Source organism: Podarcis raffonei, chromosome 6 (genome assembly GCF_027172205.1).
Source record: "Podarcis raffonei isolate rPodRaf1 chromosome 6, rPodRaf1.pri, whole genome shotgun sequence".
NCBI lineage: Eukaryota > Metazoa > Chordata > Lepidosauria > Squamata > Lacertidae > Podarcis > Podarcis raffonei.
Genome location: NC_070607.1, coordinates 46,808,165 through 46,866,846, shown reverse-complemented (window position 1 = coordinate 46,866,846; position 58,682 = coordinate 46,808,165). Strand labels below are relative to the sequence as shown.

The 58,682-nt window shown below is 42.8% G+C and overlaps 4 protein-coding genes across 7 annotated transcripts; 2 read left to right on the top strand and 2 right to left on the bottom strand.

Annotated features, from left to right (window-relative positions):
* Positions 1-1,334: 1,334 nt before the first annotated feature.
* Positions 1,335-13,096, bottom strand: ATPAF1 (ATP synthase mitochondrial F1 complex assembly factor 1). Its single transcript, XM_053392556.1, has 9 exons — positions 12,683-13,096; positions 11,785-11,893; positions 10,773-10,808; positions 10,131-10,193; positions 8,283-8,333; positions 6,434-6,481; positions 6,083-6,178; positions 4,356-4,463; positions 1,335-3,571 (listed from the first exon to the last, which is right to left on the bottom strand). The coding sequence occupies exons 1-9, from the start codon at positions 12,925-12,927 to the stop codon at positions 3,371-3,373; spliced, it is 957 nt and encodes a 318-aa protein (XP_053248531.1). The 5' UTR covers positions 12,928-13,096; the 3' UTR covers positions 1,335-3,370.
* Positions 13,097-14,278: 1,182 nt separating this feature from the next.
* TEX38 (testis expressed 38) lies at positions 14,279-18,486 on the top strand. Of its 3 annotated transcripts, XM_053392552.1 has the most exons (3): positions 14,279-14,635; positions 16,236-16,304; positions 17,923-18,486. In XM_053392552.1, exons 1-3 carry the CDS (start codon positions 14,629-14,631, stop codon positions 18,408-18,410), a joined length of 564 nt encoding a protein of 187 aa, XP_053248527.1. In that variant the 5' UTR covers positions 14,279-14,628; the 3' UTR covers positions 18,411-18,486. The 3 variants fall into 3 exon arrangements, with proteins under 3 accessions (XP_053248527.1, XP_053248529.1, XP_053248528.1); XM_053392554.1 differs by lacking the exon at positions 16,236-16,304 and having other exon boundaries at positions 14,282-14,635; XM_053392553.1 differs by lacking the exons at positions 14,279-14,635; positions 16,236-16,304 and adding an exon at positions 15,757-15,906.
* A 2,469-nt stretch (positions 18,487-20,955) lies between these two features.
* EFCAB14 (EF-hand calcium binding domain 14) lies at positions 20,956-38,438 on the bottom strand. Of its 2 annotated transcripts, none has more exons than XM_053392537.1 (11): positions 37,901-38,438; positions 36,170-36,318; positions 33,356-33,501; positions 31,995-32,093; positions 31,428-31,538; positions 30,665-30,766; positions 28,875-29,063; positions 27,231-27,311; positions 26,501-26,609; positions 25,135-25,266; positions 20,956-24,056 (listed from the first exon to the last, which is right to left on the bottom strand). In XM_053392537.1, the coding sequence occupies exons 1-11, from the start codon at positions 38,131-38,133 to the stop codon at positions 23,881-23,883; spliced, it is 1,527 nt and encodes a 508-aa protein (XP_053248512.1). In that variant the 5' UTR covers positions 38,134-38,438; the 3' UTR covers positions 20,956-23,880. The 2 variants fall into 2 exon arrangements, with proteins under 2 accessions (XP_053248512.1, XP_053248513.1); XM_053392538.1 differs by having other exon boundaries at positions 27,246-27,311; positions 37,901-38,436.
* A 1,734-nt stretch (positions 38,439-40,172) lies between these two features.
* On the top strand, positions 40,173-56,224 carry LOC128415825 (cytochrome P450 4B1-like). Its single transcript, XM_053392539.1, has 12 exons — positions 40,173-40,875; positions 42,481-42,625; positions 43,413-43,457; positions 45,220-45,347; positions 47,516-47,640; positions 48,275-48,426; positions 50,649-50,755; positions 51,296-51,486; positions 52,722-52,855; positions 53,127-53,191; positions 54,370-54,452; positions 55,951-56,224. The coding sequence occupies exons 1-12, from the start codon at positions 40,717-40,719 to the stop codon at positions 56,126-56,128; spliced, it is 1,512 nt and encodes a 503-aa protein (XP_053248514.1). The 5' UTR covers positions 40,173-40,716; the 3' UTR covers positions 56,129-56,224.
* Positions 56,225-58,682: the final 2,458 nt, after the last annotated feature.

Sequence of the window (58,682 nt, the reverse complement as noted above, 5' to 3'; positions counted from 1 at the left end):
CTCCAGGTCACAGTGATTCACTGTTCCCATGGCGACAAGCGGAGCAACAGGACTGAGGAGGAGGAATGGGGACAGCCTAATGTGTAAGATCTAACATGCTTCCTCCCCTGGAGGAGCCAAAGCCAGGAGTAATGAATGAAACATTCCGGTCTATGCACAGCAGCACCTCACCTTCCCTCATCTAAGCCGGCACAACATTGCTTCAGAGGGTAACTTTTGAGACTTGAATTCTATAGGTAAACATATGGCAGAGAATTTGGTTCGTAACACTCCAGATTAAGTTCCAACCTTAATATTTGTGGGAGTGTGCACAAGTGAAAGTTTGGAAACAAGGCTTCCCCTCTGACTAATTGCCCCTCTGTGGCTGAAGGATCTGTCATGAGCCTCCTTCCCTTGAGGGTAATCAGATGAGGCCCACACACCAGCGGTGGGCAAGGCTACTGCTAAAGGTGGGTAGGACCACACCCTGCTTCCTCTCTCACTCTCTCCTCATCACTGGTAAGAACTGAAGGGTGACATTTAATTAAGCTGAGGGCCACATGCAGCACTACTCTTAAGATCTTGTCTCTAGGTTGGCAGGCCCATCATACACTTAAAACACTATTACAGTATACCTCGGGTTACAGATGCTTCAGGTTACAGACTCTGCTAACCCAGAAATAGTGCCTCGGGTTAAGAACTTTGCTTCAGGATGAGAACAGAAATCGTGCGGCAGTGGCGGCACAGAGGCAGCGGGAGGCCCCATTAGCTAAAGTGGTACCTCAGGTTAAGAAGTTTCAGGTTAAGAAAAGACCTCCAGAACGAATTAAGTTCTTAACTTTTTTAAGAGTCATAGCTTTTCCCCAAAGAATCCTGGGAACTGTCATTTATTAAGGGTGCTGGGAGTTGGAGCTGTTAAGAGACACGTATTCTCTTCAAGGAGCTACAATTCTGAGTTCTCTGGGAAACAGGACTCATTGTTAAACCGCTTTGGGAACTGTAGTTCTGTGAAAGGAAAGGGGTCCCCTAAGAACCTGCAGTGCAAAAGTTCCCAGGGTCTTTGAGGAAAGTTATGGCTGTAAAAAGTGGTATAATAGTGCTTTAAAACGTGTGGTATAGATGTGGCCTCAGTTAGATTAATCCCTTTTCATTGACCAAAAAGGTATCCTCATTATTTGGGAACAGACTACTATTATTTTTTAAGATGAATTGTTTTCAATACAAGTACTTAGAAAAAATTACCAGTGGCAGATCCCATAACAGAAGAGGCACAAGAAGTTTAGTCCTCTGAACAAATGTTCCCAACAGGTGCCTAGTGTAACATGTGCATATAATCTAAAAAAAAAGTAGTATGCTTTTTCAGAATATTGTTTTTATTCATATGCAAAGGTATACAGATTCATTCAATCAACACACATGATTAATCAAGCAATTTCTTGGAATCAGGTAGCAATCCTGCTTCTCTCCCTTTCTTTCTTGCCCCATTTCACCTGTTTTCCAAGGTATTGCAAAGCTTTGGTTTTCAAATAACGGAGTATTCAACAATATGCAAATTAGCCCATGATATGCAAAGCTGCAGGTCTTGAATCATTTCAACTAAGGGGGGGGGGAACACTGGGGTTTTCTCAGCAGGCAGCACATCACAGAACAGAGAAGACAGGCTGAGGCACAAAATAGAAAGATTCAAATTTGCAACTTCAAAAATATTCTCAAAATTGCAAGTTCTCTCCTTGCTCCCCTTATTTGACCACAGTGAGGCTACTAGTTGCCACTGCCCCTTTACTGTAGATTGAAGGGACTGACAGATGCTCATTTCTGATCCCAGCCTGTGAGCTAATTAGGCTCACAGATATGTCTTATGCCTTCCTTCCTTCTTTCCTGCTGTCTATGGAGGGTATGCAGCTAAGTCATGGTATGAGCAGAATTTTCCCCCTTCCCCAAAAGAAATGCTATTGAAGGTTCCCCCAACCCACTGGAGCAGGGGAAGGAGAAGTTGTCCTACTCATGCCATGACTTAGGGATGCATCAAATGATGTGCATATGGGAGGTCTACTTCTGAAACATGACCTTCTCTTCTTCTCTTCTCTGTGTGCCCTTGCCCCTGCCTCCCAAATCTGCTCCTGAGGATCCTACAACCCTCAGGAGATTTTGAGGATGTGGGGTTGCAAGAGAGAGGAGAGCATCGGAAAGCTACATTGTGTAAGCGGAACAGTAGTGTTGGATGCAACCCAGAGATGGATACAATTCTGTGGGTTGAGAGTCATGCCTAGCGCTTGCAAGACCAGATGCATCTGCACCTGGGCTTTCCTGAACCTGCCACTCGTCCCCCTTCTCACCCCATCCATCAGGTTCAGCAACAAACATCTGGGCCAAATAAGGTTCTGAACCCGTTACAGAAAAGCGGCAAGAAAGAGGGGAAACACAAGATAACAAAGCATTATCTCCACTTCACAGATGAATGACGAGTAAAATTGCGCATGGCCCAGTTCCTCAACATCTATGGGGCTAGGAATAGCTTAAGATCCTTCTCATTTCTAAAAATATGTAGTTCTATCTCATAAAGGCGCTTTTAGAGGATGAAGGCAACAGGGCATTTCCTCAGCTCTTGTCAGTGTTGGTGAAATTGACTCAACACCTTTCCAGTACTAAGAATTGCCAGCAGCATCATGGAAAACATTCAACCATCTTTCATGGAGGACAGCCTCAGATGAAATTTATTTATTCATTTATTTTTTTAAAAAAAATGTTTTTTGGTTTTAAGTACCAGATGACTGCAAAATTTGGTCGCCCTAAACAAATTTCCATTTTGTGCTTATTCACTTCCTACTGTCAGATTTTTAAGGTCTCTGGGGCTGGGAATTGTCCTTTTTGCTTGGGCTGTAGTTTCCTGTATGTCAAGGGTGTTTTAGTGTAAATAATAAAAATATATATTTTGTCTAAGAACGTAGCACATTATGATGTAAATAATGGTATTTTTTGTCAGGAAACTTACCGCATCCATCTACAGTAGTGTCTCCTAGCTCCCCCCCCTCCCCCCGTCCAATTACGTTCCCTTGCTGAATGAAGAAATTTAAATAAACCTTCATAAATGCTGAAATTTGCTGGTCTGTGTGCGTTTTTTGGGTGGGGGGGAAAGCAAATGCCAAACACCATCAAGTGGATATCAAGGTTATGCTTTCCTTCTTGCTCCTACCAGCCAGAAACAAAGGCTGTGCAAGTACCTCCATGCTCCCAGATGTATAGGTCACTTGGTAAGATATTCTTCTCCCCATCAGATGCCAATGTCACCCCTTTCTCATCAAGATTATTTCAGTCGGAAGCAGCAGCTCCAGAACTCAAGGCAAGAGCGCTTCCGATACCCGTCATGTCTCTTCAAGGCTTCTCCCACCACTCAAGCAGTGGACGATGGTGGGTCTTGCTGAGGCCTGAGTTCTTCCCCCAGCCTGCTCTGTTCAAGCTCACCTATTACAGACATGTACTTAAACTCATTTGGCCGGTGGTTAAACTCTTCCACTAAACGGTAGGTCTCTTCACGGTCCGTGGCATAAAAAAGCTGCACTTGGCTGGCTAGGCACTGGGCTTCTGTGACAGTCTGTAAGATGTAAAACAGAAAGACACACAATTAAAGTTGTCAGGTCAGTGACAGCCCTTCTTCAGTCCAAAGACCACCGTGCTTTCACCAGCTGACCCAAGTCCGGGAATGGACTGTGGATCCATGTTTTGTGACTATCCTGTTCTGTGTCATAGGGATGGCTAATCCAGCTGCAATGTAAAAGCCCAGTGCTTGTGGTGCAGAGTCAATCAGGTTCCTGGCCCCACGGCAACACTGGTTATGAAACTGAATGTCACACCACCGTGATACTGCTCTCCCCCAACATTACACCACCTCACAATTGAAGGAGAGCAGGAATTTCAAGATTGAATGCTCATTCATGTCAAAAATCAAATCCAAATAACTCCCAGTGCATTGAAAAACAAAGATGTAAAAGAGAACGGTTCGAGGAGACTCAGCTGCAAAAACAAAACCCAACAAGAATGTAAAAAGAAGGGAACAACATGCTGCTTGTGTTCTGGACACTATAAACCAGGCATGGCCAAACCTGGCCCTCCAGCTGTTTTGGGACTACAATTACCATCATCCCTGACCACTGGTCCTGTTAGCTAGGGATGATGGGAGTTGTAGTCCAAAAACAACTGGAGGGCCAAGTTTGGCCATGCCTGCTATAAACTATAGCTTATGACAGTGGGAATGAACCTGTGCTAGCAACCTGGTGTCTTATCTATGCTCTGATCTGATTTACATTTTAAAGCCTTTGGCAGAAACAGAGCTGGGAGTTCCAAGTTCTTCATCTGGCCGTGAGAACCAAGATGCTTACCAAAAATCTAGGATCCATTTCACCTGTCATCAGTACAATGCCCTTTTCCTCTTGTAGCTCAGGATAATGATACAGGACCAACTGGGTGGGTGCAGATTCCCCTCGAGACTAAAGGAAATAAAAAATATATTATATGCAAGTATATGCAATGTGGTCCTTCAAGCAAAAGATCAGAAGCCAGAACTTTCAATAATGAGCTAATCATTTCAAAACTTAATTCAATGCATCTTAAACCTTCCAGGCCCAAAAAGTCACCCACCAGATATAGGAAATCAAAACATTAATAGTCCTAATAAACATTCTAGGTTTGCATGTGAAAAATATGCTGATATTTAGGAATCTGAAGCCTCTGCTTTCCATGTTAGTGTCACACGTCGTGACACCTTAGTGTGGCAGCTGCAATGTGTAGGTGTGTCATGCGAATCCTGCACGTGCTCCACCCAGGGCTGGAAAGGGGTTAATTTAACCTCCGGTTTGCTAGTGAAACTGAATCACGAAATGATGCATGTCTAAAAAGTGTCACCAACATGAAAAGTTTGGAAACCTCTGCTCAATAACAATATGAAACTATTTTAGAATGGGTCTTATAGAAGCCTAAAGTTGAAAAACTCTGAACTACTTTATTTTTCCAAGCAAGGTTTTCTCACAATTATTTTAGTGAGACCAATGTGTTAACATCTATGAAGATATCCTTGCTTGTCAGCCTCTCAAAACCCTTGTTCAACCAGTAGGAACACAAATATTCCAACTCTCAATCTTCCAAAGTTAAAAACAGTTTCTCTTAAAACAGAGGATAGCTGCCATCCAGAGAAAAGGGGGGGGGGGGGAGATCCAACCAGGACATGCCATAGGACTTTTGCATTCTGGGCCCTAACTGTGTCCTTCTCACCATGTTAAATTTAAAAGGTAGCTTGAAATGTTAGCACAGTATGTGGGCAACCTTACTCTTCATAGGCAGTCCCTTGAATTAAAGGACTCCCTGAATTCTGGACTACAAAGTCAGAGCACAGAAAAGACACATGGGCATGCAAAGAATAGGGAAACTTAAACAAAGAAAACAGGAGAAAGTTGTGATGGGATGTTGAATTTCTCTAAAAGAAGCCGAATGAACTTTCAACAAGAAAAGACAAGGAAGTATTTTAATACAGGACACAGTTAGCTCCAACAACTGTTTAACTTCCCATGTCTGTACTGTACACACCTCTGTACCGAGAGACTTTGAACAATGATATCTCAGCTTAATAAACTGAGATAAGAATGAACCTTATGGCCGTGCATGGCAAGCCCTTCACAACCGGAGCAAACCAAACCAGGTAAGTATTCAGTTAACTAGGGATTCCTGTTTCATCCAAACCCAGAATCTTTGATGAACAGTTTAGAACAAGCAAAGCACGAAACTGACTTTGAAACGTGGCTGAGTATCTTGTCTTGCTCTGAAGTGGTTAGACACTTTTATAACGCTAACAGTAAGGACAAATGAACAACCATATCTGCAAATATCTGCCTTAGCCTCCATTTTAGAGGAATCTTCTGAAAGCCTCATAACAGAAAAGGCACCCCTTGAAATCCCACAGCTCAAGTAATACTGCATTAACAGTGTCCATGTGAAACAAGGAATTGCCATGTGTTTTATGGAATGTTTTACACAGGAGCAAATGTAATTTAAAAAACACAGTTTCTACTTCCAAGTCTACTTCTGGCAATCAGTTTTGCCAAAGTTCACCTACCTGAACGTTTATCAGAGAAGTGAAGTGGAGTTCTGGTCCTGACCAATGTCCCACAAAAAATTCATAGCCCTCCTTCCTTGGCAGTGGATATAGAAACTGGTGGGGAAATCAAATAGGTTAATTAAATTTAATTAATTTCTTTATCTTTCTTTATTGGATATATACACTGCCCTTCATCGTAAGATCTCTGGGCGGTTAACAAATCCCAGCTCAGGATGAAATCAGAAACATAGAAGCTTCAAGAATAAAATTTTGCAGCCACAATAAATCAAGGTGGGTAGGAAGCATGATAACCTTGATAAAAAGCTTAATTTCAAAAGAAATCAATCAAGACACATGCCCTATACTTACGGATGGGCAGTCCTGAACTCGTTTCCATATCAGATCAAAAGTCTTTCCCTGTAGAAAGAAGGGGGGGAGGATATTTAACTAACTCTCAGTGCTAGTAAAGAAAGCTTAGGGGTTTGGGGTTTGCTTTTGTTTATTTAAAACATTTATTTACATCCCATCATTCCAACTGCTTGCAGTGGTTTGCAAAATAACAAAGCATTAAGAATGGTTAACTCAAAAAATCAAATATTAAAAATGACAGTAAACCACAGTACATATCAACATTAAAACACCTCCTTTTAACTTCCGAAGGCCTATAAAATCAACAAGACTGATTTTCATGTGTGTGAAAATTCAGCAAAAATAATAATACAATGCCATACTTTTTGAAGAATTCCAACACCTTCTAGTCAGTACTAAGAATATTCAATTTTGCTGCAGGTTTAGATCAATCCATCGGAGGTGCCTGAGTGTTCTTGTCTAATTGCCACTTACAATATCTAGGGACTTTATAAGAAGATTCCATATGCAGATGGACTCTGTATATGTGGGCAACCGCAAGTAGAAAACATTCTTCATTATTTGTTACATTGCCTATTATACACAGAACCTAAGAGACACAGTTTTAATCCCATTTCTTCAAGAAATCAGTCCCTTCTTGGAGGAGAGGGTTCTGTGGCTGCTGAATAACTCAAAACACCTCAGTGACTCATAAAGTGGCCCTTTTTGCACTGGCAGCAAAAAAGAAGGATTTCGACAAAAGAGCAGTAAATTGCAAGGAAGATTAGGATATATAAGTATTTTTCGCACCATAGGACGCACCGGACAATAGGACGCACCTTGTTTTAGAGGGGGGAGAACAAGGGAAAAAAATTCTTCCACTCTCTGCCCAGCGCCCCTTCAGTGAAGCGGCAGGAGGTGCTGCGCAGAGAGTGGGAGAATTTCCCCCCTCTTGTTTTCCCGCTCTAAAACAAGGTGCGTTTAAGGTGCGTTCAGGCGGCTACCTTGGAAGCCTGGAGAGCGAGAGGGGTCGGTGCGCACCGACCCCTCTCGCTCTCAAGGCTTCAGGTTCCTTTCGACCTGCTCTTTGGGGCTGGCGGGGGGAAGCCCACCACCAGCCCCAAAGAGCAGGTCAGGGAGCAGCGGAAAGGCGCAGCAGAGAGGCTGCTGCCATAGTCACGCGTCACTTCTCCAGCTGGGAGAGGGTCCCAAGCTATGGCTTCTTTAGCCCCGCGCATGCTCTCCCGGCTGGAGAGGTGACGCGCGCCTATGGAGGCTCTTGCCATAGGCGCGTGTCACCTGGGAGAGGGTCGCGGGGGGCTTCTTTAGCCCCGCACGCGCTCTCCCGGCTGGAGAGGTGACACGCGCCTATGGAGGCTCCTGCCATAGGCGCGCGTCACCTGGGAGAGGGTCACGGGGGGCTTCTTTAGCCCCGCGCGCGCTCTCCCGGCTGGAGAGGTGACGCGCGCCTATGGAGGCTCCTGCCATAGCCCCGCTTTACCTCTCCAGCCGGGAGAGGGTCGCAGGGCTATGGCGTCTTCGCTCCATAGGATGCACACACATTTCCCCTTCATTTTTGAAGGGGAAAAAGTGCGTCCTATAGAGCGAAAAATACGGTAATTTGAAATACACTGTATTTCATGGTGGCTTCCCATTTATAGTCTCGCTTCCATTGCACGGTTCTGTTGGTTTAAGCAGAGGATTTGTTCTATATTTTTATAGTGTTTGTATGGTTTGTCATGGCCTTCAGCTAGCACAATAAACTTACTAACTTAACTGTAACTGCTAAGAGCAAAATATATCCTGCTTAGCAGACCTGTGTGCCCTGAACTCGACAGCGCTCACACTGTTGTGTATTGACTGTACTTACAGGAATAACTGCATAAACTGTGTCTTCTCCAGAATAATACTGCTTCCATATCTGAAAGAAAAGGAAGGAAGGAAGGAAGGAAGGAAGAAAGAAGTACATTAACTTCATAGACCATCACCTAAGATGACTTAGTGATTGCTAACTAAGTCATACTTGGTGTGGACCCACTGAAATCAATGAACTTATGTTATTTACCATGAATTTCAATCGGTCTACCCTGGGGATGTCTAACACTACAATCCTAACCATGTCTACACAAAAGTAAGTCCTACTGAATGCAACAGAATTTACTCACAAGCAAGTAGGTTTAGAATTGCAGCCTTTGTTGAAAACCACCCAAATGCAATAATCCTATATTCACATTACTACTTATATGATTAGTCAATACTAATGGAAGCTTGGCCTTGACTGTTGCATTTTTCAGCCCTGATGGATTCGATCTGCTTGGAATAAACAGAGGATCACTGCACAAATTATTTTATTTATTTACTGCCTAAGTGGCTAACCTCCCCCCCCCAGCCACATTTACCTTAGGCCAAGCATCTGGGGTCACATGCTAGGGGTGGGTGCAGCCACCCAACACTATTGCACATATTTTTGCATGCCCACACATAGCCTCCCTCTCCTCAGGTAATGTGCTGAGGAGTGGAAATTATGGCCCACTCTCTGCTCATCACTGACTGATCAGATGCTCTAGGAGGGGCTAAGTTGAATCCTCAACAGGGTGCTGGGCTACAACCATCCCAGCACAGTATCTGATGTTTTTAATTTTTACTGCCATCAAATAATTCCATTGAGTCTAGGGGCATAGGAAAAAATTGATGGGGGGAGGCTGGATCAAGCTTCTGAATGGGGAGTTAGCCATTCACGGATGTCTATCCTACCCACCAGCAGGGCTTTCAGGGCAGCTAACAATTCAAACATATGGACACCATAAAAGAAATAATAATAAAATAGCATGCAGAAGTATAAAACAACAACAACAAAAATCTTTAGGTTGACAAGATACCCTCTGGAATATCTGAAAATGTCATCAATCAGTGTGTATGCATCTTATCTCCTTCCCCCACGCACACTCCCTTTCTTCTTGCTTGTTTTCTCTGGGTTATACCCACTGGTAGTCATACTTTGAACATACTTATTGAAATTAATGGGAATGACAAACTTAGGTACATTAATTTTAATCGGCTTAACTGAGTAGAACTTAGCTGGATACAATCCAGCCATCAGAACGGGCGGGGTGTGTGTGTGGTGGTTTTATTCTATTTAAATAAATAAGCATCAGCTGATGTTTAAAAGGACCCGGGGAAAACAAAAAGACTCCATCTGATATTAAAAATACACCAAGGTGGGTACTAAGTGACCCTTCTTCCAGAGAGTATTCTAAAAGTGGGCTACCACTACAAAAAAGACCCTATCCTTGGTAGGGACCCACCACACTACACCAAGAAAGAAGGGGGCATCCAAACAGCATCTGATGAAGATCTCAGTGAACAGGCAAGCAATATATGGGAACAGACTTCTGCCCATTACTGTTCTCACAAGGAAATTATCTCTTTGCATAACAACCATGAGTGAAGTGTAGTGAATAGCAGCTGCCTGATCCATAACAGACACTTCCCTGTATTTCACACCTGATAGCAGTCTCCTATTTTTATTCACAGCTGGTGTCTCCATATAAGAAACAGGCATGTGTGAAATGGCCCAGAGTGTCTTATGAGCCGCTGGATATATATCTATAGCTACATATCTACTTTCACAAGTTAACATGAAGAAATACTTTCTGTTGAGATAAAAGATTAACAAAAGCTAAATGTAAAATGTTTCTACCACTTCAGTTTGGGTCACCTGTTTTATTTCGTCGGGCTTCTTCCGTTTCATCATCTCCACATTAAGGATAGAATCAAGTGTCTGCAACAAATGACAACAGTTAACGACATAAACTGAAACATATATGAGGAAAAGAAACAAAAAGTCTGAATTATTGCACATACAAACATGGACAAATCCATTGTGAAAGACAAAAATGCAGCAATGCCCAATAAGAAGGTATAATAGTAATAATAAGACTTCTGTGAAACCTAATGGGCTGGCAGGGGAGAAGGTGGGGGGGGAGGCAGGAAACAGAGCACAAAATCTGACAGCTCATGAGAGGCAATCAAACACAGCTTCTGCCAGCCTGGTGCCCTCTGGCTGTTTTGGATGACAACTCCCATCAGCACCAGCCAGCACAAGAAGCTGTAGTCCAAATAGATTGAAGGCAACTGGCTGGTGGTCGCAGAACTAGACTCTGCTGGTTCCTCACAAGACTTTATGTAGAAGATCTCATTAAAAAAACAGCTGCCTGTCTGCATCCTCAGAAGGAGAACTTTGCTGACAGTCACACATAAGCCAAAGGCTGAACATGAACTGAAAGTCAAGTCCTTCATACATAATCCCAAGTAAGATAAATAAGAAAAGAAAGGCTACTTTACAAAAATACCAGCTTACCTTATTTTTTGTGAACCCATGAAGTGATTCTTTGAACTAAGATTAAACATAAAAATACTTATTTTAAATAGATACCCTTCATGCCATCATAACCTTATTAAAGAAAAAATTGTTAAAGCTATTTATCCAGGAAGGAGAGCAATCTAGACACATACACACATACCCAGATAGTTAAAAATAATACATAGGCCAAGGCATTGTGTGGAAAACATTGCAATTAATGGTAGCGTAGAACACAGATTTCCTGATGATATAATGTGAAATTGCAGATTTGGAGGGGGGGGGGATGCTGAAATAAGAAAACTTCCAATCCTTTATAGGGAAAACCTTTTTTTATATTATTGAGAGTTTTTCTGATAAAAATATACATTGTTACAGAAACAACTGGGCAGCAATGTCAGTTTATTGGATAATAAAGTCCTTTTAAAAACTTTTACAGGGCAACCCTATACACACCCACCTAAGACTGTCTCATTCAACTTAATGGGGCTTACCTCTAAGTAGACATGCACTGGATTATATTATCAAAGTATATTTTTTTAAGCACCAAATTAAGGAGATATCGGGTTCCCCCCACCCCGTCCCGCCAATTGCTAATCATTTTAACACAAGCATTTACAAAAACTGTTGGTGGCTTTTACAACGTATAAAAATCATCTGACAACATTGAATACCTACTTTTTTACTTCAGAAACAGTGTTTTATTGATATGCCAACATATGCAGATTCAGATATACAGGAAAGAAGTGGCCAACCTGCACTAGTTACATTTTCTGTGTGGTCATGTAAAATGTGTGTGTATACCGAAACAAACACGTTTTGTTAAGCTAACTGGAATGCAAAATCTAGCAAACATCACAAAGGCTTTCATCAATTTGTTTGAAAAGCATTTAGCATAAAATAAACAAGACAGGAACCCATCTGTGCACAGCTACACACATTCACACACATGTAAACAGAAGTCAGGAATAAATAAAATATCTGACAAATGGAGTTTGGATATTGGCCTTGCCTTTTCCTCCATCAGTCTGACAAACTCTGCTTGCTTCGAATCTCCCACCGGCTGCTTTTTCACTTCGCTCCTTTGATCCAGTCGGGATTCAAAAATTTCTGGATTGGATCTGAATCAAAGTTCGAACTGATTATATAGCTGCCAGGCACTCGCGGGTGTTTCATTTCCAGCTCATTCCCGCCCGATCCCAAGCAGCTCAGGGTGGGCCAAAAACATATCCGTTTAGCTTTCCTTTCAATCCCCGCGAGTAAAACAAAAGGATGGCAGGAGAGCAGCAACCCATAAGCGCAGGGCTAAGTCTTGCAAGAGCAAAACTACAAGCAGCAACTCTTTCTGATTGATAGCAGCTCCTAAATCAGGGGACCTTGAATCCACACAAGGTTAGGGCGGAGAGTAAACAACCATATGAGGAGGTGTGGCAAAGCAAAGTTTTTAAAATACAGGAGAGGCGGGTAAGAGCCTGATCCTGAAGCAAGTCCCACTGCGAGTCCAATGGAGTTACAAGTGTGCCCAGGGTTACATACATACCCTTGCCTAGTGCTTTTTTCTGGGGGAGGGGGATGCCGCTAAACATTTTGTGAATCTTTGTACTTTTCTCCATTTATTGCCTTTATTTCCTCCGATTTGAACTACAAAATGGTGATTTTCTTGAGTCAAAATGAGAGTACCCCTAAGCGTATTTTTTAAGGGGGGAAAAAGGCACTGCCCTTGCCATACACAAAGAGCTTTCCTAAGCAAAGCGGGGGGAAGGGCACCCTTGCTCAGTTTGGGACTTGGAGGTTGCTATCAGATCCCCGCTTCTTCCCACCCCCCCTCAAAATAATAGTAACTCAGGAGGGAGTCGGGCCCATCATGTTCCCCGATCCTCTGCCCGGGACATCTCTGCCTCCTCTGTTACCTGCGGAGCTCCTGGATCTTGCCTTGGTACTTGGCGAAGAAGGGGTTCGCCTCCAGGCCTCCGCCGCCCGCCGCCCCGCGAACCGAGACCGCCAGAAGTCGAGGCTGCGGGGGCAGCAGCAGGCCCAGAGGCCGCAGGGCGGCGAAGCGCCCCACCAGCGCCCCTCGGGACAGCCCCAGCCCCGCCGCCCCCCACCACAGCTGCTGCAGGTGCCCCGCCGCCATCCCGCTCCTGTCGGCCCACATCCGCGGAGAGCAACGCGGAACACCGCCCTCCTCGCCGCCGCGGCCCGGCACAAAAGTTCCGGCGGAGGAAGAAACAACAGGCGGCGGGAGGGCGAGCTGCAGCGACTCCTTTTGAATGGGCGGCGGCGGACGCGGGGAAGGAGGGTACAGGAAGCCCCCTAATCTCTGAGGGTGCTGCTGCTGCTACAGCTACAGGTCGATCCTGTGCAGTTTTGGTACGGAGGAAGCTCCCCCAGACCGGCTCCGACGGCTAAATCCTTTCTCCACGGCAAAGGTGTAGAGCACGGGATGGTCTATACGCGCCAGATTTACGTATAAGCTAAACAAGCTATAGCTTAGGGCCCCACTCTCTTGGGGCCCCCCAAAAGATTTAAAGGAAAAAACCGCTGGATGTACATTTCCAATATATAAGATAAAAAAATAAAACCTACATGCAGCAACAGTGTTTTGTGTTGTGTAGGCTCCTATGATGTAAGTAATGAGCCCCGCCTGCTCACCAAAATATCACTGGTTTGCTTATTTCTATATATAGGGTGCCTACATTCTGCATGGACTGGTTGCATGGCAACATGTGCAAATGGCTTCAGATACCTATTAGGTCCATAAATTACCACATATTCAACACAATAAACAGCAACAATTTGTTGTTGACAAAGGACAGCTGGACATATAAAGGGCCTCATTACCTTCAGTACCTTACAGCCTCATCAAACCTAAATCCAGCCCTGTCCTAACCACACCTCAGGAGATGCTATGAGGCAAGGACACATTCACAACCTGCCTTATTTCTTTCACTGTCCCAGGGAGATGGGAGATTGGGGGTGTCATGGGGAACTATAAGGGTACCCTAGATCCAGCTGCCTTGCCCTCCTGGGACTAGGAATTAAGGGGTGAGCCAAGGCCTCGAGGGCTGCCTTAAGATATCCAGTAGCGACAGCAGGCCTGGGAGAGAATCTTCAGTTCACTTGAAAGTGTGAGCAACTGCCATCTTCAGTTCAGTTGGAAGTGCAGGCAACTGTCTTATTCCTCCTGTGTTGCATAACGAGGAGCTGTTTCTCCTATTTCCACAGGCAAAGTCAGGGCAGAGAGGGGAACCATCCTGAAGATGGATGCCCCACGCCCACCTGACAAGTTTTTTAAGACGCTCCTTGATTGTCTTTCCAGTCTAATTCACTTGCTGGATGGGAGCCAATGTTACTTGTAGTTCAGCAACAACTGGAGGGCACCAGGTTGAAGGAGGCCATTTATATGGAGTGGTCAGGCACACAAGAAGCTGCTTTATTCCAGGGCAGACACTTTGTGCAGCCAGCCAAGCCTTGCCTATCCTCCTCCTTTGAGGTAGATTTAAAATTCAAAACAGTGAAAATCAAATCAATCAAATCAAAAACCTCGCCCATTAAGTAGGGCACACTTTTCTTCAGCTCAGTGGAAAGTGCAGAAGACAGTTGTTTGTGCATTCAGTTGGACTGAAGATGGCAGTTAACTGCACTTTGAAACTGAGCTGAAGGTGGCAGTTGCCCACGCTTTCAACTGAACCAAGGATTCTCTGTCCCAGGGCTACTGTTGCCACTGGGCATCTTCAGGCAGACCCCCAGACCTTGGCCCTCCCCTAAATTCCCACCCACAAAACCGCCTCAATTTCCATTTTGGAGACCCCAATGTGATGCTGGAATTCCCCTTACAGAGGCAGTATATTGCTTTATGACAGGTAACAAAATACAGAGGATTATTACACTATCCACAAGTGGTCATATTGCCTTTGGGGTGGTCTTTAATTTTCTGGAATATTTGTGCATGTGATAAAGTTTCACCATTATTCCTTTTATTCCTTTTGCTAATTTTGGTTTTTGTGCTAATTTTTTCACAATTTTTTTCACAAAGACAGCTATCTACCACACTCTCTTGTTTGAAGTTGCTATGGTGGCAGCATGAAGGTCCTTCCAAAATTTGGTGATGATATGTTCCATGGATTAAGGGTTTGTTAAGGTCCTGGTTTTCTTTCAAATACAAATTCAGTGAAGCCAGCTCGGGGGTTCTGGTGACACGTACAATTTTATTGATGCCATCCATCATCTGTTCCCAAAACCTTGCCACCATAGGGCATGCCTGCTCCCCACTTCCTCCTGCCAGCCCTTTAGGTTTGGCAGAAGTCTCATGCTATTGTAGTACTGCTCTCTTGGAGGTTGCTCAGGGTTCCCATCAACTACCGCTGGCCCAAAATGATGAAGAGGGAAGGAAGAGAAATATTACTGATGATGACATTAACAGATTTATAAACAGTTTTACAGCCAGAATCTATTGATGTGGCGTATTTGAAGATGAAAAAACAATAGAAAACTAAAGATATAGGTTCCAAAAATAGTAAGAAAAAACAATTACAATTGTATTACAATTACAAAGGATAACAATGACGATTATTTAACCAAGGATCTAAACTAGGATGATTATCTAACCAAGTCCTACTCAAACCCACTAGGGCCCATCTATTTCAATTGAAATACTTCTGAGTAGGACTAATATGGGGTACAGCCCTGACTGCTAGTACCAATAATAAACAAAATCCAGAATCTAATCCTAGGGGCACGTCCTTATGAGTAAGCAGGTAGAAGAGGAGGAAGAAAGCCAGGCTGGAGCAGACTGTGGCCGAGAGCCTGCAAAGGGAAGCCCAGGATGGGAAGGAAGGCCTTCTCCACCTGAGGAGGAGGTCATCCTCCTTTTCTCCTGCTTGTCTGCCTGGCTGTCCTGTGTTTTGAGGCCCCCGCAGAATGGTATCCTAGCTGCCATTGTCTCATGATAAGGCTTTGGAGTGTTCAGCTCTTTGCAGTTCTATTCCAACGACACCAATCACTTCATCCATATACTCTCTTAGTTCGTTTTTCCTTCCTTCCATAGAATTGGAAAAACAAATAGCCTAACATTGTGAAGACAGTTTTTACACATTCCCGAGTGTTTGTGGATCAATAATGATTATCTCCAGTGGTAAGTCTAGTTTCTAACGCATTAAGCAAGCTTAACTTTTTCTTCTGCAGGTGGTACAAGCAGCAGTTGTGTGCATGGCATTGCTCTAGGGCATGTTCATGGGCAGACTGGTTGGCTACAGCTGTATCTGGCGCATTAGGGTGTGTGTGTGTGTGTGTGTGTGTGTGTGTGTGTGTGTATGAGGAAGAGAACGATGATGCCAGTTTCTACTCCAGAATCACAAAGCAGAGTTATGTCATTCTGGCACCTGCTTGCCAATGCTTGTTGAACTCTGTGGAAACTCTCCCCTTTAAATAGTAACTGTTAAAACTTTTGGAATTATGGTGTAGCACTTAGAGGCAGGGACAGAGAAGCAGACCCATTTCATCCTCCATGCAGAATCCACAAGACTGAATTTGGTAGGTGAGATATAGCAAACATAGTGCGTTCTAGGTGCTGTAGACTCTCATCACCCCTGACCATGGGCCCTGCTGGCTGGGGATGATGGGAGCTGTAGTCCAAAACATTTGGAGGGCCATAAATTGGCAAGCATCTTAAAAAGTAGAGACAACACCTTGCCAACAAAGGTCCGTATAGTAAAAGCTATGGTTTTCCCAGTAGTAATGTATGGAAGTGAGTGCTGGACCGTAAAGAAGGCTGATCGCCGAAGAATTGATGCTTTTGAATTATGGTGCTGGAGGAGACTCTTGAGAGTCCCATGGACTGCAAGAAGATCAAACCTATCCATTCTTAAGGAAATCAGCCCTGAGTGCTCACTGGAAGGACAGATCCTGAAGCTGAGGCTCCAATACTTTAGTCACCTCATGAGAAGAGAAGACTCCCTGGAAAAGACCCTGATGTTGGGAAAGATGGAGGGCACAAGGAGAAGGGGACAACAGAGGACGAGATGATTGGATAGTGTTCTCGAGGCTACCGGCATGAGTTTAACTAAACTAAAGGAGGCAGTGGAAGACAGAAGTGCCTGGCGTGCTCTGGTCCATGGGATCACGAAGAGTCAGACACGACTAAATGACTAAACAACAACAACAACAACAAAATTGGCAAGGCCTGTGGTGGCTACACAACATCACATTTCCTTAGCAGGTGGCAGGATGACCTTGCTACCATTTGGTCCCCATTTTCTTAACTGAGATATATATGATCCATACATATCCAGTACAACCTCCAAATATCCCCCCCCCCCATGCTCACAACAGAGCAGGGAGAAAGGATGGAGGAATGCAGCTTTGTTGTTAATCACAATTTGACCTCACAGATTATCCAATAAGGATAATGTGAAATGTCTTGGGAAACTATTGGACATTAATTCTACTATAAACTTGATAACATAGTATTCTGCTATCTTATAATGGAAGTAGATAAAAAAGGAGGAACTCATAACTTCTTTTAATGTGTTTATCAGTTTCCACAGTTGAAGGCTTAACCAAGTAGTCATGATTGACATATTTGTTTCTTCAGCCGTTGTAGCAGCATCTGAAGAAGTTCAATAGTCATTCTAATCCTCTTTATCCCTTTTTGGATCACAACCCATGGTTGCATAGCTTTGATTGTCATAACTCAGAATCAGCTCTATAAAAATTAGGGGAAAATTACGCAGAATTTCCAAAAGCTCTCTGCAAACACCACCTTCACTTTTCTCCAAAACCACACAAACTTGAAAAAGTTAGATCCCCAAAAGCCTAAATTCCATGTCAGAGGCCAAAAGTTGGTGCACCGTAGTGAAACCAACTATGGACTGCTATGCCCCTATTTTGATGGAAGTGTATTAAAAAACAGCCCATACTGAGTGGGGTTGTGAGCTAGCTGTTTAAACACTAACATGCACACAAATACACACGTTTCCCAAGGTAAAATGTGGACAAACCTTTCAATCAAAACAGAATTTTGGAATCATTTTTGTAATATTACATACTAGAAGTGTGTTTGTTGTTGTTTTTTTAAGTATATGCCTTTGCCATGTGTTTTAGTCTTACAAGACTAGATTATAGTACACATTACTCTTCTGACTATCTGCAGGTCTGCTGCCCATCTACTTTGGAAGTCTAGGATTTTGTTACATGCTGGTATTCATTTGTATGCTATTTCTTCAATGGAGGAAAGGAATCCAGCAGAAGCGACGTGCAAAAGCCTGGGTGAAACAGCTGAAAACGGAATCGTATTTCCAGCGCGCATTGGCTCACAAGGAAGCTGAACCTGGAAATAAAGCAGAAGCCTGCAGTCCCGAGTCTGATAGCATCCGAAAACCACAAGACAGCTTCTCGGCCAGTGAGATCACCATAGATAGCAGTGGCGATTCCATCCCATCAGCTCAAGAGCCGTACAAGCCAGTGTTTCAGGAAATACCATGCACCTGCGTGCTCTCTCACATGCCGCCACTGCTTGAGCATTCAGCTTCTTACCCTTGCTCGAGTATCCGAACCAAAAGCATGCCATTCAACTCACCTCTGAAATCTGCCACGTTGACAAAGGAGGCATACAATCTCTGTAGCAGCATCTCAGCCTAGCAGTAAGATGAACCAGCAAGTCTTCATGATTTTAATTGTACCCCAAATAAAGACCAGATGCAGAACAATTTCAAAACCGACTGTGTTGGTTTGTCATTCTGATTTCTATTGTATGTGAAAGGCTGCAGCTCAGTGGGACAGAACATGCTTAGGATATAGAAAAGTTCCAGGTTCAATCCCTGGCATTCAGGTAAGAACCCCAGGAGTATGCTGCTCGGGTCCAATCCCAAAATGGTATGAAGTCTCTGGGTTGTAGTCAAACTAGTGCTACAACCATGTTCCACCAGCAGGAGGATTTCTGCTTGTGCAACCTAACTCTCTTCCTCTCCCTCTCTCCTTTCCCTGTATGCCCCCTAAAACTTATCCCCATGGTTCCCCCAACTCTCCAGAGCAGATAGGGGGTAGGTACAGGGTACACACACACAGGTAAAAGAGCAGAAGTTCCACTACACCAATGTAAATCCTTGCACTAATGGAACAAGTGAATTGGGTGAGATGAGTGTCAATGTGGAGAATTATTAGCACAGGAAAAGATTAATCTGTCCAACTGTGTGCATAATGGAATGAAAGCCACACAATTTTTAACATTTCTGAACTGAGCCGGCTGCAAGCTTTGAACAGCAATAAACATCTTGTCAGCTTATGCTGCAAAGCATTTCCTTAATATAAAATTTGATTTTGAAAATAAAATGCCAATTACACCCCAAACAAAGTGCTTTTATTTAAATTTGACATTCACAAATGCATGATAGGTGCAAAATTCTGTAGCTAAAACCAGCTAAATTCATACAAGTTTTTCTACAGTTCTAAAAGATATCCAATTTGCTTATAAGATGTCAGCAATTCAGCCAATATATATGGAAGGCCAGCTTAAAATAAATTATTTACACAACGCTAAACTAAAATATTTAGTGCAGTAGGCTAACACAAATTATAAAGAAAATAAACCAAAGCTAAGCTAAGAATCTTAGCAAATAATTCTGTTCAAAATTCTAAAAAAACCCCACAAAACTGATTGGCTATTCCTATGCGGAAAAGCTTCTCCTAAGACAAGAAACACTGGAGGATATGAACATGGAATAGCTCAACTTTTCCTGGATAGTTTTAGTTCTCTTCACTGTAGCTAAAACACACAAAGGACAAGATCAATACAACCTTTCCAGCACCAAAGAAGCAGCTGTCTTAAATACTTCAGAGAAAAATAAACTGTCTCTTGCTCTTAATGCTGTAGAGTCCTTACTATTAAATCCTCTTTTTATATGACCACTCCAAACCAAATGTTTTAAGTCACACATTTGTTTTATAAATACACATCAGTTTCATTTCTGCCATCACAAGAGATGCTACAAACAAATTTTATTATTGTGTATTAATTCTCAACCAACATATTTTCAATCTTGGCTGAAGGGCAACAGGGATCACTTCAGTTTTCAGAGAATGCCTCATCTTCACTGGAAGCATTCCAAAAGTGTTAAAATAAGAAACTCAGTATTCACCCAAAGGCCTTCAGTACTGCAGCACTAAAGTGGCTATCCCAGTTTCGTTGGCATTCTTGAAGAAGCAGGTAAAAAAGTTAACCATAGCTATAACCATCTATGTGCTTCTTCCCAACACAGAATGCCACATCACAATGCTGAGGATACTACACATTGAACAGAAGCTTGGATTTAAGCTTGTGGCTCAAACCCATTTCCCTCCTTTATTTCCATATGTTGCTGGGAGAAGTTACATTAGTACTACTGCACGGGGCTGTGTGCTCCACAGCCTACAAAATATAGCAAAACACTTGCATTGTAAAACACAAGCAGCAAACCGTTAGCAACCTGAGCTAAAACAGTATTCCCTAGAATACATGATTTAGTTCTGCTTGGTATGTTACTGGTGTTATAGTCTTCACAGCCCCCTGGATGTTCCTGTTAACATACGCAACTATTGTTCTAACCACAGTACTTGGTTTCTTCTTCAGAGAGAAGAAATTAGACCCAGTTCATGTTATCAGAGATGGGTGGAGACCTACTTTTTATCATCGGTCCCCACATCACACCAGCAAAATGGACCCATGTGAGTTTGCTGAATGATGTGGTTCTCTCCCACATGTGCCACACACACACTCAGGAGCTGGAAAATGCTACTGTGGGAAGGAGCCATATACTGTAATTAAAACAACACACAAGTCTCTGTACAATTCCCTTGCTGCTGAGGCAACATGAACTGGGCTTTGGAAAGCTTTCTGCATGAGAGGCATCCTTTGAAATGAGATGGTTTCCAAACATGTTTCCCTTCATGAAAACTGAGATGGTAGAGTTCCGGAGGACTATCACTTTAGTAGTTGAGCATCCAGCCAGCCATGAATATTCCAAAGTATTTGAATGGGATTCCCTATTATGGTAAATATACACCTCAAAGAAAAATTAAACAATTGTCAGTTATTTGCTTAAGAGTGGGGCTAGAAAAGAGCTTCCTTCCATATTAACCATACAAACTAATCTTCCAAAAATACCTTCAACAATTTGGCATACAATCATATTACATAGGTACAAATAAATACTAGCCAAGTTATTTTTATTGCTTCATTTAATTTGGTCAACAGTTTTATACAGAAAGTAGATTAAAAAAGTGGTTGATACTTGTCTGAGAGAGCACTGGTTTTCAGTAATCTTGAAATATTTTTCTACTTCACTAGGCAAGGTCAACTGGCCCAGGTAGGAAACTGGTAGTAAAAAATTAGAGAACCTATGAGAAAAATTTGGTTTTCAAGGCTTTTCATTATTGTAATGTTTTTGGAGGAATCGTTTCCATCTACTCTAGAGTAAACCAACATTATATCAGACCTCCATGTACACTAGTCTTCTGTTAACAGCGACCAGAGTGGCTGGGGCAACTCAGATAGGTGGCATATAGATAAAAGTATTATTATTATTGTCCATGGCATGCATATTCAGATGACTGTAAAGTCTGTACTTTGTTGTGTTACTTTGCTGATCAAATTAAAAGTGAAAAGGTAAAATCCTTTTAAAATATCAAAGAGTTCTTAAGTTTAAGCAAGGGAACTGTAAAAAGGACCAAGCTGCAGTATACATCAACAGACTCTTCACATTTGCACACACTTTTTAAAACAGCACATGTGGAGTCCCCAATCCAGATATGGACTGCGGTGCTGAATCAATGGGTTAATCTTTACTCTCTGTGTGGTGATCCCAATGGAAATCCCTCCCACAAGCTATTTGCCCTATGAGACAATTTCAGAAGGCAGGATTTTCATCACAACAATGATACTGGGAGCGGGGAGGGTTAACCCTCTTCTACTCATGCAACAGGGACGCAGGTGGCGCTGTGGTCTAAACCACAGAGCCTTGGGCTTGCTGATCAGATGGTTGGCGGTTCGAATCCCCGCGACGGGGAGAGCTCCCATTGCAGTCCCAGCTCCTGCCAACCTAGCAGTTCAAAAGCATGTCAAAGTGCAAGTAGATAAATAGGTACTGCTCCGGCGGGAAGGTAAACGGCATTTCCGTGCGCTGCTCTGGCTCGCCAGAATCGGCTTAGACATGCTGGCCACATGACCTGGAAGCTGTCTGTGGGCAAACGCCGGCTCCCTCGGCCTATAGAGCGAGATGAGCGCGCAACCCCAGAGTCGTCCGCGACTGGACCTAACGGTCAGGGATACCTTTACCTTTACTCATGCCACAAGGGACGCGGGTGGCGCTGTGGTCTAAACCACTGGACCTCTTGGGCTTGCCGATTGGAAGGTCGGTGGTTTGAATCCCCACTCTGGCACTCATCACGCTCCTTCATACACCAATAGTGATTTAAGTCATGCAAGCCACATAACCCGGAAAGCTGTCTGTAGACAAACGCTGGCTCCCTCAGCCTGAAAGCAAGATGAGCGCCACAACCCCATAGTTGTCTTTGACTGGACTTAATCCATCCAGGGCTCCTTTACTATCCTTTTTTTTTAACCTTTACTCATGCCACATTGCCAACCTGGATCAGGACACCACACTGCTATTTAAAAAAAACAACACTATGTACAAATGCAAAGATACACTCCATGTTTGGCCCCAAATATCCCCAACCTTTTCCTGGCTCACATAAATGAAGAAAGAAGTAAAATGAGAGTTCAGGTAAGTCACAACCTATGCTTATTTTACTAATGCAATTACGGCTTTGCGCAGGTCGGTGGGGAAATACATGGAGAGTGGCAGAATCCCAATCTTTATTTCCCCAACACACACCTGTGCAGAGCTGTGATTGTGGGATTATCCATTAGAGGCTTACAGGGTCCCAGAGCCCTCCTGCGTGGGCAAGCACTTACTAGGGTTTGGAAGGGAGATGGGAGGACTCTAGGACGCTGTCAGAGCCCTTGTACAGCCTTCCCCAAGCCAGGCAAGCAGCCCTCCAACTTGCAGGGGCCCTGGTTCCAGGGGTTCCTGACTAGGAACATAACCCCCATGTAAAACAACCTCTGATTTGCTGAGATTTGTATTAAGGTGAGGAAATTTAATTCAATAAATGTTAGCCAAAATAAGAGGGAAAGTCTACAGAAAGGCTAGTAACTGCACTTCTTCTAAAAGTTTTTAATACTAAACACTCCATATGAAATTGAATGGCAGAGGGAAAGAACTAGTTATTATTCTTATCTCTCATGGTTCAGAGTATAAAATAAACAGGAACTTTATTTCATCTCATCTTTAGGGACAAAAGCCCTTCTGAGAGTCTGGTAGACAGGTATCTTAGTATCTGAAAGTTATCCATGGATTCCCATGCAACTATGGGAAAAGCAGATCCCCAAAGTGTGCTCCTAAGGAGAAACATGTCTTTTCAGCCTCCTCCAACACAACTTACTTTGGGATCCTTATTACTTTTAATAGATTGCCAAGTTGACTCAGATGTAATTGATTCAATTTTAAATATTTACAAGGAAAAGAGCCCCCATCCTGTGAAGATAGATGCTTTTATTTTTTTATTCTAAAGTGCAGCTAATTTAAGGCAAATTTGAAATATAAAATACATGTCTGTCAATATATACACACATATTCTAATTTGAAGACAAGTGCTTCCCTTATAAGGGAAATAAAAACTTTGAGCTAAAATTCTTAGTGCAATTTAAGGTGCAGCCCAGTTATCCAAAACCATGGCAGAATATAATCCTCTAAGCCTCAATCCAGAGAAAATTTAGTTGCACCTATGTGCCCTCTACTTGTCAACAGAGTTTAGGCATTACCAAATAATCTCAGGATTAGAGGTTCAAAATTGAAAATCTGAGGAGTCTGTATCTCTTAAATTAAATCAAAAATTAGCTTTCCATATTTTCCAAAGAACACAAAATTAAAACGGTGTCAACATGTACACTAAGTTAGCTGCAAAGATTAGTATATAATTCAGAAAGTGCCAGATGTAGCTTTTAACTTATCAGTTTTTCTTGTATAGCTACTGTAGTCCTTCAATACTGTTATTTTTATATGTAGAGATACTATAAACCTAAAGCCATCCTTAGTTCCAGTAAGGAATACTTCTCATCTCCATCTGTATCAAATTCTTTAAAGCTCTGGGAATCATACACTGCAGATCCAACCAGTTTTTGCAGGTCTTCAAAGGATAGCTTGCCATCAGAGTCTTGGCTGATGGTCCTGAATAAATCCTGAAGGTCTGCAAGAAGGAACAAATAATTTTAAAGAACAGACAGTAGCTAAGAAGTATTAACACTTTCCTCCAGCAGCAGTAGCTTTTTCCACGAGACACACAAAATACACACTATATGGTCTGTAATATACATTCCGGTAGATAAAGAGCCGGTTTTTTAAGCCAAGAACTACTAACACTGGGTCTCCACAATCCTCCTTCCCTTGCATGCCAACGTTGCTGCTTCTATTGCCATTTGTTTAAACCAGTTTCTCATTACTAATCAGGATATGAAACCAGGTTGTTAGTCAAAATTCACCCAGTTTCCCAGTTCAGAGCTAACAGGAAACTGTGGCTTAAACATAGCACAGCAGAATATTTTCTCAGCATGTAAGGTAAGGAGGGGGAGTGATAACAGGGGGTAAGTGAGGCATGACTCATTCTCAGATTGCTAGATGTGAATCAGCCCAAAAGAGAATCATTCTCTGTGGACATTTAAACAAAAGCAACATTGATTTGCTAAAATATTGGACCTCTCTCAACAGTTTGAACCAGAAACCTCAGATTTGCTTGAGAACATTACAAAGTTAATTGTACTTCTGCCAAATAAATCCTGGTCAGTGTTTCAGTTCACCCTGTATATCTTTTATACATCTTCACCACTGTTTTCTCTATTTTTGAACACTTACGGCTGAACAGCATGCAACTTGCAACTGCACAAATCTTTAAAAAATATTCAAACAGACAAGAATCTACCTCCCTTAAATTCCCCAACTTTGCAGGCTTTTAAGCAGGCATAAATGTTTACCACTGCATTTTCCATAATCTTAAGGATTCAGACTGGCTGCAATTGTGATGCTATTCTTGAGCTACCCACTATGACCCCAAGGTCTTGTTCCTGGCCACCTACTGACATTTCAGACTCTGTAAGTGCATAAAATTATCTTTTTACCCAGGCATGCATCGCTTTACACTTGCTTGCACTGAATTGATTTGCTATTTTACTGCACACTCACTCAGCTTGGAGAGGTCCTTTGGGATTGTTTATGCTACATTTGGAAAAATGTTCTCTATGGTTCATTCATCTCCAACCACATGCGGTTACCTTCTATGTTGGATATTCCAGGTAATGACAAGTCTCTTGGGTGTCTATTCCCCTCAGAACTGCTGCCAACTGATCTTGAAGAAAGTCTTGGAAGCTTTGTAGGCTTTGATGTAGTGCTCTGGAGCTTTCCTCCTGTCAAGAAATTTTACAGTAGTTTTTGCTAATTATCTGGCAAGAGTAGGTGGAAGGCAATTATGCTTCAAAAACGGGGCTACATGAAGATGGTATCAAACATAATATGGCACTTTCAACACAGTAACATACCAGAGATGTCATTAGTGGAAAAATCAGTGCAGGTGGCAGCAACCTTTTTGGGCTAGCGGGCATCTATGAAATTTTGAAAAAGTGCCATCGGTGCCAGTCACAAAAGGATTTCCACATCCAAAAGAACAGACAAAGCAACAGGGCAAAGTGGTGCAATCATGCCCCCCCCCCCAGCCTATGGGGAAAGGCATCTACATCAGCTACCACTGCACTCTCTCATAAAGAAGCTCATTGCACCTCCCCCCTTGTTACAACTGGAGTGGGGTGTCCAATTCTGGCATCCAATGTAACATGGGTATCTTTAAAGGGAGCATGTTCAGTGTAGGAGAGATTGAGCCAGTGCAAACAGGAACTGAGCCAGAAGAGCAAACAGACACTCACGTATTGCAGATTTCAGAGAGTATATTTACTGGTACTGGTGTCACACTGGTAACCCCAGACTTTAACATTTTATAGAAAGTATCTTCTAATGAGGCAGAGGGCTTTCCCCTTTGAACATGGAAAAGTAATGGCCCAGTCTTTTCCAACTTGCTTATTCTTGTGCATTTTGAATGGAAAAGCACATTTCAAATGTATAACCTACCCTTACTGATGTGGCACATGTGTTTCTATGCTAGAGTATTAACTCAATAAGGCAAAGAAAAATATTTTGACTGATCATTTACTGGGGACTTTGACATGATAGCTACCTTGCCTTTTCATTACAGCACAGTAGAAGTGATATACATGTATAAACGCTTACTTGAACGATCAAAGCAGTTCATATGCTGAAAGTGATGGAACTGATAAATTTGGAACTGAATTGTACATGCCTCAATTGTTTCTGTTAATAATGTGGTTCTGCTAATAGTTTTCCCTTCCAAAGTAAGCACTTATATTTTTACACTTCTTGTTATTTGTCTTTCCATAAAGGATAAGCTATGAGAGGCTTCGATCAGAAGCTCATAACTAGAGGCCAGCCATCAAACATATTTCCACTCCTTTCAGCACCCGGTTTGCTCATTTGTACAAGGAACTGTAGTGCAAATGACTCATGATTAAATTAGCTAAAGCAGCAGTATAGTAATTTAGTGCAGGATGTGAAACTATATGCAACATTCACCTTTTTTCAATGCTTCAGATCGATCACTTTCTGGTTTGCTTGACAGAGCGTTGATCAGCTGCAGCTTCTCTCTTAACATAGATACCTGAGAATCCCCGTTTTCTATATTCTGTACAATACCAACAGAAATATTTCCATGAAAAAACACTGCCAATTTCAGACTAAGTTGTAATAAACTGAAAGATTCCACAGTTCAGAAGTCTAAGTACTTGATCTATAAGCATCATATCACCCATATGTTCTGTAGAACCCCTGTGGCCTATTATGGTGGCCATAGGATTAGATAACATAATCTTCCTTAAGATGCTACAATACACTTTTTCCATAGACCAATAAGACAAAATAAAATAATAATTTCACTTGCCCACTAACCTGACAAAACAAGAACATATTCAATAGGACTAGTTTAGTATAGCATTTTCTGTACGAGTGAGTACCTTATTTGTGAAAAATAAGATCTTAGAGTGTCTCTCTGGTGTGCAACATGTAGCTTGCTTTTAAGAGCAAGCCAGAGAGATCTCCAGCATATATAGTTTTATACATTGCAGAGAATAGATTTCTTATATATTGCTACAAATTTAAAGCTGTACCATTTTGCATATTTCCTTAGTTGGAATTTGTTAAAACACCTTCCTATCTTTATGGGTAAATTAGGGAAAGCAGGAAAAAAATGTGTAGTAATATGATATGGCTTGCTTTTAAACACTACTTCTGGTTTCCCTAGAATTACCTCCATGCCCTGTACCTTTTCAGTAGTAGTTTCATTCCTTGGTTCATTTTCTACTTTCACCGAGGTAGTTAAGTCGCTCACCTGCAAAAACCAAAACCAAAAGAAAGGCTTATGTTTGTGTCTTCTTCTAAAATATAGCTTACCCTTAAGCGATACAAGAAATGAACACCCTAGGACTAGCCAGTAATCACAAATATATTAAAATGTAGCTGTGTGAGAAAGCATCAAGACCTATTATTTGAACAACTATACTGGAGAGAAAAGTTAATATACAAGGCTCACCAGGACATGCTGAGATCAATGGAAGCTCAGACAGTCCTAGTCTGCAACTAGCACAACCCAGTGGCTATTTAAGCAAAAAGAGAAAGAGAAGTTCACTGGAGGTTGAAATAGCATATCAATAAGGCTGCCACTCAGCATGACTGTATAATAACTGTACAACAGGAACACACACACACAGCAGTGCTGCCAGAAAGGTGAAGTTGGGGATCCAATATACTGAACAACTAAAATCTAATGAGAGTTACACATTTTAGTGCCAATGTCCAATACAACCTGATCAATACAGCTTCTCCTAGTCTTCCTTCTACATTTGCCATCTTAGGTGGCAATTATATTATACAGTTTTCAGTCCTACATATGGCCAAGATTTCCAACTTCATTATTTGAGATTTCTAATCCCCTAAAAACATTAAAGTATACATTCAACTATTACACTTGCTCTAGATGTTTGCCATTTCACCATAGTACTTCCACTCCTGTGTTTAAATTTTTTAAAAAGAAGAGAATCACAGAAAAATATCATTTTGTCTAGTGCCCAGCCAAGTTGCCATTCTGATAGCCAGTTCCACCAGCTCCTTTTCTTTTCATCCCAATATGTCCCAAAATCTTGCAGAACATGGAAAGAAAAATGTTTTCGGTGAGAAAAAATGAAGTAGGCATGTAGAATCTGGCTTTGTCAACATTTCAGGCTACTTATTAACGTACAAGATTTTTCTAGGTGCAGAGTCTCAATGCATAGTCAGATGAGAGTAACTACACAAAATGCTGCAACAAATATTCATTGATTCAGGTAGGATCTTACTTGCAATGCAAGCACTACTACTGCATCCATACAAACTTGCCATCCAAGTCCAATCCAATGCATGTCGACTCAGAAACAACTCCCTCTGACATAAATGGGGCTTACTTCCCAAGAAGTGTGTAGGACTGCAGTTTTAACTTTGTAATAAAACTGAAGCATAGTTCTCATAGGCATTAAGAGTATAGTGGATTTTACTGTTCAAATTATCAGTCAACAAAAGCTGTACAAGCAAATTAGAAATTCAAGGTGACCAAGATCCACAGTAACACAGAAAGCATCACTGAATATCCAACTGACAGCTCATATTGTTGCAGAAATTAATTAATTCAGTGCAAAGCTTGTGATAGAAGGAATCCAGATAACTAGAGAATGGCCTCTTTCACTATAGTTAGCATTTATAACTCCACACACCAAGCATGAATTGCAATTTCTTTTTGGAAAGTGTGGCTTTCCCAGTATCAGTTCAACCACTATGCAACACAACAAATCCATATAGACAGAAAACATAACTGTTTTGCAAAAATTCGTTTCTCAAACACCCACAATAGCTAGGCACTTACCATGCCAAGGGTCAGGTTTTCTCTTTTTTCCAGTTTATTCACTGTCATATGATTTTCTAATGAAGCAACTCTCCAACTTAGATTGCCAACTGTGGAGTCCATATTGAAAAGTTTTAAATCATTCTGTTTCTGGTACAACATTAGGGTAGAGTTTACCTCTTCTATAGAGGTATGTAGGTACTGGTTATCCTGTTCAACACAGAAAAAAATGTTCTTACACTATTATAGAAACAGCAATAACTAAGAGTAAGCAGTTTATACTTATGCAATTGTTGTCATTCATCTGCAGCTTGACTCTATGGTGGCATAAATAAATCCCTAAATTCAGCAAAGAGTATTCCCAAGAGTCATTGGATTGCAGCTCAAATAGGGTTTAGAGCCACTTGACAAATCCTTAAATGAAGGAGGTCTGTTAGTTCTTTGAAAGTTGAAGGCTTTGTTTCAGCAACTACCCTCTGTGAAAACAGGTGTGCTAAATCTCACAGGCCTTATGTTCAGTTCTTTTAGTGCAAGCTACCTTCAAAGAGTACAAAGCCTAACAGATCAAACAAAATAATTTGCCAACATGTTGTTTTAATACCACTGTGTTATTTAATATATTTTACTGATACCTTTATTTTATAATAAATACACTTTGCCAGTGTTTTGCAAGGCAGTTTGACAAGTGGGCATAGCAATTTACTACTCACTAATTAAGTACTTAACTAGGGCAAATGACTAACCACAAAGCTAGGAGATCTATTTCAAGAACTGCCATGTTGTTGGCTGTTTTAATATTGATGGTTTCTTTCAAAGAAATTGTATGTTTTTCCTTTTTAACAAGCAAAGAAAGACATATTGCTCAATTTTCAGAATTCACAGTTGGACAATAAATTAATTAAAATGAATTAAATTGACTCAAAATAGTGTGTGAGAAAGCTTCTTAGTTCTCCGGAACTCCACATTGTGCTGGATGTTATGCAATACAAGGGATTGAGGGAAGAGACTATTACACAAATCACAACCTAAAATTAATATCCAGCTTCTTATTATGAAGAGTGTCATAGTCTCTTTTATTTCTGCTCTCTGCCTAGGAAACTGAATTTCACTAATGGTTAGACACAGACCTGGGCGTAAGATTCCTGCTTTGCAGGGGGTTGGACTAGATCAGTGATGGCCAAACTTGGCCCTCCAGCTATTTCGGGACTACAACTCCCATCATCCCTAGCTAACGGACCAGTGGTCATGGATGATGGGAACTGTAGTCCCAAAACAGCTGGAGGGCCAAGTTTGGCCATCACTGGACTAGATGATCCTTATGGTTCCTTCCAACTCAATAATTCTATGATTCTATGAAGTTCTATTCAGTATAGATCCTGTGAAATTAATGACCACGACACCAATTTCAATCAGTCTACTCCAGGGGTCAGCAACCTTCTTCAGCCGTGGGCCGGTCCACCGTCCCTCAGAGAATGTGGTGGGCCGGACTATATTTTGGAGAGAAAAAATTGAACCAATTCCTATGCCCCATAAATAACCCAGAGATGAATTTTAAATAAAAGCACACATTCTACTCATGTAAAAACACGCTGATTCCCGGACCACCCACGGGCCAGACTGAGAAGCCCACGGGCCTTAGGCTGCCTACCCCTGGTCTACTCCGAGTATAACTAATCTTAAATATCAACCCATGTTTCCTTAAAATAGAGGCTGACAGTTTCTTCTTTGTCCCAGAATCCTAGTTTAAAATAGTTTTACAGAAATCTTGAAATACTGATTCGCAAAGCATCTAAAGCAGCAACAAGCTGTACCTGTTTACAACTGTCTGTCAGATTCTTCTCACTTATTTGGGGGGTTGGAGAGGAGGAAAATGAAGGCAGCTGCTTTCCTCTAACATCTTCTGCGAGTTCACTCTAATAAAAGTAGTAAAAATGAATTTTTGAAACCAGTTATTTAAACTTTGAACATGGGAACCAAGCTTTCACAAACACAAAACTAGGAAGACAGAGGGTAGCGGACTGTGATATACACAAATATACTGGTGCTCCATGTAAATGTATTTAAGAGATTCAAAATAAATAAACAAGTGCAATATGACAAGTATTGTATGGATGGAAAGCAGTTAGGAAACATGGGAGATATGTGATGCTCCCTCAGCATGTGATTACTCAAAAGGTTCTTGTTATAATTAAAGTCACATTTACTTGCTTTGCTTGATATAAGAAATAGTACAAGGAGCATATGAAGAGGGTGGATCAGGAAAGTCCATTGAGGCTAGACACCCAATCCCCTATTAATTGGGCATTAATCGTTAACTTATTTACATCCTCAAAGATGACCAATATTTACAAATTTGTTTATAGTATCTAGGAATCTGAAAGACTTAAGCTTCCCGTCCCTGTTAAACTTTAACATGGAGTTCTGCAACAATAAACTGGAGAATACAGATTTTCATCCAAAACATTGATTGCCTTTAAAAAGACATTTTTTTACTGTCAAATGACATAGCCAAAATGAAGTTCATATGGGAATTATCACAGAATGAACTACTATCAGATTAATACAAGTCCTTACCATCTCATTTTGGAGTGTCTCTATAGTTTTCTTATGTTCTTCAATTGCTGCCTGCATACTCTCAACATCATGATGAACACTAGTTACAGTGCTACCTATAGTAGCAACACTCTGGGGAAAAAACCCAATCATAATCTTGTAGTATCAGTGGTATATTAAAAAGTGTGAGACTCAAATGCATTAATTCCAGAAGAGTAGCTAATAAATAATAATAACCACCACACTTCACATAAGATCCCAAGGCAGGTTACAATTAGAAACTTGTAATATAATACAACAATGCAAACACGAACATGCAACCCCAACCCAAAATACCAAGCAATACAATACAAACAACCCATATAACCTTACAAAAAACCACATGGGAGAGTCATACTGAACAAACTGCGCACATCCTGACATTATGCAATGTGACCCAGTGCAGCAGTATCATTTCCCACCTACATACTTCCTACAAGTGATTAACACCATTGTACACTGATAGCAGTGGTTCAAAAAACTCTGATTCAAAATACTTTTGTAGCTTGCAGAATTTGATAAACACAATATACTTGGTGTAGTACATACTTTCTGAAGCTCTTCTACTGTGACAGGAAGATTAATCAAATCAGAAGCAGATTTAATGTTCGTTTTGAGGTGATTTACAGCTGACATCAACAAAGAAATCTAAAACGAGAGGAAGATGTTATTTCATTCTCTCTCAGAGTAGAGGTTACAGATAAATCATTTAAACATAAATGGCACAGCACCTAATACTGGGAAGCCTCCTGAGTCTGTACTACATACAACTAGGCACAACCATGGTAACACTTTGCCCAGAATCTACTGGTGGATTCGTCAGTATCAGCCTACTGATTAAGGAGGTTGCTAGCTCACTGCTAACTTCTAAGCACCATTAACTCTTCTATCATAAGAGAAGTGGGGTATAAGGAAACATTTTCCAACTACTGAAATACACTAAACAGGCAAAAATTCAAAAAGCACACACTTCCTTCCAGCTTTTAGAGTCACTGAACATTCTTTTAAAAAAATAGGAACAATCCAATTGTGCAGAGACTTTCTATGTTTACTCCTTCCATGAGAACGCTTCTAAGTTTCCTTTTGAATATGATTTGTTGAAACAAGCTAATTTCATAACCAATGATTTGCAGTTGCCTTGTTTCAAGCAAGCAACAAATATTAACAAGCAAATGAATTGGAAGTAAAATTTCTTATTTCCTTTTAGCAGCAGCACAAAAGGAAGAGGGAGAGGGCAGCATGCTTGTTACTGTCACAATAAACCATGGTTTATTGCATTGTCAGAACTCAAGCTAAGCCAATGGCCACAACTGCACATAAGACTTAAACTATATTTAGAAATCCATACTGTGCGCAAGCCACATGCTGGAGCATGCAGCTTATGCCCTGCTGCTTTACACAAGCACATGAATAAACCACAAAGTCAACAGCTTTGAGTAACATCTGAACATGAAATCATGTTTTTTTCTCCTAACAAATGACCACTTTAGCCACTCCTAAATCATAGTTTGTTGGTGGCTTAGTTACTATGGTTTGTCAGGGAGAAAGCAAACCATGGCCCCAACTTCGGTAATTATTGTAACCTACCTATATTATGGCTTGTTTACCTGCTTGCACAAAGAAGAAGTGAAGCAGGAGCCCTTGGGTTGCATGAACCAGCACACAACTAATGTACTGTGTGGCTTACGGAACCATACTTTATAGCTTAGCATTATGTACTATCACAGACAGTAAAAAGAATGGATTAATAACTTTCACCTGTTTAAAAAATGTCAACATACACGTTGACCCAGAATGTTGCTCTTCAATAGCAATCATACCAATAATAGGAAATGGCTCAACTAAGATGTTATAAGACATATTTTAAATGGTTTAGATTATAACTTTACTTGAATGGTCACTTACTTTACCTGTTTGCTTATTTCAGTGATGTTTACCCATATTTTGCTTAATCCCGCATCTCCATTCTCAATCTTTTCCAGTTCCTTTTGTTTATTAAGCAGATCTTCAGTCAATCTAGGAATTTCTTGGAATGAGGTTTTTTGATTAGACTCCACTAAAACACAAAGTCAGAAGCAATAGTTATCCATCAACACGAAGATCTGGGAACACAAGCATTAATTCTTTAATAGGTATGCCTTCATTGCTTTGTAATTTGGGACTGAATTCTAAACATATTAGAATTGATTTTAGCCAAGCTTCCACACTGTGCATTTAGGAACAAAGAGTAAGCTAAACAAAGTTGTAGATTAACAGACATATGTGAAAGACATCATAAAATGTATTGCAGGAACCACCTTCCTGTAATCTGTGTCTGCTCTCAAGAGAGAGAAGTTGAATTAAATAGGCAGTTTATTATTGTCAAGGAAATGAGTTACATACACTAATGACTAAATAACCATTGGAATTATTTTGATGAACAGACAATATGATGCTAAGGTACTATTAGTAATCTTTATTGAATTCCATTTTTACTCAATCATTGTTATGTCCTTACGACTTCAACTGTGTCATATGCTTCAGCAGCATAACAAGAAAAAAGCAATACCGAAGCTGCTTGTACATTTGTTTATTATTAATTGCATTCATACCCCACCTTTCCTCCAAGGAGCTCAAGGTGGCATATATAGTCCTTCCCCAATTTTTATCCTCACAACAACCCTGTGTGGTAGGTTATGCTGAGAGACTGACTGGCCCAAGATCACCCAGTGATCTTCATGGCCAAGCAGAGATTCAAACTCTTTTGTCTCCCAGGTTCTACTCCAACACACTAACCACTATACCATACTGGCTGTTGGAAGAGCACAACGCTGAATTTCACCCACTAAGTATAATGGGACTCCCACTACCACTTTATGAAGTGCATATACAATATAACCTCTTTCTTTCAAGTTTCAAATATGCTTCTGGCCATGCTCTCCTTAGTAATTTTCTTTCATAACAGAGTTACGCCATTAAACTTAACAGTCTGTTAATATCTAGAAGCATAGCTTTATTCAAGAATATTTTTATTATATTTTTTCATAAATATGTGTACTATCAGTGTTTCATTAAAAAACATCAAGGCAGCTTACAACTGACAAAATCTAAAACTACCAGTTATCACATTTACTTTTGTTCTTAATTGCCTGCATAAGCCTAGTGACATAAAAAGTGTTCAGCAAAAGTTTAAAGACTAAAGCAGATGTCTGCTGAATCTCAACCAGAACAGCATTTTGCAGGACTGGGTCAATGATGCTGAAAGCTTGCTTTACTGGCTACATAATTTGAACCTCAGTGACTCAAAGGATAACCAGCAATGCTCCTACAGATCATATAACTGATTGAGCTAGGATATAAGGGTTCAGGTAGTCATTAAAGTACCTTGGACTTAAGTTGTCCAGAGCTTTGTAGATTAATACAACAACCTTAGATTGATGGACCTTGGACCTAGCTAGGTAAAATGAAATAAAATTGAATTCTGAATGCCTGTCAAAACTTACAAGATTGGATAGAACTATTTAAAGCTTTTAGAACGAACACCAGAGAGCTCTTTTAAGTACACTGTGTTTTTAATTTTTTTCTTAGTAGAGAATTCAGTTCTTAAAAGCAACAAATACAGCTGAGAAATGCAGTAATTGCTCAGCCTATATGAAAAACTGTCATATTCAACACAGTACATTTTCAAGACAGTTCATTAACAGACATAAAACCAAGTAACCTATTTGAAGAATGAATAGCGCTTTGAAGATTAAGCTCTAAAGCTGATGGGTGACCTGAAAGTGTCATAATAAAAAACAAGATAGTATTTCACCATTGCCGTTAGTGGTTTTCCTCCTGGAAACACGCCAATTAATTGTGAAATCCTCTCCCCTACGGAGTTGGGTCAACAGCAAAAGTGGTTTGTTATATGCCAGTATATAGTCTCACACATCACCTGGACCAAGTATCCAGGTATGTATATAAATTATATCAAAAAGGCAAATTATAGTTGCTGTGATGATCAATACATGTATGTATACCTTCCAAGATTAACAGATCACAAAAGGAGGATCAGAAGTGTGTTTTGGAGTTTATGGTGAAGAAAAGCTTGGTTACAAATGAACTGGTAGTTTGTTTATCTTTCATAGTTATATAGCGTCAACAGCTTTGAAGAAAATCACTTCCTCCTAAACAATTCCCTTCACCTCATGGTATTAGCCTTCCTTGGAATTTCTGTATGACAATTTCTATCTCATACTTCTAGTAAAATTAGCAAGGCACCAAATCAATATGGATCTTTCCTGTTCACAATCACCATCAGATGACACAGAGATGTGAACTTGTCTACCCACTGCCACCCACAAGACAAAGCAGCTGCAATTTTTCAGGATACTTTAGCAACTCCGCCTTTGAAAATATTATTGAGTATTTGAATTTTTTTAACACATTCACCAAGGATCACAGAGATCTAATTACATGATTTGTAAGCATTAAATAGTTCAAATAAGACATATGCCAATAAATATGGCTTCTGCGTTTTAAAAATACACGTATGGCCATGTGTTTTTAATCACCTGTGGCTTATAGAGGATGGCAACAGAGTTATAGTATTTTGTACACAAATGACCATTTGTCAGCATGTTTGCTTCATATTAAAACAGACTATAAATAGAGTGTTTTTGGCAATTACCAGCTATATAAGACTTTGTCCCACATCCCACAAGTTATTATAAAGAAAGGGAATACCAAAGATCAGTACTTACTGGTTCGAAACCGCTCCTTTAATTCATCCAGGTCTTCCTTGAGAGCAACCTGCATCCATACCAAGCCAACACAAGCTACCACACAAGCAGCCAAAATGACAAAAGCACATAATGGGTAGCAAAGCTTGCAGCATCGCAGGTAGTCACCCCTAAATGAATAAATAAATGGTTCAGCTACATTACAATGGCCAAATATCACACAAAATTCGCACTTACATTGTATTCAATATTAATGCAATATATTACTCTCTCACAATTCAATCCAATGCAAAACAGCTAGATAAATTCAAAACTAGTTCATTATTCAAGGGCCTTCACCTAAATCCCTTGACCAGAGGTTTTTATTAATTCTTGACCGTAGGAATTCCATTAATAATTCAGTATCTAGTAATCCAAGTTCTTGCTGATATTTTACCTTTTTTGATACAAATGTTCAAGGAAGAGCACTTCTCATGATGTTCTAGATTAGTATCCTAATCCAACAATGGAAACATTGGCAAAAGGGTACTTGCACATAATAGCACAGGATCAGAATATCTAGCACTCTGTACATTTCCCTGGTCTTAACGTTAATTACAAATTACTACAACCAGCTTTTTTTGGGGGGGGGTTATAATCAAATTTGAAGTACTTTAAGAACTATTTCTGTTTTAATAAGCTTGAAGGAATTTGACCTTTTTTTCACAATGACCCACAAAGCAGAATTTAGGGATAAGTCTTATTAGAACTGGTGCAGGAAACCTTTGGCCTTCCAGATGTTGCTGAACTACAACTACTGTCATGCTTGCTGGGGCTGACAGGAGTTGTAGTTCAACCACATTTAAAAGGGCCAAAGGTTCCCCACATCTGTATTGAGGATTCCTTCTTCCAGAACTCAAACAGAATCTTGTTTTACAACAAACTGCGCTGAAGACTTAATACATCAGATTGCCATTGACCAGTAGAAAGTACACCAAAGACCACAGGAAAGGCATTAACCAGAGGTATAGATCAATCAAGATCAAATGTATTAGAGCATGGTTATGAGCACCCAAAGCTATATTCAGGAGATTTATATTTGGCATGCTCTGGTCCGTGGGGTCATAACGACTAAACAACAACAAGCTTAGCAGAACAGTCCCTGGGCTCCTTCAGGAAGAAGCATGGGATATAAATTGAAGAAATGAAATAAACAAAATGACAATAACCAAGCAAAAAGAATGCCACTAATTGTCCCACCCACACACCTGGGCTTAGTGCAAGAGCAACAAGTTATACCAGAAACACACCCAGCTATTCATGTCGCAGACAGCTTCCCTCTCAGAGCAAAAACTCACTGTTTGTGTTAACAATCTGCTCCAGATCCTCAGTAGCCTTAACTCACTTTCAACCCCAGCACACCCAAATGTTACCCACCCAGTCACCAACTTTCCAACTCAGCTGCAATCATGTCAACCTTACACTCCCAACGCCCCAACCCCTTTCCTCCCAGCATACTCCCAATGGAGCTAGTCACCTATCAACTCTTCCATATGCACCTCAACCCCCTCCCTTCATCCCTACCCACCCAACCCACTCTGGAGCCCCAAATCCCGCACGGGGCAGCCCCGCGCCCAATAATACATCGTATCTAAAATTATATTTCACACTCCTCTGGTTCTTCCCGAGCCATGCCTGCCTCTCCACGGACCGAAGTCCCTCGCCCCCTCCTCCCCAAGCGCAGCCCCTCCCTGCTTCTCTTGCGGGCCTCACTTGGCAAAGCGGGAGCGGGCGCCTGGGAGCCCGAAGCCGTCCCCGAACTCCGGGCCGGAAGAGCTGCTGCTGCTGCTCTCGGCGGACTCGGTGCGGAGGAGCCGGTGGCCCGAGGCGGAGCCTTTCCTCGAGTGTCTCTTCTTGCGCCCGCCGCCGCCGCCGCTCCCGCTTCCCCGGTCCCCATTCCCGCCGCCCAATCCGATGAGCGCGTTGAGCTCCTTGCGCTTCTTCATCCTTTTCTGCTGGGCCGGGGCAGGAGCCGGGGAAGCCGGGCAGCAGCGCAACCCGGGAGGGGCTCCCAACTCCGGACCACGGCTCGCCAGCTTCAGCGTCTCGGAGGTTTCCCCGACCGCCCTGGAGCAGCCTCAGCGGGGCTGGCGCGGCGCCCTCAGACGCCGGCGGTGCCGTTGCTGCTCTTTCTTATCGGCTGCTCCTCCCGCCACAACCGCCCGACCCATAGCAGCTGAGCGGGCGCAGCTTCCTCCTCGCCCTCAGCGCCTGCCGGCCAACACGAGGCGCTGCCATTGGCTGGAAAAGGTTGAGGAAGCTGGCTGGACGGCTTTGCTCTGGCGCCTACCAGCATCGGCCGCTCCTATTGGACAAAAGGGCAACTCCTCTTCGCCTGTCACGCCTCTCTCAACCGTAGATGTATTCGGGGATTCTCATTGGCTGCTGAGCCAGTTAATGCCAGCCCACAGCGAGAATGTACGGAAATTATTAAAGGGCAAGTGCTGTATATAGCTTTGGGGTATTAGGTCAGTTTTAAGTACAGTAATGACCGAAACGTACTGAGCAGCTTCCGGTCGGAAAGTGAGACGGCCATTGACCAAGATGCACTTGGGGCTCAGACTCGGTCTCCTGGAATCTCAATGGAGCAGATGCTTCTCATAGTCTTTTGTTAACATGTTCTGTTCTGTTTATGGTTTAACTTTAAGCAACCATCTGAGACAGTTGTGAATAAATCTGAGCTAACAATAATAGCACTGTTCCTCTAATATATATCCATCGGAAAATGGTCACTGATGGTAATTTCACCAAGATGATCTAGTAAACATAGTTTGGAAGGGTTAGAAAATAAAAAAGTGGGCATCATGCGCAAGTTAGCATAAGTCTGCAGAAACAATTTTCAAAAACCACCAGCAACGCTGTTATGAAGAACAGCACCTACATCCATAAAGGGCATGTCAAATTATAAATGTTTCAATAATAGCCAGTGTAATGTAATATAACATTGTTATAAGAGACTATAGAGCTGAGGCTGTGGAGCCCAAAATAAACTAGGTCACGTAAAATATATACCCACATCTCCAGGAGACTGTCCTCTACAAGATGGCATTGAACTGAGTCCAATACTTCGTTGGACACAAGATGCTGCAAATAGTAATCAAAACATATAGTGATTAAGCAGCCTGGGGTGTGCACCCTAAAATAATCTTTGGGGCACTACAAATCTTTGGCCCACACCTCCATAAAAGAATCCCTTGCATCTGGTCCAATGCTTTGTTTGAGGGTAGAACATTATCAAGCATGATGCCCTTGTGCTAATAACCAGAATATGGAGACCAGAATCAGAAACTGCTGGTAAGCAACTGAAAATAATTCTTGGGCTATCACAAATTATTTACCCCCACATCAGTGTGGTGGGGTGGCATCACTCATCTGATCTCCTGGCTGTTGAGTCACTGCTGCTTATCTGAGGAGGAGAGGATGAAGCAGCAGGGAGGTCAATGCAAACACACCAGCAAGACCACCAGATTCGCAGCCACCTCTCCCTTTCCTGCCTAGTAAACAGTGGCAACTCACCTGTCAGATGTTTAGGTGAGTGCCACCACCTCACCATGCTGTCAGCTGCTACCATACGTTTTGAAGATTGTCTTCTGCAAGTTGACAGTAAACTGTGGGGTCCAGCATTTTGTTTGGGAATCTATGCCAGTAATAGCCAAAATATGTAAGAGGAAAAGAAAACTAAACCAGTTCCTTATTTGTGTTTCCCTCTTTGGCTGTCAATGGCCAAGCATTGACGATGATGCAACTCAATGCCATCTCATTGATGATTCTATCCTGGAGGTGCAGGTGTATCATTGGGGTATCATTTGCATCTACATCACCTGCTCATCATTCTTCTCCCATATTTTGGCTGTTAAATACTGCTTCATCATCATTATATTATCTTGCTGCCACAAGATGTGGTGTCGATGGCTACTCACTTTGACAGTTTTAAACGGGGATTAGGCAAATTCATGGATATAGAGTCTATCCAGGGCTGCTGATCACTGATAGCTGTATACTGCCTCCAGGATCATATGAAGCGTGTATCTAAATCCCAGTCGGCCGTTTTTGCGAAACAGGATGCTGGAATGGGCGGACCTTTGGATCATCTTATATTTAATTCTGGTTGAATACTTTCATGACCGAGGACAGCGGCAACAATATAAGTGACGTGGGTTTTTTGGGTTAGTTTTAATCCAACCACAGAGGCTGCAGTCTGCCTCAGGAGCTCTACGCCTGGCAGCGGCGGTAGCAGCAGCAGCAATTGCAATGCTTTTTAACCCTTTCCCTGCAGACACAGCCCCGCGCCCCCGCCGCAGAAAGCTGCTCCTATCTCTCCGATCGCCCAGGTTCCCAGAGGCCTCGGTTGCTTCTTCCTTTCTGACGGCGACCCGGTAGTTTGGGCAACTGCGCGATTGCATACACTTTGCCCCGAAGTCATCCATAATATGCAGGAAGCGCCGCCTTCGTCTGTCCGTGGGAGGCACATTGATCCAGGCCGCGTCCTGCTCTGAAGCCCACTTGCTCCACGCCTTCCTGCTGTTGCAATGGATCTGTCGCGGATTTGGCACTTGGCGATTGTCTTTTGCCTAACGTGCGTGCTGGTCAAAGTCATCCAGTTGCATCGCCGGAGGCAGGAGCTACTGAAGGTTTTGAGCTCTTTCCCGGGGCCCCCCACCCACTGGCTGTATGGGCACATCTCTGAGGTAGGCGAAAAGAGAGGAGACTTATTGTGCATGGGAGAAAAGCAGCTTCAAATCCGGACGCCGCCGCAGCGCACAAAGCATCGCGAGGTGGGGTGGGGGTGAGGGACGGGTCCAGCATTATCCGGAGCGCCTGACACACTCTTCTGAATCCTCCACCCAGGGCCACCCGTCCCAGGGGCTTGTGAGTGCCCGTAAAAACTCGCCTACTACGGTACAAAGGTGACATTTACTTTCATTACTGTGCCCATTCCCCCTCCTTGGTAGAAGCTTTGCCCACAAGGAAATGTGGCTGAAAAAGTTTCCCCATCCCCGATCCAAAGAGGTGTTGCTTGCAGCTGAGTAAAATTCACAACTATTAAGAGACATTATTATTAATGGATTGTATCATTTATTAATAAATAAAAACACGCATTATTTACCGGTATGTGCTTTGATTAAACAACTATCTGACTTTTAGAAGACATCTGAATGCAGCCCTGTTTAGGGAGGTTTTTAATTTTTGATGTTTTATCACTTTTTATCTATTATTATTATTATTATTATTATTCTCTTGGGAGCCACCCAGATGGGCGGGGTATAAATAATAAATTGTTATTAAGTTAACAGAAGCAATTAGAACAAGGAAGATGCCTTTATATGGGGTCAGACCACTGGCCCATGGAGCTCGGATTGGTAGCAACTCAGCCTGGAGGAAAAGGTTACATTGTAAATTTCTGAAGTATGAGGCCGAACCTGAATCAGAAAGGCAGCAGACCTTTGACACTGCCTTTAGGTCTGGTGACCTGAAAACACAATGACTTGTTTTTCTAGATTGGCCAATGTCACCTTGCATGTTTATGAACCTTAGGTGGCATTCAAGTGAGTTCTACTCAGACTAGACCCATTGAAATTAATGTTGATGATTAAGTTAGTTTGATAAATTTCAGTGAGTCTACTCTGATTAAGGCTTAGTTTAATACTGCCCCTTGAGCCATTTACATTAACAGCCACAGCTACAGCCACAGCCACATTTTGCGGCATGGAGTTTGTCTTCCCACACTTCTCTGATCAGAGATTGGGATAAAGTTCTGCTCAGATGAAGCAGACCAGAGACAATATATTGTTAAAATTTGTGGTGTGCCTGGGCTCCCCTTCTAATTCCTGGACCCCCTTCTCATTTCTGGGTGCCAGATGCCAAATTTAGCAATGTCAAAATATAGGCCAAACCAGTTTTTCTGTGTTCAGGAAATAGCCTGGAGAATTAAGTCCATGGGTCTTGCTGTGGTTTATATCTTTTCTGTTCTGTTTTGTTATGTTTATTCTTCCAGGCATTATTTCCATGTTCATGTTCCCCTTGTGCAGTTACACAATCTCCAACACATATAAAATGCTTTTTCTTTACCAACCTAGTGAAGAAATTTTTTTTCTTTCAGTACGCATTTTAATTGAAATTTTATTTTATAGTTTAGTTTTATAGTTAAAATTCCAGGTTTATTCCTTCTCCCGTATTGCGCTGGATCCTAGTTCTATCACTCTCAAGCATAATTTAGATTGAATGTTTGTTCTGATCCCTTCAGGAAAATATTCCACCTTCGCCTCCTTCTTTGCTCTCTTAATTTGTTGCAGCTCTTACCTGTTTCCAAGGTTTTCCAGAAGGTAGAAAACTGGAGCCTTCTGTATCCATTTGCCTTTCCTTTGTGGTTTGGGAAATTCTCTGCCTGTGTAAACATCACACACCCTGATTATGCAAAACCATTACTCGCAAGAGCAGGTAAAAAAAAAAAAGGCATTGATATCTGGTTGATTGGGGTACATGTGCATTGTTGACATCCTAGTTATTCTGATACAACAAGTTGCAGATGCCAGTGATAAGTTCCAGTTATCCACAGTAAGGAAAAGGGAAGTCACAGATGCTATATTATCCACCAGATTTGCATGGTGTTCCATGTTGCCCGTAAGTAAATCTGACCTATGCAGCAGAAAAACCAGGTTTCCCCAAAGGAGTGGAATGGAATATCAGGAGTTGGGGAGCTGATGGTTGCTGTATCTGACTTTTGGTAAGCCACACACACATAGCGGGAGACCCTTGTAGGACTTCTCAATGAAGGGGGCATGGTTGTAGTCAGGATTTATTTTATGGGGGGGCAGCCAGGGGGGGCAGAACCAAGTTATCTGTGACACAATTGGTCAGTTAGTTATTTTTACTTATTTACTCCCCCACCCACCCGGCTACACCCCGGATAGAGATAGGCTAGGAGGATTGGCTGTTTCCAGCAGACATTTAAATCAGCGCAATAATGCACAACAGCATTTAGTTGCTAGCTTATTCAATTAGAATTGCAAAAGATCTGCCTGTGTTCCTATCTAGATGGACATGCAATATCCTGTGCAATTCTTTCACATTTACCATCATCCTGAATCATGTGGGAACTGGTTTGCTACATTAGTAAATGCACCACTCACAGCTTTATGGTCTTGTCTCTAAATACAGGTGCTATGAGTTAGTACTTAGTTTTGTCTTCTTTGCTTTTCTTCACTTTATCTCTTGCCCTTTACAGAACCAAAGGACAGCTTGGCCTATCGGAACATAACTCCATGGATAGGTATGTATGTTTGTTTGAGGCCTTTATTATGAAGAAGAATTAATGGAAGTTCATAAATACTGTAAATAGCATAGGTTCTCTAGGAATTAAAAAGGTGTACATTCTGGGACTGTTGGCATGGGCATTCCACATCTAGATTTTAAATGTTTTGGGTTTTGTTTTTTTTAATTTTCCTCTTAAGTATACTGCCCATGACATTTATTTTGGAAGATATTTAAATAAATAAATAGAATCCAATAGGATAGTGAACTGGATCCAGATACTAGCTGGGCTATTTAGGTATGATTTCTGAAAACTAGAAGAAAAGTCTACAAAGTGTTATGAACTAATAAAATTGCAGACAGGGGGAAATGCACTGTTTTGTGAGCAGATTTCTCTTCATGCAGTGGGACTTCACCATCCTCTCCTCCTCCCTGCAGCCCTCATGTGCCCTCAAAATCTTTCCTAGGGGTCTCCAACCACCAGATCTGGTTTTGAGAGTGTGTGGGAAGCTGCAGAGGAGAGGAGGGGAAAGTTCCGTTGCACAAGCAGAAGCCTCTTGCACTAGCAGAATAGGAATGTGGGATACCACCCTGTTTGTTTGCAATACTTTAGCTACATTTAACTTTAGATATTGGAATGACATTTTATACACACGGCCACAGCACAATTCTACGTTTCAGGTTTGAATTCCACATCAGTCCCCATACTTATTTTCAAGAAGGGGGTGGGGAGTAAACTATTGTGTAATGCAGTGTCACCTTTGAGCACTGAGGCATCAGAACGACAGGTGGCATGCATGCTTAAGGCAACTTGCTGTGTTTGAAACATGAACCCCAGCCCAATGAACCTCCACCTATTTTTATAGAGCTGCTACAGGCGGAAAAGAGTAAGAGAGAGAAAAGAAAGAAAGGAAGGAAGGAAGGAAGGAAGGAAGGAAGGAAGGGGGGAGAGACCTGTAGAGCAAGGAACAAGTATAGAAAATTCACAACATGTTCACTCAAACCAGACAGACAGCAAGTAAGCCATAAGTGCAAACATGAAATTGAAAAGGCCTGATTGATACTACAAAATCAAGAACCTTAGGGCAGATTGTGACAAAATGTGTCTAATTTTTTGCCATTTGGCTACAATAGAAAGGTAAAAAAGGTAAACAACCCCTGGACGGTTAAGTCCAGTCAAATTCGACTATGGGGTGTGGCGCTCATCTCGCTTTCAGGCCAAGGGAGCCAGCGCTTGTCTGCAGGCAGCTTTCCGGGTCATGTGACCAGCATGACTAAACTGCTTTTGGTGCAACGGAACACCATGACGGAAGCCAGAACACGTGGAAAAGCTGTTTGCCTTCCTGCCATAGCGGTACCTATTCATCTACTTGTGCTGGTATGCTTTTGAACTGCTTGGTTGGCAGGAACTGGGAAAGAGCAATGGGAGCACACCTCGTTGCACAGATTCAAACTGCCGACCTTATGATTGGCAAGCCCAAGACGCTCAGTGGTTTAGACACACAGCGCCAGCCCCGCCACCCCCCCAGCTACAATAGAACTGCCAACTAGATCCTCAATCCAAGCAATCTGTGGTTCTGATCGACATCTCAAAAGCTCCCATCTTTTTCTCTACTTATATCAGGTACCTGTTTCTCCAGTGACTGGAGGAAATAAACAGAGAGAGAAAGAAAACAATTGCAGCTGAATTCTGATGACTAGAGAAGATTGTTCTGTTTGATATACCAAGACTCTTATGTTTGTAGATGCTCAATTGAAAGAAAATGTCTGTGTTCCTCCAGGGAAAGGCTTGCTCGTCCTGCATGGGCCAAAGTGGGCACAGCATCGAAAGCTTCTCACTCCAGGTTTCCATTATTCCATTTTGAAACCCTATGTGACGCTGATAGCAGAGTCTACAAAAACAATGTTGGTAAGTCCTGTTGCGGGAATCGACCTAACTGCTTGGCTTTGTTGGAACATGTTGTTGTTGCTGATGCTGCTTTGTTAAAATCATTTCAATTAATATTCAACCAAAAGTTGAAATATAAAAATGAGATTGTACTATATGGTGGAGTGAAGCAATAATGCATAGTTAGATCCGTGTATTGGCTACTGAAGGAGTTGTTAGTCTGCTCCAACAGTAGGTGGAGCGGTACTCTATCTTAGTGTGTTAAAGCTTATTTGTCTTTCTCTCCCTGTCTGATCTAAGCCAGCTTCCTCTCTAACTTCCTCTTCTCCCCTCCATGCACCCTAAATTCATGCCATAAAATGTTGCTTGCTGTCTACTGTTGCTGTAAAATTTACAGTGCAAAGCAATACTTCCACTGTTTGTGAGGCTGACTTGATTTGTACTAGCGTTCTGTTAATACTATATTTCCCAATGCTTTTAAAAAAAATAATACTAAAAAGTGTTTACCCTCCACTCAAAAATCAGTAGGGAAGAAGACAGTTGGGCCTCCCTGAGGAAACAATGCCAAAGTCTTGGGACAGTTGCATAGCTATCAACTTACAGATTTGAAAATAAGGGACCAGCAGCCTTGAAAATAAGGGACCAGCAGCCAAAATAAGGGACCTGCAGCCTCACCTGTTCCAGGCACTCCAGTCTTCCTGTCCTCCTGCAGTCTGGTCAAACTCATGCTGGTAGCTTCGAGAACACTGTCCAACCAACTTTGTAAGCAGAGGTTCAACTGAATAGAATCTGAATCACATGCACCACAAGGCCTATGCAGCCTCAACTTAAGATGGCTCCCTGGCCTGCCTTTGCACTGCAAAGTTTGCAGCGGCACGTGCAACAAAATGGCGTCCAGCATTTAAAAACCCCCTCAGCTTGCATTAACTAGCCACACACAAGGCATGCAAGCTCCACCCCCCAGTCGTTCTTAGATTTCTTATTGGGTGAGCAACACAGCCAAGCAACACAGTTGGAGCCTCCCGCCTCCCTGGCCGGCAGGGAGAGAGGGAGAGGAAATTTAAGGGTCATCATTTAAGGGACATTTAAGGGACATCCATCAATAAGGGACAGCAGCGGGACATGGCGCTGGAATAAGGGACTGTCCCTTCAAATAAGGGACACTTGACAGCTATGCAGTTGCTGAGAAAGTTGTTGTTAGCGGGCAGCAGGATTTGTAGAATTCTAAAGTAATGAGTTGGATTACACCTGTTTTATACACCAGATCAGTCTGTGCCAACCTGGTGCCCTCCAGGCTGCAGCTCCCATTAGCCCCAATCGCTGAGCTAGCTGGGGCTGCTGGGAGTTTGGTCCAAAACATCTGGGGTACACCAGGCTGGTGAAGGATGCACCCGGCGTTTTTCCATACCATTTATATTTACTTAAAATATCTTCCGCAGTTCAAGGTGGCTTTCAAAAACAGCAACATAGAAAAGGAACAAGGAGCAATGAAAGCCATCAAGAGACAAGTTTAAAACATTGTCTCGTTATTTTATCAAGGGGCTGCAGCCTATATGGGAGCCATGAATAAGGGTCATTTGTCTTAGGGTATAAAGCACATCAGACAGGTTGCTAACAATCAAAGCTCAAGAAAAGTTTGCTTCAAATCTGTGTGTCGGGAGGCAGAAAAAGGGGAGACGGATGCAGTTCTGATTCTTCTGCCACTTGATAAAGTCGCAGTAAAGTTGGATGTGCCCGAAGTCTATTCTTAAGAGACATAGTTGCAATGTGTGCCCCAGAGCTGGGAATGAAGGATTCTCAAAAGCTGGAAGAGAAATTGCTGAGACCCAGAGTACAAAGAGAAAATGCAGTAGACAGGCTCCAGACACGCAAAAGGGAGAGATCCATTATTTGGAACTTATCTGTCTTCATACTAATATTTTCCTACTTAAAAATCCCCCATAGGGACTAGACTCTATATGCCTTACTCTACCAGAAATATTCAGGAAATCTTTCCAAGTCCTTTGGATGTTAGGCTCTTTCAGAGTTAGGCCCACCAACCAGTATAGGGAGATCTCGCAAACACACCCCTCTTTTATGCTTTGCGCAATGTGCTTTTTCCATGGTCTAAAAAAGCTAGAATCGGTTTTACACTCTGAGAACATCAGCGGTGAGATTAGCTATGAACCATTGCTCATCTCTTGTCTTAGGATAAATGGGAACAGCTGATCACACAAGGTAAATCAGTGGAGCTCTTTGAACACGTGAGCTTGATGACTCTTGACAGCATCATGAAATGTGCCTTCAGTTATAACAGCAACTGCCAAATGGACAGGTTAGTAGTATTAGTGTCTTTTAGCTCTGAGACAAAAGCCTCCTCTCACAGACTAGGAATGTACTGATCGGTAATTTTAACAGATCCAGCTGGCTCTCCTGAATTTACTTTCTGCATTCCACACCATAGTTCACTGCTCTGAAATACACAGTTGATGCCCACTTAAACTACCACATGTGGCAACAACATAACATTCAGTGCTATTTGCACAAATGTTTGGGATTCTCTTATGATCTGATTCAGCACTGATTGCTTATGTAATTAGATGAAAACTCCAGTAGCTTACAAAAATAACCAGATTTTTCTTATTATGCATAAACATTATGTCATTGAGAAAATGTTGTTTATATTAGTGTAGTAACCTTTCCTTCTCAAAAATAAAATAAAATTGAACTTTTAATATAGTATTTATAAGAGGTAACAGCAGTATTAGCAAGTGAAAAGCCAGAGCTTTCTCACACCCTTTTCACATTTTGAAATATTCACCTATTCATGTGCTTTGTTGTACGATTTGGTGCCACAGAGCTGATTTGGTGGCACAGTGTTAATTTAATGTTTTAAAACTATACTGTAAGAACAATGTTCATTGGTAAGATTTGGCATCAAAACCAGGATTTCATCATTTGACTTTCAGGGAGAATTCCTACGTCCAAGCTGTCATGGATCTGTGTTGCTTAGTGTACACCAGACTGCATACAATCCTGGGTCAGAGTGATTTGATTTACTGGTTTACCCCCGAAGGATATCGGTTTCGGAAGGCTTGCCAGGTTGCCCATCATCATACAGGTAATTTCCCTGAATCATTCTTTCTTTTTCTGCTTTAGATTTTAGAAGTCGATTCAAGCAATGCCAGCTGCTACTGACCCAGAGAATAGAGAAGCGGCCATACACATTTAAGCTTGTATCCAATGCAGTGGATAAGGAACCATCCGGTCAGTGCAAAAAAAGATGCTCGCACAATAGGACTTTCCCTCTCTTTCCCCTGCATGTCTCCCTAAATCTGTTCTGAGGGGGTTCACGTTATTTTAAAAGGTTGTGTGAATGAGGCCACTAGCTTGAACATAGTGATTAGCTTTGATTACCATATGTTGCTTATAGTCCTCCTGTTTCCCTATACATCTCTTTCTTGTGTGAAGGTCATGGGAATCCTCCAGAGTTTAGCATGCAAAACATTAAAATTGTCATGAAATAAAAGTCACATCCACATCATCCATTTAAAGCACTCGTATATCACTTTATCAGATGGGGATTCCCCCGAAGGCTCATGGGAACTATAGTTTATTAAGGGCCTCCTAACTATTCTCTCTCTCTCTCTTTTTAAAAAAACAATTTTTATTAAATTTTCCATTTTAACAGTCCAATCAAATCACATTAAATATTCCAAATTATACAAATACATATCATATAGTCCAAATATTCTGCCAAATTATAATTTTTTGGGGGGACTTCCTATGCTTCAAGTTTGGGGTGGGGGCTCTGATCATCTTATATCTCTACTGCCTTGAGTTTCCAATAGTTCCTTTAAATCTTCCTGTTGTTAACCTTTCTTCTTTCATGGCCTCTGAGTTGAAGGCGAGTTGAAGTAAGCAATGATGTGCTTCTGTGTGAATTTTGTATGCTTGACTCTCCTATTGTTGCAGCTTGTAAGCCTATTGTTGCAGTATCTCCTCACACGCTGGTGTTTATGCCGAATCAGTCCAAAAGTCATTCCGCTGCTGGCAGACGCCATCTTCTCTCAGTTCCGATGAAATCAAATCTAGGCATTTGCTCATTAATTTTCCCAGACTGGTTGCATCAAACATTAGCCTTTCCAGGGCAGATTTGCCAAATCGGACTTGAAGTGCAGATATAATAACAAATTAAGAGCTCACCTCCCCCTATGACTATTTATCTCTGCAGCTCAGTCTTTCCAAAGTTTTTTGAAGTGTCTCCAGCGGCTAACGAGATCCTGCTTCTTTCTAATATCAGTATTTGGAGGGTCTTTTATCTTCTTCCAAGCATTTCAAAAAACAAAAGATTTAATTATATAATATTGTTATTTCCACACAGTTTATATTTTCCCATCTCACTTGCTGTAAATAATGTAAATGGTTCTTCTGGGGGGGGGGGTTGTCAGGTATTGTAATAAATCATAGTAAAAAAAGCTTTACCCCCCTCCTTTTCCATTCCATTCCAACATACCAACTTAGATGTTATTCTTAGATGTTATTCTTTCTTCCTCTCCGTCTCTCTTGGCACCTCAGTGGCTGGCTTAATTGGCAGATTAATTTTCACCACCTCACTCGAAGCATGTCCAAAACTTAAATCCAATTTTTCATCTTAAGAAATGGAACTTAGTGCGCTCGCGGGGACAGCGTCCAGGAGATCCAAACTCCCTTCCATCCAGTGCCCCCACCCCCTCCTTCTTTATGAACTTGGGGGTGGTTTATTGGGCATCTGCAGATGAGACTGCATCTTCCCTTACACCGGGAAGAATTTGAGAGGCTGATTACTCCCATCTCAGCCTCTAATTACCTTGTGGGAGCTGGAGCGATGGTATTGTCAGCCATCTTCCGTGGCGCCTCAAGAGGAAGTGGAACAATTCTCAGCAAGAATTCTAACAAGCTTCAGTTCCCATAAGTCTTTGTGGGAAACGCTGAATGTGGTATAAGAGTCCTTGCTCCAAATGAATATAGTAGATGTGAACATACTTGATGAAGTATGTAAGAGATGGAGTCTTTAAAAAAGAATATTAGTGGTTCATGCACATTAAAATACACTAGCATGGTGCTGATAACACCAAGGTTGAAGGTTCAGTCTCTGTGTGGGACAGCTTCATATTCCTGCATTGCAGGGGGTTGGACTAGATGATCCAAAGGATTCCTTCCAACTCTACAGTTCTATGATTCTATGGCAAACATTCACTTATCCAGAAATGTGTATGGGACTAAACATAGTCATCTTAACGAATCTGATCAGTGAGCTAGTAATTTCTGATGAGCTGTTATAGTATTCATTTTCCGACACAGATAAGATAATCAAAGAGAGAAGGAAATCTCTGATGGATGAAGAAGAACTCCAAAAGATCCAGAAAAAGCGGCACCTTGATTTTCTCGACATCCTTCTCTTTGCCAAAGTGAGTAGTGGGTGGGTGGGTGGGTAATAGTCATTTCAATATTTGAATCTGTTGCACCAAATATAGTTGTGATTTCCAAGTGACTTGTAATACTGGTGACACTTTTAACTTGAATGTAGGATCTTGCAACCATCATTTGTAATTTTGCATACTCGAGGTGAAGCTTCACTAATTCACTGTCCCAGAGCTTTCCTTGGAATGTTTGGAAGTTTCATATGATGGAGAAAGCAGTGCGCCGCTCTTTTTTCTTTTTCTTTTTTGGAGAGGGGGAGGAACAAAATATGATTGAAGGAAAATATTGCACCAGTGTTTCAACATCTGTACTGACTTCTTTTTGTCTTCAAAGAAGAAATGGTGACATCATATTTATCCTGCCTTTTGGCACGGCAGAATGCTGCTAGTTCTTCATTCTGTGCCAAGAAAACCCACATTCTGTGAAAATGAATGTTGCAAATCATGCAGTTTTGCAGATGCATTGTGCAAAGGGTCAGAAACAATGGATTCCTGAATGAACCCCAGGTGACATTTATCCATCTTTAGGATGAAGATGGGAGTGGGCTATCTGATGAAGATCTGCGTGCTGAGGTGGACACTTTCATGTTTGAAGGCCACGATACCACAGCCAGTGGGATCTCCTGGCTGCTGTATTGCCTTGCAACAAATCCGGAACATCAGCAGAAATGCAGGGAGGAGATCAAGGCCATTCTGGGGGAACGTGACACCATCCACTGGTGAGTGCGCATTTTTATTGGACAGTTTCTCCACAATACAGGGAATTTAGGAGAACACACCCATTTTCCCAAGGATGTGCCAAGCAAAGCAGGGGTACAGTGGGGGGAGCTTGCAGGAGAGACCACCCAGCCCATCTCAAGGCTCTGGCCAGAGGTTGCCTCAGTACAGTGGTACCTTGGGTTAAGTACTTAATTCGTTCCGGAAGTCCGTTCTTAACCTGAAACTGTTCTTAACCTGAAGCGCCACTTTAGCTAATGGGGCCTCCTGCTGCCGCTGCACCGCTGGAGCATGATTTCTGTTCTCATGCTGACGAAAAAGTTCTTAACCCGAGGTACTATTTCTGGGTTAGCGGAGTCTGTAACCTGAAGCATATGCAACCTTATGCGTATGTAACCCGAGGTACCACTGTACTTGGCTGATCCTTAACCCTAAAGTGAGTAGGGCTCCAGAAACATTGCCTCCTGATCATCCCCACCAGTTTCCATTGCTTTGTCATTGCTGCCTGTAATTTGTGGTGAGAGAGGGGCAAAGGGAGAGGCAAAGGAACAAATCCCTTTCTCCCCCCTTTTTATTTATTTTTTATTTTGACAAAGTAATAATCATAAATAAATAAGTATAAATAAATAAATATATGCCCTTCACCACCAAGACCATTCCATCGTAACTATCCAGCCTCCCAAAATTTGAACACTTCTTGCAATGGTTTGACCCCTTTCCATTTTAACAGTACAAATTCTACAAACCCCCTCCATATCTCCTCAGATTCCCGTCTTACCTTAATGGCACATGTTAATTTATCATTAATAGCTATAATCCACACCTCTTTATACCTTTCTTCCATGTTATATTCTGCTTGCCCCTTCCACTTCCTAGCTATAATAATTCATGCAGCTGTCAATAAATTTGTGAGTAAGTCCTTCATAGCCTGTGAACCTTCCACCCCATCATAAATTGATAATAATGCTACAAATCCCTTTCTTCCGCTCGACCCCACCCTTTGCCCACATTGCATTTTCACATTGTGTTGGTGGCATTGCATTAGCATTTGGTTCTCCTGCAGTTATTGTGCCCCATCTGCTGAGGGAGCGTAGGACTCTCAACAACATTATGGTGGCACCAGCATAACAGCTCCTGGCACAGTGAGAACATAGGACTGGTCTGCCTGAGGAACAGAGCTGGGCTGCTTGGGATGAACTTTTCCCTGTTTTATTGACTTGCGTTTCTTTTTCCTCAGGGATGACCTTGGCAAGATGACCTACTGTACCCTATGCATTAAAGAGAGCCTCCGCCTTTACCCTCCAGTGCCAGGAGTGTCCCGAGAGCTCAGCAAACCTATCACATTCTTTGATGGACGGACTTTACCTGAAGGTTTGCTTCATTTTGTTCCACTCACATAGCCAGAATTTGTCTTTATAGATGTGACCCACATTGTCTTCCGTTGTAAAAGTGAGTTATAGATTATAGCAAGAGCCCTTTAGCAATGAATCACTTCTCCTAGGTGAATTCAAAATGGTCATTACAATATTTGTGACTTTAAATCTGAAGCTTTGCTGCCTCAAACCCACTTTAACACTATGGTTACTCCCTCAACAATCAGATAACACAACTTGACATTTTTTCCATGTTGACTGCTTCCCAGGAACTTGGGTTGCGATAAGCATTCATCTCATCCACAAGAATCCCAGCGTATGGAAGGATCCTGAGGTATGGTACTTTGGTATTCTAGCTATTTCACTTTAAGGAAACAATGCTCCTTCAGTTTGCTAGTGTGAAGTCATTGCTGAATACTATTCACTCTGCAAAAACAAGCTTTTAATGCAGCAAAGGTCCTCCTTATCCACAATCAGTTCATGGATGAGGGAGTTCTTGCTCCAAGACGATCAGGCATTCAGCAATACCAGCTGCAGACCTAAGGGCTGACTGCAATTCCCCATGTTGGAGGAGGGGCTGACACATGGCACAGTCACCTGTGCCCCTTACCTGGCCTGCCCCACCTCCCACACCATACCCCCCCTACCCTGAACCCCTGTGATTGGTTCCCATTTCTCCCCACAGCTCCTCTGCTCCCAAATACATCTCCCCTCCCTAAATAACAACAGCAAGAACAACAACAAACCCACACCAACAGTCCCCCAAGCCTTGCAGCCAAGATGTCTCTGGCATCCTCAGCAGCCTTCGTTTTGTAGCTGCAGTCAGTCCAGTCCCTGCCCTCCTGGGCCAGGTGAAAGAGGCCTGCAAGGCAGGGAGCAGGTCCCCTAAGACTCATAGCCAAGATAGTGTGGAGCGCCTTCCATCAGCTTTGACTGGTAGCCCAGCTGCGCCCTTATCTGGATAGGGATAGCCTAACTTCTGTTGTCTATCTTCTGGTAACCTCTAGGTTAGATTACTGTAGTGAGACAGAAACTTCAGCTGGTGAAGAATTCAGCAGCCAGGTTGCTCACCGGGGCAAGCTGGTTTGAGCACACCATTCCTGGCCTGATTGCACTGGCTGCCAATTAGTTTCCAGGCCCAATTCAAAGTACTGGTTTTGAGCAATAAAGCCTTAAATGGCTCAAAACTGCAATACCTTAAGGACCACCTCTCTGCATAAGAACTGCCCCAGTCCCTGTGATAATCATCTGAGGCCTTTCTTCGAGTGCCTTTTCCATGAAGGGTTCAGTAGGTGGCAACGGAAACGGGCCTTTTCTGCGGTGGCTCCTGGCTTGTGGAATGCTCTCCCCAGGGAGACTTCCCTGGTGCCTTCATTGCATATTTTTAGGCACCAAATAAAAACGTTTCTCTTCCACCAGGGTTGGGCTGATTAACATTCTATGGCTTTTTAAATGTCAAACTGATGTTTGGGCTTTGTTTCTTTTTTTTAATAATAAATGTTTTCATTTTAGGTGTTTGATCCTCTGAGGTTTTCTCCTGAGAATGTATCCAACAGAAACTCTCATGCCTTCCTGCCTTTCTCTGCTGGGCCACGGTGACGTTTATATAATATAGATGTAAACTAGAGCAGTGTTTAAGATATTAAATCGTAGTGGAAAAGCTAAACTCTGAAGACTCTGTAAGCTTGGCATAGTGAAAATGAATTTAAAATGCATTTTTAGCATGGGGGATATCAACAAAGTCACTTCTGGGTAGCTCCAATCTTGCAGAGAGGTCGTCGTTACTATCTTCCATCTATGGGGGAGGTGAGGGGAATCCTGCAGGAGTCCTGGGTAAGGTGGCATCCAGGGCATGCTTTCTACTTCCACCCCTCCCCTGCTACTTTGGCCATTCCACTAGTCTACTTTCTTTTGCCCCAGATCCTCCTCTCCTCTCTCCCTGCCACTGTTGCCCACTTTTTTAAAAAGCAGCTTTTTGGCATCTGGGTTGCTCCTTTCTCCCTCCTCAGTTTCCACCTTGCTTGTGGCCCAGAGTCGTTTCTGGGGAAGTGAAGGGGAAGGTGGCTTCCTATCAGTTTGCCACTACCACTTGCTCTCTTGCATCACCCCCCCAAACCCCTGCCTGGGCTGCAGGGCCCAGCACTTTGTCCTGAATCTCTGCACTGCCCCCTACTACTTCACAATTCCTTTGGGCACAGTCACATGGAAAAGAGGTCCCCCCCCCTGCCTTTGGCCGACAGGAGCTTTAATTTGGGCTTATCCCCCAATGCTCTCTGCACATATATTCCCACCTACAGTAGGGGGGGAGAACATGCTCCCTCTGCCCGGGGACCAAAGTCCCTTATGGATAATCTGATGAGAATTGCATGCCAGTGATTGGGGGGGGGGCAGGTGCATAGGATGCAGTAGGTGTGGCCAGATCCTGAAGTTCCCCACCCATGACCTAAGGTGGAAATGGTGCCAAAAGTGTGTGTGGGGGGGTAGAGCTGCTCCCCCTTCTGCCATGCTCACAGCATCCTTCCATTTGCACACACAAGCACCCCTAAGCATTATCCCCACGCATCTGTACTTACACATGCACCTGTCTGGATGTGTGTGCACACCCAGCTTCTCTCTCTTTTCCTTGCTATTCATCCTCCCCTCCTCTCTTTATCTCTCCCCTTTCCCAGCAGCCTCCCTATCCCTCACCCATAGGATAGTTAGAAAGAAGCTTCCATTGACATTAGTGGAATTCCGCCCCTGCCCCATGTCTAATTGTTACCTGGGACAGTTTTCAGGGGAGGGAAGCAGGCGGGGGAAAGGATGGCTATTCCTTCCCTCTCCAGCTCCCATACCCTGAAAATCCCCTGCCCCCCTTCAATTCAGGACCTAGGGGGTATAGGACCTATTTGTACAAATGAGACTTTTTTGGGCAAGCCAAATTGCCACACTTAGGGGGGTCAGCTGCTGCAGGGGAGGTCATGGGCCACATCAAACAGTCCAGGGAGGTTCTCCAGCCTTGGGCCAAGGGCATTTGCAGGAAGGTTCAGGTTTAGCATGGAGTCTCTGCAAGCTGAGGTTCTCTGTTGTAACCCACTCTCTTCGTCCTTCCAGGAACTGCATTGGGCAGCAGTTCGCCATGAACGAGATGAAAGTGGCCCTGGCCCTGACTCTGCTTCGGTTCGAGCTTTCGCCTGACCCGACTCAGCCTGCGCCTATCCCCACCCCTCAGATCGTCTTGCGTTCCCACAAAGGGATACACCTTCGCATGAAGAAAGTGGCGCAAATCTGAAGCCGCGGCGGGAATAATGTGCAGTGGAAGACTTGGAGCAGGACGTCGCATAATTCATTTGGTGCTTCAATAAAAGTCGTTTGTGGCTGAGCACATCGATTGCCGGCCTGCAAATAATGTTTAACAGAGGCTTTATTTTGTACTGAGGAAAGCCAGCAACACTGGCTCCACCTCCTGGCGATTCTCTCCTGGTGGGATCCCAGCAAATTGCTTTCTAGTTTTCCTTCTCCACTGTGAGCCTCAGCAGTGGCTGGGGTAGGAAGACTCAGTGAGTCCACTGCCCATGGGAGTGTCCCAGAGAGAGTCCCAGAGGGGCACCACCCGTGGTGAGCGTCTTACAGTGGATTGCAATGGCTTAGTGAGCGTATTCTCTCTTTCTGCATCTGATTGTCTCACATGAGAGCTGGGATGCATTGCATGCCATCCAACATTCCTCCAATGAAAATAAGGACACCAGTCTGGGCTTTGAGGTGCAGCTCTTCTGCTCCAAATGGCTCTGGCAGGTGCCCAGGTCTGCCTCCAGCACAGCCACTTTCTCTCGCAAGGTCAACACCATAGCGCTCAGTTGTCCCAGAGCTTTGGCCATCCTTCAGCCAGTGGTGGAGCAAGCCGATTGGGTGCCTGGGGCGGCGTGCATGCCCTGCACCCAGGGGCGGGGCCAGCTGCCCACAGGGCAGGGTGAGCTGGAGCAGGATGCTCCACAGGGCCTCCAAGGAGTCTGCCTGCCTCCTCCCACTCAGCTGCCCTACAGCTGAGGGGAAAGTGGTGGGCAGACCATTTGGGGCAGTGCAGAACCTGCAGGCCCCCAAGCCACCATGTCTCTCCCAGGAGAGACGTGTGGCTCGGGCGTGCTGCAGGCCCTACGGTGAGTGCCACCTGGCATTTTGTCACCACCCGGGGCGGACTGCCCCTACTGCCCTCCCTTCCTCCCTCCCTGCCTTCAGCTTCCACTGCCTCAGAGGAGGAAGAGGAGGAGGCAGCAGCAGCAGCACAGAGGCCGGGGCAGGGATGCAGATGCTGAATGAAGCAAGCCAGAGCCAAGCAACCGTAACAGCCTTGCAGACAGGCCCCACCCCCTTCTCTCCCTCACTTTTCTCCATTGCCCAAAGAAATGCAAAGCAACAAGTAAGAATGTGTCCATGAAAGAATCCTGCCTCTTTCAAACACTTAATTGTCCTTCGTACCTGTATGTTTTCTGCCACTGGATGGGATAACTAGCCTGAGGAAAGGGCTTGGGCACAAGAAAGACTGGCATCTACACACCCACAGAGCCACACATTGCTGATCAAAGTCAAATCTCCCTAAGACCGTTTCTAAGGTAGAAATAAAAACACAGTGACATCCAAGAGTGGAAACAAAATAAAAAAAAAATTCCTTCCAGTAGCACCTTAGAGACCAACTAAGTTTGTTATTGGTGTGAGCTTTCGTGTGCATGCACACATCTCTAAGGTGCTACTGGAAGGAATTTTTTAATTTTGTTTCGACTATGGCAGACCAACATGGCTACCTACCTGTATCCAGGAGTGGGTCACTTGCGTATCATCTGGTTTGGCTCTACGGTAGCTCACTCAACTGTATATTAAACAGACATGTAAAGGTAAAGGTACCCCTGCCCATATGGGCCAGTCGTGTCCGACTAGGGTTGTGCGCCCATCTCACTTAAGAGGCCGGGGGCCAGCGCTGTCCGGAGACACTTCTGGGTCACGTGGCCAGCGTGACGAAGCTGCTCTGGCGAGCCAGCACCAGCGCAGCACACGGAAACGCCATTTACCTTCCCGCTATAAAGCGGTACCTATTTATCTACTTGCACTTAGGGGTGCTTTCGAATTGCTAGGTGGGCAGGAGCTGGGACCGAAAGACGGGAGCTCACCCCGCTGCGGGGATTCGAACCGCCGACCATACGATAGGCAAGTCCTAGGCACTGAGGTTTTACCCACAGCGCCACCCGCGTCCCTAAACAGACATGTACTGACAGAATAAAACTGACGATTGTAGCATAGTGCTCAAGTTGCTCCTTTGATTTACCCAAGTTTCTCCCCAAGGGCAGATCTGGGACTCACCTCTTCCCTACCTTCCCACACTTCCCTTTCCTTCATCAATTGTGTCCAGTTCTGGGCACCACAGTTCAAGAAGGACACTGACAAACTGGAACGTGTCCAGAGGAGGGCAACCAAAATGGTCAAAGGCCTGGAAACGATGCCTTATGAGGAACGGCTAAGGGAGCTGGGCATGTTTAGCCTGGAGAAGAGGAGGTTAAGGGGTGATATGATAGCCATGTTCAAATATATAAAAGGATGTCACATAGAGGAGGGAGAAAGGTTGTTTTCTGCTGCTCCAGAGAAGTGGACACGGAGCAATGGATCCAAACTACAAGAAAGAAGATTCCACCTAAACATTAGGAAGAACTTCCTGACAGTAAGAGCTGTTCGACAGTGGAATTTGCTGCCAAGGAGTGTGGTGGAGTCTCCTTCTTTGGAGGTCTTTAAGCAGAGGCTTGACAACCATATGTCAGGAGTGCTCTGATGGTGTTTCCTGCTTGGCAGGGGGTTGGACT

Coding starts and splice junctions, on each gene's coding strand:
- ATPAF1 (XM_053392556.1), bottom strand. CDS start 12,927: ATGTGGGCCGACAGGAGCGGGATGGCGGCGGGGCACCTGCAGCAGCTG. Junction 8,334..10,130: donor AGCCCGACGAAATAAAACAG/GTGACCCAAACT, acceptor CTTTTCTTTCAG/ATATGGAAGCAGTATTATTC. Junction 6,179..6,433: donor GAGTTCAGGACTGCCCATCC/GTAAGTATAGGG, acceptor TTTCCCCACCAG/TTTCTATATCCACTGCCAAG.
- TEX38 (XM_053392552.1), top strand. Junction 16,305..17,922: donor AATCCACAAGACTGAATTTG/GTAGGTGAGATA, acceptor GACTATCTGCAG/GTCTGCTGCCCATCTACTTT.
- EFCAB14 (XM_053392537.1), bottom strand. CDS start 38,133: ATGAAGAAGCGCAAGGAGCTCAACGCGCTCATCGGATTGGGCGGCGGG. Junction 33,502..36,169: donor AAAGGAGCGGTTTCGAACCA/GTAAGTACTGAT, acceptor TTTGTGTTTTAG/TGGAGTCTAATCAAAAAACC. Junction 26,610..27,230: donor AAAAGGTACAGGGCATGGAG/GTAATTCTAGGG, acceptor GGTATTGTACAG/AATATAGAAAACGGGGATTC.
- LOC128415825 (XM_053392539.1), top strand. CDS start 40,717: ATGGATCTGTCGCGGATTTGGCACTTGGCGATTGTCTTTTGCCTAACG. Junction 40,876..42,480: donor TGTATGGGCACATCTCTGAG/GTAGGCGAAAAG, acceptor AATTTGTTGCAG/CTCTTACCTGTTTCCAAGGT. Junction 47,641..48,274: donor AGCAACTGCCAAATGGACAG/GTTAGTAGTATT, acceptor TTTGACTTTCAG/GGAGAATTCCTACGTCCAAG.